The 72,089-nt window shown below is 36.1% G+C and overlaps 7 protein-coding genes across 7 annotated transcripts; 4 read left to right on the forward strand and 3 right to left on the reverse strand.

Annotated features, from left to right (window-relative positions):
* Nucleotides 1-3,473: 3,473 nt before the first annotated feature.
* Nucleotides 3,474-3,644, forward strand: K441DRAFT_546600 (uncharacterized protein; the record flags this gene model as incomplete). Its single annotated transcript, XM_067642874.1, has 1 exon — nt 3,474-3,644. A coding segment is annotated over one exon (171 nt), but the record flags the coding sequence as incomplete, so codon positions are not given.
* Nucleotides 3,645-3,806: 162 nt separating this feature from the next.
* Nucleotides 3,807-3,974, forward strand: K441DRAFT_547311 (uncharacterized protein; the record flags this gene model as incomplete). Its single annotated transcript, XM_067642904.1, has 1 exon — nt 3,807-3,974. A coding segment is annotated over one exon (168 nt), but the record flags the coding sequence as incomplete, so codon positions are not given.
* A 5,435-nt stretch (nt 3,975-9,409) lies between these two features.
* On the forward strand, nt 9,410-9,589 carry K441DRAFT_547185 (uncharacterized protein; the record flags this gene model as incomplete). The annotated part of the gene is made up of 1 exon (XM_067642899.1): nt 9,410-9,589. A coding segment is annotated over one exon (180 nt), but the record flags the coding sequence as incomplete, so codon positions are not given.
* Nucleotides 9,590-15,015: 5,426 nt separating this feature from the next.
* K441DRAFT_546518 (uncharacterized protein) lies at nt 15,016-15,192 on the forward strand (the record flags this gene model as incomplete). Its single annotated transcript, XM_067642867.1, has 1 exon — nt 15,016-15,192. A coding segment is annotated over one exon (177 nt), but the record flags the coding sequence as incomplete, so codon positions are not given.
* A 22,314-nt stretch (nt 15,193-37,506) lies between these two features.
* K441DRAFT_487945 (uncharacterized protein) lies at nt 37,507-37,656 on the reverse strand (the record flags this gene model as incomplete). The annotated part of the gene is made up of 1 exon (XM_067641957.1): nt 37,507-37,656. A coding segment is annotated over one exon (150 nt), but the record flags the coding sequence as incomplete, so codon positions are not given.
* A 229-nt stretch (nt 37,657-37,885) lies between these two features.
* K441DRAFT_694120 (uncharacterized protein) lies at nt 37,886-38,929 on the reverse strand (the record flags this gene model as incomplete). Its single annotated transcript, XM_067652699.1, has 2 exons — nt 38,079-38,929; nt 37,886-38,036 (listed from the first exon to the last, which is right to left on the reverse strand). Exons 1-2 carry the CDS (start codon nt 38,638-38,640, stop codon nt 37,888-37,890), a joined length of 711 nt encoding a protein of 236 aa, XP_067507054.1. The 5' UTR covers nt 38,641-38,929.
* A 512-nt stretch (nt 38,930-39,441) lies between these two features.
* K441DRAFT_364822 (uncharacterized protein) lies at nt 39,442-40,259 on the reverse strand. Its single transcript, XM_067641409.1, has 2 exons — nt 40,021-40,259; nt 39,442-39,972 (listed from the first exon to the last, which is right to left on the reverse strand). Exon 2 carries the CDS (start codon nt 39,848-39,850, stop codon nt 39,623-39,625), a length of 228 nt encoding a protein of 75 aa, XP_067507055.1. The 5' UTR covers nt 39,851-39,972; nt 40,021-40,259; the 3' UTR covers nt 39,442-39,622.
* Nucleotides 40,260-72,089: the final 31,830 nt, after the last annotated feature.

Below are 72,089 nucleotides of genomic sequence, written 5' to 3' on the forward strand. Positions count from 1 at the left end.
TCTCGCACATAAAGTATCCTTATACTTAATTCTTAACAGAGCTTAACTATAAAAGAGAGTGCTAAAGCAGCTCTAGATGCTATAAAGGCTTTATCTATAAGCGTTTTAAATTGCTAATTATATTCTATACAAAGCCTCTACTATCTTAATTATATTAGATTATAGATTTTATATTATACTTACCTTTAGAGGCGCTTTACAAACTTCTTCTTAAGGCTGTGTTAACAAAAGTACCGCGTTTAAATCCATAGTAATAAGATATATTAGGTATAGTAGAAAGAAGGCAAAATAGGTAAGATTTGGACTAGTTATAACTTTCTATAGACTATTATTCTCCAGATATAACCGTTTATTAGACTAGTTATTCTCTAGATATAACTGCTCTAGATATAGCTACTCTAGATATGGCTATTAGACGTAACGTTCTTACTCTCTAGACGTGACTGTTCTCTAGACGTGACTATTCTCTAAACGTAGCTGTTCTCTAGACGTGACTATTCTCTAGACATGGCTGTTCTCTAAACGTAGCTGTTCTCCAGACGTGGCTGTTCTCTAGACGTGGCTGTTCTAGTAGCTGTTCTCCAGTGGCTGTTCTCCAGACGTGGCTGCCCTCCACGTGGCTGTTCTTTAGACGTGGCTGCCCTCTACATAGCTGTTCTCTAGACGTGGCTGTTCTCCAGACGTAGCTGTTTTCCAGACGTGGTTCTCCAGACGTGGTTCTCCTATTTGGCGCTGCCAAGAGGATCGGTTATTTTGGGCCAATTAGGCATCTAATAATTCTCTAGACGTAGCTGTTCTCTAAACGTGACTAGGATCCCCTAACTACGGTTAGCTAAAAATAGAGGGTCCCAGAATTGGGTTATACTAGGCTTAGGGTAGGTTTACTTACATCCTATACTAACTAGAGACGCTAGGGTTAGCTATTAACTTAATAGAGGAATATACTAAGCTTGGGGCGGGTTTAAGTCTAAAGCGAGCAGCTGTAAAAAGCTAGCACTTAGTGTACCTACGGTATTAATAAGTACTTATAATATTAATAAATACCTATAAGTAGGAGTACCTATAATTACGGGGAGCACCTATAATAGAAGGGAGTACCTATAATAGGGAGTGCTCCTAATAGTAAGGAGTACCTACAATAATAAGGAGCACCTACTATAATAAAAAATACTACTATAATAAGGAGCACCTATAACAATAAGGAGTACCTACTATAATAAGGAGTACCTATAAAATAAGGAGTACCCGCGATAAAGGAGAGTGCCTATAAGTGGCAGTGCCCACGGTAATAGGGAGCACTAATAATGGCGTTTAGCTTTCGTGTTTTGCTTGCGGGTTTTATATATAGGTTTATAAGAAAGCATGCTATTTAATTAGTATTTATATCACTTTATTTTTATAAATTAGGAAATAGATACTTTAATTATAATATAACTCTTAGCTAAGTTATAGTAATTACTAGAGATCTCTGCAAGAGTCTCTACTATAGTTAATTTTAGGCCATCCTAAGAAGAAATATCCCTTAGGATGTCCCACCTAAACCTATATTATACTAGTTTAGTCTTAGCAAATATAGTGACCATAAACCGGAATTACGTTATTCTATTACTTTGTTTCTGTACTAGGTAGGTTATTATAAGGGATATTATTATAGTTACCTTAGGAAGCCCTTAGGTTCTCCTTAATCCTAAAGGCCTTACCTCCTTAAGGATTTGTCTCCTCTCCAATTTATCTTATTCTATAATTATACCTTTATAGCCCCCTACCTATAAAGTCCTCTTATAGTTGTCTTATTGGCTTAGCTAGTCTTTAATATATATATAATCTAGGTAGTTAGGCAACAGCTTTAGTCATATATATATTAGTACAAATTATTTACTAATGTCTCGCGATAGCCCGTATTATCTACTACTAACCTATAACTAGATTAGCGCAAGCAGCAACGTAGATACTCTAGTATTTACCGCTTATGCTAAATACTAGATTATAATATAGTGTGTTTTTTCTAAGTATAATTACCCCGCTCCCAACCCTAATCTTAATTTAGAGCGGATTATTTTTAATCTCATTGTCGCTAGAGCCTATTTTAGACTTAGGAGTTAATACTAATATTTAGGTCTAGTTTTTAGCACTTTAGAAGTTTCGCCTATAAAAGTTAGACTAGTATAAAAGGTAGGCTGGTATATAAGATTGCTAGGTAGGACTAATACGTAAAGCGGACTAGTATTACCTAGCTAGAACTTTAAGACTAGTATAAATAATAGACTAATATAGTACTATATATAGATTAGACTAGTGCGGAGAGTTTACTAGTATAAAGTATATACTAGTATAGGTAGGTAAGATAAGGGACTGGTATAGTAAACAGGAGACCGGTCCCTAAGAGACTCGCTTATAGTAAGTTTAATAAGTTTACCTTTATATACTTAGCAGCGATAAGTCAGCTAGCCTATTACTTATTTGGTCCTCTATAAAGAAAAGACTTATTACTTTCTAATCCGGATATCCCAGAATTAGCCTTTATCGGTTTACTCTCTTTAACATAATTAAAATATACTAGCGTCTTCTTAACTGGTATAAGATAGAACTTTTCCTTTAAAAGTAGTTAGTAGTCCTATAGCAATAGAGGGGGGAGGGCCTATTAGGTCTTATGGATTTAGAGGCTATAAAGGTTAATCTATAGATATATAGGTATAAAATTAACCGTTATGCCGTATTAGGATATAGCAATCTGCGTTATAGTCTCGCTTTAATCTATTAGCCTTTTATAAAAAGGTCTCCTTTTACTTTTAAAAATTCTTATTTATAGCTCGCTTTAACCTTGGTAGTAACCTTTGCTTTAGATATATTACTATAGCACTAAATAATTAATGGCCTACTAGCGTTTTATAGGGTAACTAAGGTGTAGGTTGACTCTAAATTTTATATTAATAGGGTGGGAATGTTAAGAATAAATAGAGGATCTACCCCTTAATATTGGCTTAAGTTTTAACTAAAAACGAGATCTCGTTCTAAAAACTAGATCTAATTCTAAAAACCATATTCTAATTCTAAAGACTATATCCCAATTCTGGGTTCTAGATGTACCAAACGTGACTAAAAAGGTATAGTATTAAGCCAAACGGACTATTTTCAGTTCTGGCTTAAATTACGATCCTAAAAACTAGATCTGGTTCTAGAGACTTGATCCTAATTCTGGTTTTAGGACATAGGCTAATTAACCACTATAAAAAGGGTATAATTCTAAAAACCGGACCCAGTTCTGGGAACTGGATCCTGTTTTTGGGAAACAGGTCAATTAACCGCTGCGAAAAGAGGTTTAGCTCGTTTCAGGACCAGCTACGTAATTATTTATAGGCGCCCCCGCTATATTAGAGCCTATACGTTGCGGAATAAAGTATAATTAGTTATAGACTAATAAACGCTGCCTGCAACTTTCCAATAATACTGGAATCCCACATACGTACTGCATTCTATTGAGACTTAATTTAGCGGTTGATTCTAACGGCTTCGACATTAAACAATTCATACCTCTTCTAAATGCGATCCTTCGGATTGAACCTAACGAGGTTATCTGGGAAAAGGTGTACGCTACTGTTATAGAGTCCACGCCTCCCCCCCGACCGCTACCATTCCACGTTTAAACCCTATATTAATGTAAAATAAGCAGCTTCGCTAACTCGTCCGAATATAGGAAATACGTGGATGATATTCTAAAGGAGGAGCTAGGCCCTCTTTATGTGGGGATTCCTGGCTTATATAAAGTATTCTTTAGGGGAGTAGAAGGTCTTAAAGAGGCAAGCGCCGCCGTTTTTAAGAAATGTAAAGAAGGGGACAATCTACTGTATGCCAAGGACGGCTGGCGTAACTGGCCTAAAGGTGCAAAAGAACGTAGAGTCCTAAAGTGGTTTGATAAGCTAATTATATTATTTCTAGACTTTATAAAGGAGTATGGGTTCGTTCTAAAGGCATAACGAAGACTAGTGGAGTATACTTAGTAGCCCTTATAAGGATCTACGGTTGACCGAAAGCTAGATATCGGCTTTATGGATAATCTAATAGCTGGCAAAATACTACGGACCAGAAGTCCTGGAGAAGTTCCTATCTAGCCACCATTTCTAGCCGCTTAATTACGCCTTCCAAATATTTAACGGCCCCCCATTTCATTACATTATCTACTAATATTATCTACTACAAAACCTTATTAAGTATGGGCGTGCAATATATCTTAACTGGTATTATATAAAACGGCCCTTATATATAGATAGAGAACACTAGTGAAGTTATAGGGGTAAGGCCTCTGATATAATGGCGCGCTTTTAGAAGGAGAGGCGCGTTAGGCCAGATTATTAAGGCTATGTTAGATTTTAAGAGCATAAGCGCCAAAGACTGCGGCTTAATTCTCCGCTTTAAAAATATGCTTACCGGTTATATATAATTTGCCTTTAATAACCAAAAACCAGAATAGTATTTAGAGTGCTCTTTAAGTTAGGACGTATATAAAGTTAAACATTAAAGAATAATAGATTAAGACCATTTGTATTTACTATTTCCTGGCATTTCTTCTTAGTCTTTTAAATATCTCTCCCTCTATAAAAGAAGTATCGGGGGTAGTATTTTAATTAATAATGCCCAACTAACTGTTACGCTCTCCTGGTAAAGATTCTGGCTCTATAAATAATTATAAAAGATAATAACTTTCTAGCTCTTATAACAGTCCAGATTCTAAAAGCTATAAGACTTTAAAGTTAAAATTAGACGGTAAATTATTAATAATAGAGCGAATTCTGTCTAAGTGCTTTAGCATCTATATATTATAGACATTCTTAGTAAATTTATATACCATCCACTTCTCTTTCCTATCCAGTGCCGTAAAATTAAAGGTGTAGATAGGGTGGCGATAATAGGTAGTATCTTTTCCCTTAATAATAGGGTAGTGGCCGTAGATCCTTACTATCCGATGATTGTAGAAGACCGAGAAGGCCAGGATTTGCTAGTGGAGCTCTTTCTCACGCTTTATAAGCCGGAAAAGCTTAACAATAGCCCTAACTACGAGAGTTATGCTATAAGCATTTTGCCGATCTATAATATTAAGTGCTGTAGCACCGTACTTTACTTTATATGTTAGGAACGGAAAGTATATATAGTATATAGCTATAAAGAAGGACTAGTCGCTAGCAATAAAGTCACTAATAAAGGGTGATAGCTTATTAAGCTGATCTTCTGTAAATGCGGTTTATTTAAATCCTATAGTATAATTAGGCTGCGGATAAGTTCTAGTTAGAGGGACGGAGTTATTCTAGCCTTCGTTAATACTTTTGATAAGATATTTAAGTTTAGCGCTATATATAGCTAGAGCCTAAGCTAAAGGAACGAGTAACTAAGCGATGTCTTAAATAACTTTCGCTTTGTTTCTACCATCGATTATATTATAAGTCTTATTAAATATATTATCGTTAAATAGTGAATTATTAGGGACTTTTTGTTCTGTCTCTAGTAGGGTTTAATAAAGACGCTTACTATCCTTATTAATACCCTCCTTGTTTATGCCTATATATTTGCATATAAAACTGCCCTTAGTTTTAAGTAGAGTCTTATAACGCGGGTCTTAGTATAGTATACTTTTCTCTTCTCTTAGCTTCTAATCGCTGGGTGTAGTAGAGCTAGCTATAAGAGAGCCTAACTCCAATCGTTTACGGCGAAGAGAAGGTGTTAACTTCTTCCTTATAAGTAGGTAACTTATTATATTATCCGGCTTAAAGTATTTCTTAGGCTAAGCTTATTCCTTTTACTAATATTTAATAGGATTAATTGGGGTGTTCCTACCATAAAATAGCGCTTCTTAATTAATTAGTCTTTTAACGGCGGGGCTTAAAGGAGATGTCCGTGGTCGCTTTTAGAGGGGCGCGGTTAGGATATCGTTAAACGGATTTTTAACTTTACACAATCACTTTTAATCCTTAGATAGCGAAGCAGTTAACCTACCCTATAGAAGTTAGCTTCGCTAAATAGCATAGAATAAAGTGGTATACCTCTTTATATAAAGTCTTGTTCGCTAGCAGAGGATATTAGTGCTTAATATTTTTACTACACCTAGGGTTTAGACGTGCGCTTTTATAAAGAGGCTTCCGCGCTATTACTTTGCTAATACCTTAAGGATATTTCCCTATTAATAAGTTAGCGGCGGGCATTTAGTAGAATGGAATTAGTAAAAGGTATACCTTAGTCCTTTAGTACAGACTATTACCGTCTATCCTTCTAGGTAACTAACTTTTCGCGATAACGGGCTATATCGATTAGCAGTTGCGGGGGAAGAAGGATATCTTTATGTTGCCGCTGCGTTTAAAGCTAGAGGTAGGATACGCACTAGTAAAACAGGAAGGAAGATAACGGAATGTGGGTTTAGGTAATAGACGGTCTTAGCGCGAAGATGCTAACCTATGTTAGGAATAGTCTGGATAAATTCTTAGCGAGGTTTTGTCCTTTTTGTCGGTCTAACTTTGCTACTATAATAACTTAAGCCTAAAGGTAGGGTTAAGGATTATAGCGCGTTAAGTAGCGGGTTATACAGTCGCGGAAGCGCATATAATTATCTATAAGGGGATACCCAGAACTAATAATGTAGCTTTAATATATTCAGATTTACGAAATTCCCAACTTTTCCTTATTTTAGGTGCCTTAGCCGCTTCGCAAGGAATTAGCGGTTCTTTCCCACGTTAGCCCTTAGAGAGTTAGCTATCCACTCACTACCGTAGCAAAGTAAGTTTTGTCCTGCATTTTGACACTAAAAAGCCCAATACTATCAGCTGCCTTATCTCTTTAATAATAAGCGACTCGGACGCTATAATAAAGGATACTATATTATATTAGATTAAGGTGCGCTCTAAATATTAAATCCTTTATGGGATACCGCTAATAGAGCTAAGATATACCGCTTGCTTCTAATCCCAAGGGCTCTAATAAGGCCGTTAATATAGTAGGGCAGGTATATAATAGCTGCTTCCCCATAGTTTCGTCCGTTCGCTAGCTTACTAATATAAGTAGGATATCCAGTTAGTACTAGAACGTAAGAGTAATTTAGAGAACAATAAGGCTAATGCGGAAGGAACTATAAGGAAATACTTACCCCATACTAACAAGATAAAAAAGTTATCTTAATATAGTCTACTTGGTAACTCCTTCTAATAAAGCTTATTAACCCCTAGCTTACTCTAGTTAATTAACTCAGCTATAGGCTTAGCCAACTTAATGGGAAAGTTAGCAGCCTTAAAAATAACGACCGCTACATTATAAGTTATCTAGGGAAGGTTAATAATTGGATTAACAGCTTAAGAAGTAACCGGAAAGAAATAAGAGATACTATTAGGCGGTTTTAAAACGAAATCTATACTCTTAAGAGAGGTAGTAATAAAACTTTAGATTATGGAGATAAATGGGTTATAAAGACTGGAAATAATATTATAGTATCTAAGAGGAAAAGGGCACGCTTAGCCTAAGGATAGAGAAGTCTGTAGAATTAAGGAGGAAATTTATTGGCTTAAATAGTACGCTCTTTAGTTATTGCTTATTAAAGGAAATTTATATATTAGATTTAAGCTAGAACTAGCCCTGCCCTTTATGGCGAGTGTTTGCCGCATTTATATACTTAATTAGTAATAAGTTAGTAGATCTAACTAAGCTTAGCGTCTAAAGCAAGCAGAACTACGCTCCCCTATTATATATTTAAGTCTAGTCGCTCTCTACTAGCGTCTTCTTTTACTAAAGGATAGAATTAGCCTTTGTTAGCCTACCCTCTTTAACCTAGTTAAAATGTGCTAGCGTCTTCTACTTAGAAATTAAAAGATAATTTGGCTATAGTTATATTATAGAAGGAATAGAGTAAAGTGGAATAAAATAGATGTAATTAATATATTAATATCCGGCTTACACTGTACTATTTTACAAGCTACATATTAGCTAAGGATTAGCTAAGGTTGTTGTGGTAATATAATCCCCTTTTTATTTCATTCTATTTTATTCCATTTTTTCTTATTAGCCTTCCAAATGCAAGCTATATAGCAATCTTATAGCTAAGGCGCGCACGCAGACAATATGCCTTGTTTCGCTGCTATATATCCTACAGCACTTATCTCGCACACTATACGAATAATATAAACCGGCGATCGGTATGCAAGCTGTAAGATACGTTGCAGACGAAATGACATACGCCCTATAACTTAACTCCCTCCTACTTATTAATATAAGACGTATATCTAGCTCCTATATATAAGTAGGGCTAGAACTAGGCCCTAGTATACAGCCCTATACTTTAAGCCTATTATTTAGCTTAGAGTTAAGAGGATATTAGTATAATCTAGCACTTTAGTACTTGCCAGCTTAGCTATCCGAACGCCTCTATACCTACAATAATCTGCTAATAAATTTTTTTATAGGCAATTAGCGTTCTATTCTTATTTTCTAGGTTATTTAAAGCCTCTAATTTTAGACCTACACATACTTTCACACGAATCTCTTTACTCTTTAATATTTTTAGTCTTTTAGTTTGTCTAAGTTAAGGTTAAGAATACAGTATATAGTTAATTAAAGACAATTATACGCTCGGCTTTAAGAACACTCCCCTAGCGTTTCTAGTATCTATAAAATCGTGTCCCTAGCAATATGTTCTATATATAATATATAAAACGATTGCCAGCCTTTATATATAAGTTTTTATAGCTTTATATATTGCAGCTGATCTAGCTTCTAACGCTAGAATAGAGTGAGATTAGCGACGACTAGAAGAAGGAATTTAAGAGATAACGCGATATTATTCACTCTTATTTTAAAGGCCATAGGTTAATAATAGACGATAAAGAAGATAAGGCTTTCTAAAACCTTATTAATCACTATAACGCTTATAACAATCTAGAGAAAGTTCAATATTTAAAGGAGATGCTGCTTAACCTCGTTTAAGGTAAGACCTAATAAGATATACTTACCGAGAAAATATTATAGGAAGGATAGGAGATATTAAGATATAGAATTTAGATATACTACAGGCCTTAAGAAGCTCCTAGATATAACTTAGTAATGGTATAGTAGTGCTTAATAAATTGTCTCCCCTGTAGATATTTATGGGAGCTAGGTAATTCTATAAGCTAGGTGATTGTATAAATAGGGTAGTTGTAGAAGCACGGTGCTTATAAAAGCTAAATAATCCTACGTTTTAATAGGCAACCTTATAATGAACGAGGAAGACAACAATCCTTCTTAGCTGGTATTCTTAATCGACTTTAATCTTGCGATTAAAGAGCAGTAGGAAGGGCCTTTAGGAGCGCGAGGCAAGACTAGTATAAGAGCGTTTATGGCGATTAAAGTGCTCTTAGGCGAGATATACTTAGCTTAGTATGATTTTAAGTTGTTTTTTTAGGTTCTATTCTGGATATATATTTACTATAATAGACCTAATAAGAAAGGTAACGTTGTTAATAGGTTTAATAAGTGGAATTCTATAAATATAGAAGAGCTAGCTAAAATAAAAAAAGGGGCAGTAGTTAATAAAGAGGATTTTCTTAAGACTGCAGGTAATAACTTTTTACTATACTATTAGCTACTAATCTCTTAGGTTAATAGATTGCGGAAAGTAGTATTTCCAGGCGGTAGGAGGCGAAAGGGAAAGGATAAAAAACTTCCTTTTTAAATAAAGGAGGTGCTTTAAGAAGTAAGGAAGGATCTAAAGGTGCTAGTAGAGTAGATAGAATAATATTTTATTGCTCTTCTACCGTATAAGTAAAGTTTTACGGAGATTTAGGCGGCTAAGGCTAGGTAGTAGCCTTAGTTAAAACGCATATAAAATAGTATAGGGCGAGTTATCTAGGCTAAATAAACCCGGGAAAGCAGATAACCCAATCTTCCGCTAGATTATTAGGTCCCTATACCCTACTATCCCATATAGGCTTTATATTTCTATAAAATATATAATCTACTCCCTAGCCTATTAGAAGCAGCCTTATACCGCCTAAATAAAGGCTGTAGAAGAATTAATCCCCTACTTTAACCAATCCCCTACTTAAATAAGTCCCCTACTTAAACAAATCCCTTACGGGAGCCAATGCCTACGTATTTCGCCGCCCTATAGGAACTAGTCCCCTACTCTAACAAATCCCCTATAGGATCTAGTCCCCTACTCTAATAAATTCCCTACGCCAACAAATCCCCTACTTTAATAAATCCCCTACTTTAACAAATCCCTTACTCCGACAAATCCCCTATAGGTGCTAATACCTATATATTTTGCCGCCCTATAGGAACTAATCCCCTACGGCTTGTATTCCCATACGGCTTTTACTCCCCTATAGGAGCTAGGAGCTATTAGCTACGTCTACTACTCCCTTATAGGAACTAATCCCCTACAGCTCCCGTTCTTATATCCTAAACTAAAATTATTATCTAGTATATAGTAACCGTATATTCTACTACCCTATAAGAACTATACCCTATAGCTCCTACTTCCGTACGGCTTTTACTCCCCTATAGGAACTAATAGCGATTTCTTTTACTCCCCTACGGAAACTAATCTCTTATAGCTTGCGGTTCTCTACGGGGATTAATACCCGCCTTCTTTATCGCCTTATAGCTTTTAATTCCTTATAGGAACTAACGCTTATATCTTCTACTCCCTTACGGGAACTAATGCCCTATAGCTTCCGTTCTCTTATTTCTAGATCTATAAGTAATTCTCCTACGCTATAGCCTACTGCATGGGCCTTATTATTATAGGAGTAAGCAAGTATATAGGCTTATGCCCTATATAGAAATCTTAAGAATAAATCGCTTTTTGCTATGGAAACCCGCTTACGTAACTAACTCTGTTTAGTAATATTGGATTCCACGTTTTAGGATTAAGGCTATATATCTATATTACGTCAAAGCTGTATAATATAAAGTTATTGGTATATATATATATATGTATTACTAGCCAATAAATAGTATAGTTAAGTAGCATACTGCCTCTAACTATTAATAAGTATAAATAGGAAAAAATATAAAGAAGAAAAGAAAAAGATAGCTAAATCCCAAACGTATATCTGCCCACGCGCTAAAAAGGTATATATTCTATAGATCCCTAATGCCCTAGTAAATTTAAGAGAGCTAAGTGTAGGACTATATATTATCAAACTTACCTCCTCCCATAAAATCACGCTAAAATTCTACGTTTATACTAATAGCGAATTCCAGATATAATAAGGACACTTACGTCTCTTTATAGCTAGCTAATGCTTAAGCTATAAAAATAGCATTTTTAATCTAGATCGGAAAATTAATTAGCTTGGCTTTACTGTAGACATAAAGGCTCTTATCTCTTAGCTATTAAGATCCTTCCCTACTAGAATATTAAGGTCCTTTTCCATAAAATCTGCGGCTCCTTTTGTCGTGCTTGCCTTATTAAGGAAACTCCTCTAAACTACCTCTTAAGCGTTCCAATCTAATAGACCGTACCAGAGCGCAAGGTGTATTCTACTTGCAATAGCTTCGTCGATTATCTTTACCTGGTTAGTTATAAGAAATAAGATTCCTTTATAGTATTTAAGCTTACGCAAGAATACACAAATAAGGGCATTATAATGGATATTATTAGTAGTACGCTGTTCTACGAATACATCCGCCTTATTAAGGAGTAGGGTGGCTTTCTAATAGGTTACTATCTTAAAGATAAGAGAAAGCTTCTCCTTAAGTGCATCCGCGGTCGTGCCTAATTCTCTAATAGAGATTTACTTGGTTAGAAAGAACTGCAATTATAAGGAAATAAAGATGTATAATGTAAAGTAGTCTTATAAGGTATTCTAATATTGCCTCTACTATTAAGGTCTTACCAATACTAAGCAGCCCACTAATTTGGTTATCTTAGTAAGGTAATAGTATAACTATTATTTTATAATAGAGGCATAGTAATATACTATAGGAGGGTAACAAGTCCGCGTCTTTTGCCCAATACAAAATTATCTAAGGTAGGGTAAGAGTTCTAAGATAAGTAGGTTTTACTAAGAGTTTAAATAACCTCCTTCTACTAAGTAGGAATCCTAAGGTTATTAAAGGAAGAATGGTTCTATATAATATTGCTAATATTAGCAACTACGAACTTAACTATAATGCGTTAGCAAATGCCGCTTACGTATAAATAAAGATAACGTACGCTAGAGCTTATTACCTAGACTAAAACCTAGCACAGTTAGGCTGCTAATTAGGAAATCTTAATCCTTTATTTTAGTTGGATCTATATCTATCCTCTTAATTTAGTCTTTCCTTTTAATTAAGCCTTTTATAAAATTAAAGATGGCTAATAAGTCTAGTGTTCCTGGCGACTTGTTAATTTATAGTCTAGCGTAATTAGGGTTAATTTGCCGAAAATACGCCGTATTAACTATAATTCGGCTCTTAATAAAGACTTTAATCTTATTGCCGTCTTTATCCTTATAGAAGGCAGTCCCTTAATACTAGCGGTAGTGGACGCCTCTTAAGTTATTAAAAATTTGACTATATCCAATTAGCCGTGCTCTAATCTCGCTTGATTTCCAGTAGTACTCCAAAGGAAATGCCTAAAGGAGGTCTATCCGTTTCGTTTTACGAAACTTCTTAATAGTAAGCCCGAGGGCGGCTTCCCTAAACACTTTCCCATTAAAATTAAAGTAGCGATAGTCTAGATAGAAGTACTTAGTTCCGCTTAATCTTATTTTTTCCTTACTATAATTAAACTTAACGCATCTTAGTTTACTAGTACTAGGATAGGTAGTATAGACCTTTGAGTTCGGCTTAAAGAGAGCCCAGAGTAGATTATACGTAATTTTATAGTTCTTAAGAAGGGGTTTAAGGCGTTTAGTTATAAACGCGTAGGTGGTTTTAATAAAGCTAATTAAGAGGTCTAAATGTTTTAAATACACTTCGTTCTTAAAGTTGATATTTATACTACTTTAATATAATTCTAGTTCTAGGAGAAAATTATATAGGAGGTTCTGTTTAACCTATGCGCGGTATAAGCTAGTGAGTTTTAATAGCGGAGATTTTCCGCACTAAAGGCTTGTCCTCTCTTAGGTAGATTTTATAAATATCTTTAAGGACCTTCCTTAGAACGTCTCGCAACCCCTCTAACTTAATATTGATATAAAACGTAGAGTCTTTAGTTTTCTTATCTATAATTTATTTTTAGTAATTAAAGACACTTATAAAGAGTATTATACCTACTAATTTAAATATAATTAATAAACACGTATTAGTCCAGTTTATTAACCTCTCCTATTAGGGCTACTAGCTTAGTAATCTTATACTAATAAGCTCTCTTATCCTAACTATAAAGAAATAGTATTAGTAGGACTATATATATACGACTGTAAAGATATACACTTTGTTTACCGTCTTATACTCTAACCTAAAGGCTTATAATATTGCTTTAGTTTTAGGGGTTTCTAAGGCTAGTAGCTTAACAACTAGGCCTCCTAGGGTAGAGGTAGAGGTAAATAACGTATTTGTTGCTGTAGCTACCTTTAGTAGCTTTAAGAATTATAGAGTATACTAGATAATAAGGGGCTGCTAAGCTGGTAATAGAGTAGGGCTGCCTAGAGGAGTATTTAGGGTCTTTAATATAGTCTATATATTGCCTTAAAGGTAAAGCTAATTTAAAGTATAAGATTAGAGAAATAGCTAGAGGAGGTTAATAGTACTAGTCTTTAGAGGAAAATTAGAGTAAGGAGCTAAGTATAAATAGTATCGTTTCTTTAAAAGATCCGCCTTCTTTTATACCCTTTAATAGGACCTAAGCTGCTGCTATACCGCGAACGTTTACTAGAACCCGCTTTATACCATATAAATACCTCCCCCTATTTATCCTAGGAGACGCTATATTAATATCACTTCTAATATAGCACAGAACTTAACTAAGTAAAGGTATATAATCTTGCTGTAACTACAGAAATAGAACTATAGCTCGCATTTAGTATCTTAGTTCTAGCACTAGAGCGATATAGTAGGAGATATAATAGATATACAGTTGTATATATAGTAGAGGCTTATAGCTATCTAATATTATTTAAACTGGAAATAATGTGGGAAGGGATATAATTGGGACCCCGCCAGAACTTTAATAGGTAGCTTATACCGCGGATCGCGGCTTAAATTCTATAATGTTATAAAAGAAGGATTGTTCCGATTAATACGTAGGAGCTAGGTAAATGGTTTTAAAGGATATAAAGAAGTACTAGAGGTGGAGGAAGAATAGATACCAATTAGTGCTTGCCTCGCTTTAGCTTATTCCATTCTACTACATTCCACTATATTTTATTCCACTTTATTACAATTCTATATCTTGCTCCATTCCATCTCACTCCATAACTATTCTATTTTCCCTTATGCAATATAAAAGAAGGTAGATATAATGGCTCTAATTAATATTGTATATAGGATCTAGGTAGGATGTCTTAGATTAAGGTAAAGAGAGTATATATATATTAGAACCAATAAAGCTTAAAAGTATATTAAAGTCTAAAACTTAGCTAAAATAAGATAAAATAAAGTGAAATAAAAGATTGGCTAAAAAAGTCTTTATAGGGCTACTAACGACTAATCCCTATATAACACGCTATAATATATAAGCGCTAATATTGGAATCTAGATCTATATAAAACTATATTTTACCTATACCCATCTCATTTTATTTAATATTGCATTTCGCTTTATTAAATTTCACTCTATTATATAAAGAGGGTCACTAGCCATAATATTCTAGATCCTATAGACCAACATATAACTTCTAAGGCGGGTTAGTTAACCCTACTAAGTTCTAATACGGAAATTAATAGATTCCTTATTAAGATTAATAAGAAAGTTAATTAATTAAAAATAAATGGTATAATGCGTGGCGATTAAGCACTCTTAAAAAACTCCCGTCTTAACTTTATTTGGGGCGAGCCTATTAAGGAGCCTAGCGGCCAAAATGTAACAAAATAGCGGAAGGCCTAAGCCCGTCGCGTATATATGGATATTTAGGATGCAAACAATTATGTCTTTCTTACTGTGGTATTAGTTATCCCGCTAACGGAATATACTAAAATAAGCTTTAATATTGTTGTGGAGTACCTTACTTGCCTTAAAAACTATAAACCGTATCGTCTAAACTTAAGGCCTATAGCCAAAAAGTTCTTTAAGTCAACAGCCGTAGAATAGGGCTTTACTAGTAGCTGTAGTTACCTTAGTTTTATATAAGCCTTATTTCCTTAAAGTACGAACCCTTCTTTTATATATAATATTATACTAACTAAATTAGTATATATTAAGCTCCAACCTACAAAACGTAAGTAAGATAAAGGTATATAAACCTCTATTCCCTATTTAAGGAGAGAGTATAACTAATTATAGTAGCGTTACTAAATTAATAAGCTAGACCTAATAGAGAACCTCAGTTAACTAGAGCCTAAGGCCCAGGCTTAAGTGTGCAATAATTGATTAGTTATATAATTGGTGCTTAGTATTAACTACTACTAGGGTTAGCCTAAGACTCTTAGTTATTAGAGAGGCATTTTAAAGCTCTAATCCCTTAGGACGTTTATAAAACGCTTAATATAGTAGTAGTAATTCTTGATTAACGTCTGATACGGATCCTATCTAGGCCTACGCAGACTACTCCATTATAGGGGGAAAACTTGTAATTTATAGGAAGAAAACCCTGCAGTTTGGGGGAGGAAAAACCCTATAAGCCACCTTAGTAGGATGAAAAACCCCAGTTTGCCATGTTTGTCCGTAACGGCGGCCCTGCGGGCCTACGGCTACGTCCTGTCCTCCTTAGATGTTTGAACTCCTTGGGAACCACTGCTTTCTTCTCTAGCTTATCCTAGCTAGGGTTCACTACGTCCTAGCTAGGCCTTGCCGTTCGATTGCTGTATACTTATGGTTGTATTCCATATTTTGACCACCCCCCGTATGCTATCTCTTGTTGACCATTGCCATATACGCCATGCCTCCCCCCCCCTAAGGCCTATCGAAGGCGTAAGGGGGATTTATCCATAAACCACTATACCAAAGGGCGAGCGGGACGTGTGTGCCTGAGTATCTTTTATGCCTAGGCCCCAGTCACTAGGCCCTCGCCAAGGGTCACCACTCCTTAAGAGGAGACAGGAAAACCGTACGGTGTTGTCCAGGCTGCCAGGTAGTATTTGCAGGTAGTTATATATTAGCTAGTAATATAGTAGAGTTTAACATGCCTACTTATTTAAGCCTCTACCCTAGTTTTCTAGTGCTTTAGTCCTAGTCTGTAAGCAGTTGGCTGCCACCACCACTCGTATAGGGAATTTCACCATTCTTTTGAATATCTTATAACGGGTTATTAGCCCAAGTACCAGTCTGCCCCCCAGCAGTCTGTATAAGAGTCTCCTCCTAGAGTTGGTACGCTTTTGCATAGCTTGGGAGCCTTCCATAGCCTCTGGTTTCACGCCTTTTCTATTATTTCCGCCAGCATAGGCATAAGCTGCCATTTCCAGGGGTCGCAACTCCCGTCTTACGCGCCTACTGGCGTAATCCTGTAAAGGCGTCGTGGCTATATTCTGTACAGGTAGTTATATATTAGCTAGTAATATAGTAGAGTTTAACATACCTGCTTATCTAAGCCTCTACCCCAGTTTTCTAGTGCTTTAGTCTTAGTCTGCAAGCAGTTGGCTGCCACCACCACTTGTATAGGGAATTTCACCATTCTTTTGGATATCTTATAACGGGTTATTAGCCCAAGTACCAGTCTGCCCCCCAGTAGTCTGTATAAGAGTCTCCTCCCAGAGTTAGTACGCTTTTGCACAGCTTAGGAGCCTTCCATAGCCTCTGGTTTCACGCCTTTTCTATTATTTCCGCCGGTACGGGTATAAGCTGCCATTTCCAGGGGTCGCAACTCCCGTCTTACGCGCCTACTGGCGTAATCCTGCAAAGGCGTCGTGGCTGCATCCTGCAATGCAGACTTAGGCGCACTTTCTACAGTTAGGCCCAGCCAAAACCTTCCTGCCTAAGTAACTCCTGTTTGAAACGCTTAATATATAAGTCTTAGGTACTCGTTAATTTATTACTTATATATCTTAGAGCAAGATTTGTTATAAAAGGAAAGTACGATCTTATCTAATAATCCTAAAACCAACGGTTAGATACCTTATTCCCTAAATTTAATATATTAATGCTTATTTAAGACAGACGCCTCTTCTAAGAGTCCTCTAAGCGCCATTATACTAGTATATTATCAAGTTATAAATAAACCATCATTAAAGCATCCCCGGTTAGAATTATAGCAAACTCTAGGTCTATAAAATAACCTTTAATAAGATGTCGTATCTGTAGTTAATATTAAATAGGAAATCTAATATTACTAGGGGAGGGCTAGTACTTTTCTTTCTTATTTATAAGGCGCTATATAATTAAAAATCTTCTTAAGCTATTTTGTACCGGGATAAAGACGAGTAATTTATAGAGAAAGGAAAAGGAGAGCGGAGGACTAGCGGTTATAAATTACCTGTCTATATATATGCCAAAGGACAATAAGGACGCTCTTTTGTTAGTTAAAATCGGCCATAAGAACGGATAAAATATCTTTAATTTATTTAGTTTAGGGGACTAAGATACTCTAGAGTTTTAAGGAAATACTATAGAAGAAGCTATAGATTAACTCTTATCTATAAATAAATAGTATATATCGCTTCGGATTACTACTTACTACTACCTCTTCTCTAACTTAATCCGTGCCCTTATTATATAATATTTATACCTAGTAAAAACCCCTCTTATTACTTTTTTATCTTTTATACCTAATTCTTTAACTAGCTTCCCTTCGCCATCTTTAATAATATATAATCCGCCTTTAAATGTTATAGTTATATCCTCCATTATCTTAAATTTATAAGCTCCGATCTCCTCCTATTCCCTATTAAGCGCCTTATCCCTAGCCTTAGCGGATATAACCCGTATAGCTAGAAGTGCGACCGCGTAAGTTAGCGGGGCTAGTGGCTATAAAGGAGAGGCGTTCTATAGACGTGAAATATTAAGTAAATATTATCTTTTATAAAGCGTTTTTAATTATAGATAGCCGTCTAAGGAGAAATAGCGGCTAATTTAGGAATTTATTTTAGAATAAAAGGTTGTAAAGTATATATATATTAAAGCACAACTATTATAGAAGATATAAGTAATTAGGCACACGCTACGCGGGGTAAAATAGCTAAGCTAATATTTACCTTAATAGTAAGAATAGAATTGCTAGATAACTAGAAGAGGCAGAACGTAAGAAATATAAAAAGAGGTGGATTATAGGCTTAAATGGAGAGCGGCTTTACGGAACTGCGTTGCGAATAATTAGCGAAGTAGGGTTAAAGGAAATTTATAAGGGAAAATAGAGGTATTGCTGCAGCTAATAGGTTTATGGCTGCTTAGACATTAGTGCCTAACAAAAAGGCTTATATAAAAGAATTGCTAAGCGGCTACCTCTTAGGCTAAGCTGCGGCCGGATTTACCCTACCCTACTATTAAAGCTTTCTAGCATAGAACATTATGTGTATAATTAGGCTACTAGCTAAATAGTAGAATGGGTAAGGCGTCCGCTATAACGCGCATTTTAGCTGTATATTAGAGTTAATAGATATATATAGCCCCTCTGCTAATAAAATATCTTATAAGGATTGAATTCTCGTGGCTTATTCTTATTTATAAGGCAAATTAACTAAAAACTAAGTTTCTGCAGCTAGTTTATGCGCCTCTATATTATATACATAAGTTAATTAATTATTAACGCCTGACTTTATGTTATTTGTACTGCCGCTCGGTTTCAGCTATATTATATAATTTTAATTAGCTGGCCAAGTCGTGAACGGAGTTTCAGCCTTACGTTCTCTATCGTTTATAGCACCGCCCTTAAAAAAGTGATGCTCTTGCGGACCTTCTTATGCAGCCCTTATATTAGGAAATGCGCTATAAATAGATTAAGCTAGAAATGGAATATATGATAAGAAATGTTAACCGCTAACTAGCACTAAAAAGACTAGTCCTATTAGTAGCGCCAATTAGGACAATATATAGCTCGCACCTTTACGCACCTTTACATAGTTATATTAGGAAATAATATTTATAAAAACGTCTTTTTACCTATTATATGGTTCTTCTAGGTAACAAAGTTACCGCGGCCACCCTTCTAGTTTTCCAGCTTACTGCCCTTAGTTAAATTTGGTTAGCTATAAGTTTCTAATTAGCTTTCCTTATTCCCAAGAACAGTAGATATTAAAGTCGATTAGTAAGTAAGCCTTAGAATACTCTATACTAAGAACTAATATAAGAAGTATATCTAGTTATGCCTTATTCTATATACACGCAGAAATAAGTCCGATATTCTTACGGACACTTTAAGGACGGCAAATTCATTAAATGTTCGAATTACGCTAGAACGGATATGAGGTATTCTAGCAATATAATTTAGTATATAAATATGAAAACATTGATATATTTATATAGAGCGTGTTTAAGAAGCGGATAATTATATTAAAGAATAGGCTGCGAATACTAATAACACCTAAAGAGGGCATAAGAGCCAGCAACAAGCGAATAATAATAGGCTATTAAAAAGATATCTTTAGTATTCTAAGCTCCCTATACTAGCATTAATTAGGTTAGATAAAGGAAGTAATAAGTATATATTAAGTAAGGCGAAAAGTCTATAGTTTACCGGTCCTCTAGTAGAAGGTCTATATTCTAGCTATATCCTATAATCCCCTACCCCTAACGCGTCTACTAGCTTCTAAGTAAGCTTAATAGTTTCCTCTAGCTCTAACTTTGCGTAGTTTTTATTATCCCGGAAAGTAGCCGCCTTAAAATCTATAAACTTCGCTTTCTTGCCTTTAATTATAATATTATACTTATTTAGGTCTTTATAGACGACTCTTACGGTATATAACTATAGTATAGCATCTTTATAGATCTCTAGATCCTTTATATCTAGGTAACGGCTATTAAGAGCTTCTATCAAAAAGCCTATAACCCAACTTTTTATTTCTTTATAAACGTAGCCTAAGAACTTTAGCGTAAATATAAACCTATATATCTTAAGAGCACTATAAGCCTTAATCTCTATATAAAGAGCTTTAAGCTTATACCTAAATCTAGCAATCTTTAAAATGTATATATTCCCTTACATACCTATAAATAAAACTCTATTGCTAATCCGACCGACTGGATTAAGGCCTAGAAAATTATAGTATTAATAGGAGTATATAGGAATAGGGAGTTAATATAATTAGTGCGGTTTAAAGGTATCTACCAGATATAAGATTCTATAAGACGTCTTATAGACTATAAGCGTATTTTACTATTTATTCTAGGCTAAAAGAGAGCGTAATTTTGTAAGTATCCTTAAGCTATTAGTTTAATTGGTTATAGGTATAATGTCCGTATATAGAACTAAGACGTAAATAATTCGTGCGCCTCTTTAGATTTGGTAAAGGTAGTCATTATCCTCTAGATTAAGGGACAACACTTCCTCTATATATTCTATGTGTAGCCATAACAACGCTCACTAACAATGTATGGGGAGTTCTGCGGATTTTCTAGTTTAGAGAAGCCGTTAGCAATGGTAAATAACTTGGGATTAATAACTAGAATAGCGAATAGTGAGAAGATAGTGATATACCGTGCGTTAGTGATTAAGATATAGAAGCCTACTCTTTGATTATATAGTGCCAGCGATCCTAATAGAGGAGATACTAAGTTGTATATAACTGCTTACTATGGACAATAACTAAGAAGGCTTAAGCTTTTATAGTACCCCTACTTAACACCTTATTAAATACGTCGAAATCAACTTCCCCTCTTTTAAGAGCGTATAATACTAAGGTATATAGCCTTAGAAGATGATAATAACATTGACTTAAGAGGCTTAAACTAATTATCTTATAGTAAAGGTATTGGAGCCCTTTCTAATAGCCCTCTAGATTTAGAACCTTTGTAGATATAATTTCATATATATAGCTCTTGCATAAAATTTCATCACCTTAGTCCTACAGTATTTACTTAATATTTAGACAATGTTACTCTGCTGCCTTAAATGGTTCCTAGTGCTTTGCTAATAAACTTTTAAGAAGCTTTTTAAATCTTCTATACTAATAATATAATCACGCTAAGACGACTACTAACCGTAATATAAGCGCGAAGGCTATGCCAAGCAGGATTTTTCAACCTATATATAGTTCCCACACTACCTTCTTGCACTACCCTTTAAAGTATATAACACCGCAGTGTTATAGAACTTGTAGACGATAAACATTCCATAAAAACCCTATAGAAGCCACTAAAGATCGGGGTCTAAAATTGCAAACTTTGCCAAGCCTACTTCTTACTAGTTTATTTAAAAAAGTTCTACGGTGTTAAGCGAGCGACAGAAAACTTGGGTTAAATTTTCGTTACCGGACCCTAACGATCCGCCATATTATAAGTGGCTCTTACTTACCGCTATTAAAAAAGTAATGCTCTTGCGGACCTTTTCCAGCCCTTATATAATAGGAAATGCGCTATAAATAGAATAAGCCAGAAATAGAAACCCAAAGCTTAAGCCTGTAAGTAACGCTGCGTATAGGCTTTACTGTTACAGGAGCAAAATTAACGGAAAGATATCCTCCTTGCAAAGGTAGCTCCTGTATTAGCTAAGTAAAACTTAAAGACAATATCTGCCTGGCTAAGTCTTTGCCCTTACAACGCTACAGCTTATACTTTACCTGTTCTATAACTTCCTCTCTATTTTCTATCTTTTTAACTATATCTAATAGCACTTTGCCTAGCTTCTGCGACCCGTTTAAAAGAAAAATCCTAAGTAGGGTAAACCGTCTCCCGTATAGGGGGGAAACGCTTAAAGTAGGGCGGAGACTAATTATGTCTAAGACCTATAAAACTGTTAACTTATAAAAATCTATAATATTTATAATATTTACCTTAGCTTGCTTAAGTTCGTCATTAAAGAAGACCCATTTAAAGAATTTTTAAGAAGAAGGGGCATTTTTTATCTAAAGCTAATTATTCCTATCCTCTACTTCACATTCCACCTATTTAATTATTTCTGGCCCGCCTTTTATAAGTACAAAATTACCTAAGAATACCGTGTGTTTAACTACTAAACTATTAGAATTAAATATCCCTAAAAAGATATATTCGCCGTAATATAGGTGCAAGCTATGGTGCTAGCACTGCCGTATATAGCAGAGGGCAAAAATATCTTTAACCTATAAAACTATTAGACTAATATAAAGGGTATATAGTATCTTTTACCTTAACACTATTATAATCAGTATTAAGTTTATAAAAGCTTTATAGGAAATCCTAAGGAGAAACAAAAGGACAATCTGGTCTAAAAATTAAATTATCCTTTATAATCTCCGGCAGCTTCATCACAATATTATTCTTAAGAGGTAAAAGCGCTAGGTAAGGTTAAAGTAATAACAACAGGAGTGGAGGTTTAGTGGCCTCTTTATATAGGACTAGAGGATATATATTTATATATAGTCTATAGCATATTCCCTTCACCTATAAATATTAAAACAATTTCTATAAGTTGCCTATATCTCTTCTATAAGGTACATTAATGCTTAGGCGCGCATTAGTGCGATAACGTTTTTTAAGAACGGGCGGTATTACGTAGGCCCTACTTAACCAGAAATCAGCCCCACCAAATAGCTTTTATTTACTTATGTCCGCTACTTACACCTTTAACTTAGTAATATCTAGGCCATAGATAGCTTTTGGCATTGACAGTAAAGATATAGATAATTTAATAGCCTATATAGCGATATAAAACTAAGAGAATTTCTCTTTAAGGATATCTAATACACCTTTCCGTATTATACCCGCTATAACAACAATAGATAAATATATTAATCTATACTTAGAGGTTAGTACTAACGCCAGAAAAGGTATAATAGTATGCTAATAAATATAAACTAGAAAGCTAGAACTATTGCTGCAATAATCCTAACTATAACCCCCAACGCCGTTTTACTTAAAAAGTTAACTTTAGTACAATATAACAATCTATAGACTCCCCGTCTATATATGCCCGCATAGAGTATACATAAGGCTATAGTAATATTAGCTATTAGGCCGTTAGATTTAAGTAATAGACTACTAAAATTTAAGGTTTCGGCAGACTACAAATCCTTTTAGCTAAAGAGTGGTAAGATGTTGGGTGCTTTGTATAATACGCCCTAGATTTTTAAAGGGTATAGAGGTGGAACCGCTTATATATCTGTATAGGTCCGTAGAGTTACTGCCTCGCAGTAGCCGTTATAGTTTAAGGGTTGGATTGGTATTCTAAATATATAGGAGGTCCCCTATTAAGAACGGTGGAATATAATAGATCTTATGGGCTGTAATAGCTGTTATACTATATATAGGGGACCATAGCGTAGCAATTAACTATATTATTTATTACCGTGCCGTTTATGCAGGTAGGAATTCGTAAAGGGCCTAGGTATATATTAAGATGGTCCTAAATAAACTTAGATTAGATTAGCGGAAGGTCCTAATATATATTAAAAGGGTTAAAGAACTTAGGAAGGTCCTAATAAATATCAAAATAGTCCTTAAAATAGATTAGCGGAAGGTTTAGATATATATTAAGATCGTCCTAAGGGAACTTGGGGGAAATTAATGGAAGCTCTTAATATATATTAGGATAACATTAAAGGAGCCTAGGGGAAATTAACGGAAGATCCTAATATACGTTGGGATAATCCTAAGAGATTTTAATAGGTGTACTTTCCTTCTTTATACTAGGTGGCGAGGAACTATCTAATCTGGGGCGCTTTTTTTAGGAGTGCTTAATTTCCGCCGGCCTTTTCGCTCTACTAGAGCTCGGAGGGGCGTTCTAAGCTTTAGGTTGACTTATTAAGTTAGTATTAGCGCAACTAAGATATATATCCTTTAGTTGCTTCTCTAAAGAAGCTAACTCTATCTATTCTAGGTATTGCGGTTAGGTCTATAACTAAGCATTTAAGATAAAAAATTCTTCTAAGGTTATATGCCTCTCAATACTATTAAGAGTTAATTATTAATATAGTAAAGGCCTAAGGAAGAACTAATATTGTGCTGCAGTCTATATTGCCGAGACTAATATATATCTTAGGTTTAAAAAGATTCCATTTCTAGCCAGCAATATCATTATATTTTAATGCTTCTCCTCCTAAAGAATAGACTAACTTCCTTACCGTACTCCTAAGGCTTTCGCCATTTTCGAGCTTCTGTTTTACCTCCTTTAATTGCTTTATTATAATATCTATCCTCTTAGATAGGATAGACTTTATTAACCTGCGGCCAATTAGATTTTTGTTATTCTTAAGAACGTTAGCTAGGTTACAAATTATAAGCTTATTATTATCTCCTGCTAGTCTAGTATATAGTTCCTATAGGGCTTTAGTTAATCCGCCCTTAGCTAGATTATAGAGTAATTGAAATATATTTAAGTTATTTAGGTTTAGGGATAAAATTTTTACGCTAACAGTAATAAGTTGCTACACGGCTATTTATAGTAAGGTCTCCAGTTTTGCTTCTCTACCTTTATAAAGTGGGGTTCCTACTTCCTTATAGACTAAGTTTCCTTTATAAAGCGGGGTAGGGCGTCTATTAGGAAGTAGGATTTCCTTAGGAACTAGGAATAATAATAAAAAGTTATATAGACCTTTCCAAGTCTCTAGAGTTATTGGAGTCGCTAAAGCTACTAGAGCTTTTAGGGCTGTTAAGATTGCTAGAGTCTTCCAAACCCCTAGAATCGCTAAAGTATTACTTAAGCTAAGCGCCTCTGTTTAATTAATATGCCTAATAAAAAAAGCTTTTAAGAAATTCTCTACTGCTCTATTAAGAACTTTAATTCCTTTAGTTTCGCTAATAGAGCGCAGGTATTGCGCAACCTACTTAAGCTTATTTAATAATGACTATTACATATAAGTAACACCTTAGGAAAGGAGTATTAGAAGATAAACCTACGGAAGAATAAGAATTAACGGTGCGAGCTAGCTGTAAGAACGCATTAGGAAGGACTACTTCTCCCTTCTATAGTAAAGAATAATTAGCTTAGGTAAGAAAGGACTATGGAATAGAATTACCGTAGCGCTAATAAGCATCTTATTACCCTGCTACTAAGATATAAGTATTATAAGCCTATTAGGTTATTTAACCTAATAAAAGAAGGCAGCTAGATATAAGAGCGGGAGAAGCAGGAAATGGTGTAGGGGGGTTTCGTTGCAATTGCAATGAAACTCCCCTATAATATTAGCTTGGCGTACATTAGCCCCCTCGCCTCGTTATCCCTAAGACACCACTCTTTACTACTACGACTTATGCTCCTCTAAAGATCCACGATAAAAAACTAAACAGCTAATTAAAGTGAGAATGTGCAGCTATCTCCCCGGCCAATTAGATATAGCTTACCTGCCGTAAAGTCTAGAAGCTTCTATTAATTTTCTTTTTAACAATATAATAATGCGTCCCGTAAGAATTATAGGCTAAAACGCCTTAATAAACCTAAGAATGCTTTGGATCTTAAGGGCGTAAGGTAGGGATAAGTAATATATAAAGCTGATTTTGCCCTATTACGCTAGGGATGTATAATTGCCTTTACTGTCTACTACACTAGTTGCCTTATCGCTTTCTTCTGCAGGTCTTATTCGTTACTGCCCTAACTTTACTATTTTTACCGCTCCTTTTAAACTATTCCTTAGTCTATCCCGTTTCTATTAGCCATTTACGGCCACTTTACTCTTTAATATAGATGCTACTTCTTAAATAATTGGCTCGCCCTTTTAAGCCGCAATTTGCTGGATCCTACTAGTCTTAGAGTGGTATATTTAGCAGCCTCTTATAGCTTTCGCAGCCTATAGCTGGGATTGAGATTCCAGATATAGCGCCTTATAACCTATTAGTATAGATCTGGAAAGAGCGCCTTTAATAATATTAGAAAGGCATCCTAGCTTAACCACTTTATATTAAAGTACTGTTTTATTACATAAATGAATTACTATAGGCCTAAAAGGCCAGCAAAAAGTATATCTAAAGGAATATTCTATAGGCCTATAATACTAGCGCCCTATTAAACCGGCAGAGGCTATATAGCATAAAATTCTTTGCATTTACCTAGATAGGAGAACTACGCGTAACCTCTTATTTAACTTAATTAATCTTTTCCCTAAGACTAAAAAGGAGATTCTTTGTCTTCTTTAGGAAAGAACTAAAGGGCATTAAATACGGGATACTATCTATTTAGCTTTATTATTTAAATATTTACGGAATCGCCCTAACGCAATTATATTCTAGGTACGTTTAATATCTCCTATAGTATCTATTCTAATTAAATTGCAGACTCTAATATAAGATATTCTTAAAAACTTAGAGTGGTATATTAAAGAGGAAGGCGTAAAAAGAGTTCTTTTTTAGAGGCCGCGTCTACCTAGTATAGAGTCTTAACAGTAGTTATTTATATCTAAATTAGAGGGTATTAATATTTTAGTATACAATTAAATTTAAAGTCTCCACGTTTTTAGGCCCACTTACACTATAATATAAATTCATATCCATGCGTATAAGACCCTTAAAATCACAGTACGTATAGTAAAAGAAACCCGTAACGGTGGCGTTGTTATCTTTATTAGCTACGTAGTACTCTATTAAAGGGTACGTTCCGTTAAATGTCCCTATATCCCTAACTAATACTTCCTCCTTCCCTCTTAACAATTCTATATAGATAGAGGGCTATTTTAACTATTAATTGCTCTAGTAGTGCAATCTACTATTATTAGTATTAACCCGCTTAGCGCCAATAATATTACCCAGTTTAGCGTCTTCTAGTTTAGTATTAACAATATCGATTAACTCACTATATTAAACTATTTAGAAACTATACCTATTACTAACAGCTAATAAAAAGCCTTTCGTGTATCGTCTAGTAAATAATTGGGCGAATTAGACTGTTAGAGACCAATTACAATTAATAAATATAACTTTTAAGGGCGGTAATGGTTGGGATAGGGTTGCTTCTAACCTTAAAAGAAGTATATAGGCTTGTTAAAATAAATATAACCAAATTTTTCTTACCGCTAGAGCGCGTAAAGAATAGACGGATAAAGAATATTTAATTGTATACTATTTAAGGTCGCTTGGTTGCTAATACGTGTATATTACTAGATAGGTGCTATATTTGCCAGCTTATATTTAGGAGCTAGACATATACGTCTTATACTTATTCTCCTAATCTTGCTTATATCTTAGGTCTTAATAAAATAGCAAAAAACCTAGCATACTAGACTTGCGTTTAATAGAGGTTTAGCAGCTATTACTAGTTAGTTCCCGTCTAAAATAAGTCTATAGTCTTATCCTTTTCTTTTGCTAATAGGTTATAAAGATTATAGTTGTAAATAAAACCCTTTAAAATCCAACCGCTCCTAAGAAGTAGGATAAGTAGCTAAAGAAGGATAAGGCCCTCCTCCTAACCCTATATAGTAAAAAAAAGCTATAAAAGGAAATTATAAAGCATTTTCTATATAAAATACTATGGTAATGCGAGTATAAATATAACAGTCTAAGGCCTAAAGCGGTGGAACAATAAACAGCTAATAAAGAGATACTCCTTATGAGCCTACGTAAGGGAGGTATGGAATAGCGGGATATCTTAAGATAGTTACCTGGAAGAACGCGATAGTTATACGCGTAGCATTATATAGATATATTTCCCTATAAAGTAATAAAATAGAAGTAAGCAGCGCTATATAGGCAGGACTAAGAATATGTTACTTAAAGGCGGGTGTAAGTTTTTGTAATTATTGGAAATTTTATACTTATCTTAGTTAGTTTTTAATGTTATATATAAAACGATTATATAAAATAGTATCATTGGTAGGCCTTTATATTACCTCTTTCTAGTACTAAATTTTAACTTCCTACCTGCTAGCCTACTAGTTTATTATATATAGTTTTATAAAGGCTAAGTTTCTTAAACAGAAAATTACGAGACTTTATAAGAAATCCGCTATAAATAGATAACTAGAAATTATAGTAGGTTGGGCCTTTAATAGTTTCTAGTGCTTTACTAATAATATAATTACGCTAAGATAACTACTAACCGTAATATAAGCGCGAAGGCCATACTAAGCTGGATTTTTCTGCTTATGGTTCCTATACCACCTTTTTATACTGCCCTTTAAAGTATATAACACTGTAATGTTATAGAACTTATAGACGATAAATATTCTATAAAAACCTTATAGAAGCCGCCGAAGATCTAAGTCTCCTATAAGCCCTACGAGCGACATTAGAAAAAGGGAGGAAATTCTAAAAAATATAGCGGAGTTTACTGCTAAAAAGGAGCGGCGTTTGTGGATAATGCCTAAAGAAAAGATTGCGGAGAATGGGTTATACTTGCGACGTTAACTTAAGAGTAAACCCGCATTAACGGTCCTATTACAGCCAACTCCACCTAGATATATAGCATAAGTATAATATTAAGTAGATTATTATTCCTTTATAAAGAAAGCGGGAAGTAGGGAGGTTAAGATTAAGGATAAATATCGGATTATGCTCAATATATAGCTATAGGAGTATTTCCACGTATCTTATCTTAAAAAAATACTTAACTTACCTTCGCTCGCCCCTATACGCTTTAAACTTAATATAGATTATTACTAGTGGAATTAAAATTAGCCTTAGATATAGGGTTTAATGTTACGGAAATGGTTTAAATATAGTGGCTGTATTAACCTATATAAGATTATAGGGTATATTAAGGCCTATAAAAGGTATAAAAAGGAAGATAGTAATTATAATATAGCTTAGATTAAAAGGGAACTAGCGTACTAGCGCGAATACAATAACAAAGAGGGAGGGTTTAAATGCCCTCCGCCGCTGGAAGCACTAGTAGAATTATTCCTAAAGGAGTACTAAACGAATAAAGGTAACGTGTGTCCCCTTTTTAAGGTATTATAATATTAGTATATAGAAAGGCTAGCGTTAGTAATCCGGGTTAATAGCCTTCTAAGCCTAGGCTTTTCTTTAGTGTTTCTAAAGCGGGAGGAGAACTTTTATTAAGTAGGGCTGGTGTCTAGCTGGCATTAAGGCTATTATTTCCAATCTAAATACTTTTAATTATTTTAACTCCCTATACTCCGTTTTAACTAGCTATATATAAAAAGAATAGGATAAATATATTAAGAAGATTGCAGGCTAGGCCTTTAAATTTTCCGTAATGTTATAAAACTTCGCCGCTTTAGACGAAATTGGATAATAAAGAAAAGGAAAGATTCCGGAGACTAACTCCTTTAGGGAGATTAGAATTATTTCTTAATATTAGTATAGTATATATAATTCTATAAATAAAATAGTAAGGGAATCTAGCAGCGAATAGGATAAAGTGCTATAGTTATAATAAACCTTACTCTATAAGAACGGTTTAGGAGATCTTAAGGATATCGCAGCGGCCTTAATAAATTACTTCCCTTATAATATATACTAGTGCGCCTATACTACACTTGGCGTCCGATTTAGGAAGCGACTAAATATATTATTCTACTTTATATCCATCTTATTCTTATACGCGAGTAAGCGCTAATTATCCAACTTTAGCCACGGCCGACGTGTTTGGACTTATACGCGCCTATGCTCTCTATAGAGCCGCCCATCGGCGGCGGCGGTGGCGCTAGTATTAGAATTACTACCGCCTAAGCTTTCGCTGCCTAAGCTTTGGCTACCATTCTTAAAATCGTTATCTTTATTATTGTTGTCTTCGTCGTTGTCTAGACTAACAGTATCATTATTAGCCCCTTTGCCGTGCGGACTACGTATACTAGTTTTGCTAGCGGTATAGTTACTACTTTACTACATTAAGCTCAGACTAGTATATACGTTTAGCGCATTATTATACTAATAGCCTACTAATAGCTATAAATTTAACGTTAACTGCGTTATATAGATAAGTTGCCCTACGTTACTAAGTAAGTTGTATATAATTATTAATGGTTTTAAAAATAACTTTAATGTTATCTTATTTTAATATATAATTGCTATTACTAATATTATGCATTCTAGTACCTGGTAAAGGGTAATATCAGTTAGCTAATAGTCCGTATAATCGCTCTATTTATAGTTAATAATGCAGTTATATACTACCTTTGCTCCTTAAAAGGATATTTAAAGGGAGGTAGACTAAGTTATAATGTTTACTTTAGACCCAGAGTGGCGGCGTGCTAGTAATAACTTTAGATATTATAATATTCTTATAGGCCTTATGCTCCCGTTAAGCCGTTTAAGACTTATTCCTATTAGACCGCGCCACTTATCCTAGAATAGATAATTGCTACGTTTATATTACTATAAAGTTGCTATACTAGCCCTACGGGATACCTCCTAGTCGCTAATAGGGTTATCCTTGCCGCTTTCCCTAACCTTACTATCGCTGCCATTGCTTTTATCTTCGCCCGTATATATATCCTTATTAACGTATTAGTCGCCCTCCGTTTATCTATATAGAGAGACCGATTGTCTTAAGGGCTCTAGCAGCCCCATATCTGGCCTATACCCTTAGTGTTTACTATCCCTACTATTCACTAGGTTAAGGATATTGCTTTAAGGTAAGTCTAGGATATTGGCGTTATTATCTTTATTGCCACCGTCTAGGTTACTAGTATTTAGATTATTGCTGGTTCTAAGAGGCAAAATCGGGCTGCCGCGGCCTAGCAGTAGCGTTAATTTTAGTATATACACAGGACTAGATATAAGGCTCTTTACCTATAGCTAGGCTAACCTCCTCCGCTTTACTAAATAAGAGTCTTCTAGAGCTAGTTCTGAGGTTAAGTCTAGCACTTCTATAGAGGAGATAGCCGTATTAGCGGATGAAGTGCGCTTTTGCTTACGTATTATAAATAGCTAACTTATTATACCTAGATCTTTATAGAGAGGTTCGTCCTACTTTAACAAACTATCTTTAAATACGTTAAAATAGGGGCTCTATATGTCTGTAGGAAGATTACTTACCGTTATATACGCCTCTAGTATTCTCTATAAAGGGGGCGCGTATACTAGTTACGTCTAGACCGTTATTCTAATATTCTAGCGACTCGCCACTAGATTAGATATCCCCTATACTATAACTTACTTTAGCTATATTACCCTTAAAAACTAAAGGAAATTCTATTATTAATTAGTAAATAAGAGCTGTAGCGCTATTAACATGCCTACTTAGACTGCTTTTATTAAACAACTTATCTATAGCCAAGTTTATCTCCTTAACGCTTGTAGCCTGGTCAGCCCCTTTTTAGCTAGGCTAGTAACTTTATAGTATCTGCGGAGGAATAGGGCCAAAACTACCTTCGCCGTCTATACGCATGTATTAGCCAATATCTATTATCTTATACCGTTTAAGACGTAAATAATACCTTAATATAGCGAACCTAAAGGATTAATAGCTCTTACCGGAGCTAGTAGTCCCAGATCTAGAGAACGCAACGCTTTAGAGTCTGGTAGATTAGTTAAGAAGTTATTAATATTGGCCCACTCTCTATTGTATTCTAGGGAACTAGCTTCGCCAAGATTAGGCTCTGTTATTTTAGGCTTCGCCTTAAGCTTAAGCTTAGCCTTAGATTTCGTCTTAGGCTTAAGTATTAGAGGAATATAAGGAATATATTTTGTAGGAGGAAGTAAAGGGGTAAGTAAAAGAGTGCTAAAAGAGGAGGCTATTTTAGTGCTAAGATCTACTAGCTTTTCCGGTTATAAAAATAGGAGCTAGTCCAAAGGTTAAAATATATAGCTACCTCTCTAAGCTAAGGAGTGTTACTTTATATACCTCTACTAACAACACTGTCTAAGGTAGGATCGTAAGGGACCTATATAAATGCCCTATTCTAGCGCAAAAGCTTAGTTATAGGGGGTAGTACAAGGGAGCTGCCTGTATTAGGGGAGTGAGGACCGGCTTAAAGTCCCGTCGCCCTTAGCGTCTTTAAAATAATTATATATTGTACTTATAGGCGCTATAGAGACTCTATTATAATAAGAGTATATACGGCTCTCTAGGCGATTAGCTAGCAAATATTATAAGAAACCCTCTAAACCGTTCTCCGCATCTTAGTATACCTATTTATATTATAACCTACTATCCGTATCTTCTAGCTAATTAAGGATCTATATTACTTTAAACAAAACCGCTAATTACTAGCTAATTCTTTAATTATTAGCTAACCCCTTACGTAAAACGAGGCTATATTAGGTAACGTATTAATAACTAATTCTTACCGGCATTACCCTACACTGGTTAGACGGTTAGCTTAAAGGGCTCTATTTACGTCTTATAGCGCGCCTAACGCCATTACTAAGCTATTATTAGCTAACTTCTAGGCACTAGCTCCCTACTAGTTGTATTATAACGTTATAGCCACGCTAGATACTTTATATAAGGCAGAGTATCCTATAGGGGCCATAATGGCAATATAAAGGTTATAAGAACGAAATTAATGCCTTATGCCAGTAACTTACTACGTTATTATTAAGGGATCTAGCCCTAGTGGGATACGGATAACGGAGCGTGGATTAGTTAGCGTATTCTACTAAAGGGCTAAAGTTAGAGAGTGCGATGCAAGGTAATTAGAGCTAAGATAATAGTATAAGTACTATACATTCTTTAGCTAAAATATATATTAGGTAGTGCGCAGCGAATACTATTAGTAACCCTAAGGTAGAGAATAAGTTTCTAAACATATAGGCTAGCGTTAACTGTATAATTAATAGGAGGTATCGCCACTTTAACCGCAGTCGTAACTCGCCTAAGAGGAGAAAGTAAAAGTTAATAAGAGAAGGATAGGGAGAGTGTATAAGAGAGAAGAAGAGGCGTCTATAAACTGCTTATAGAGATAAGTCTAGAAGCGGCTTCTCTAACAGCGGCTTAGGGTGCCTAAAAGTAGATAGTATAGTATACATAGAAATAAGACGATAGGGAGGAATAGATTAATGGAAGTAGAGTTAGGGACAATGTATATATTGCGGCAGAGTTTATAAAAAAAAAAGCCTTATAATAGATAATTGGGGCGCAATAGAGGGGGCGGCTGGGACGGACGGAAGAAGAGCGAGGGGGGAAGGGAGAGAGTAGAGAGAAAAAGTTAAGAAGGATGGAGGATAAAAGACGGCGAAGGGAGGGCCTTTTATGGTTGGTCGTTAAGGAAGATTGTCGGTTAAGGTGTAGCGCAAAAGTCGTAAGCGAGGCGTGGATTACTTAAATGGGGAGCCTCTATTTCCTAATGCAGGCTTGCCGTCTAATTATTTACTATTTAAACTATACTAATCTTTAGGATTATATCCTTAGCGACTACTAGGCCTCTTACACCTTCGCGCTCGGTTTCTTTATATATCTTAATAAAGCTACTAGCGGTTCTAAAGGTAGTATTACTAATACGCGTTTAGGGGTTAATATAGCTATTAGGGCTTTGGGGCTTTATTCGGTAGGCCACAGGGGCCGCCTTACAGCAGGAACTAGCTAAACAAAAGACTAGGATTTGATTAAAAGAATGTCCGAGATAAATATCCTCCTCTTTTAAAAGTTCGTTATAGACCCTTAACAAGGGTGTGGCTAAAGCGGGTCAGCCGCCCTCCCTACTAGCGTAATTGAATGTTTAACTACGTTCCTTAGGGTTTTTACACACACAAATTTCTTATTATCCCCTATTGACTAAGGAACCCCCTACTTACTCTAACTAATAATAGTTAGTATATAGTAAGGGTTTGGAACGAGATATTCCAAAAACATTAAGAAACTTCCGGAGATATGTTTAGTACGTAACAGCCATATTTTATTACAGCCGTTTTTATCTCACCTAACTAACTATCCAAAATAGTGCGTGCCTACTAAGTGATTATCTAATTCAAGAGTTCGTTCACCTAAATATAAGAAGTGAGACTAAAAGTTAAACAAAAAACCCGACTACTATAAAGGCCACTATTACCAGAACCGTCGCATTCTGTAGATTATTAGGGTGCTTATTTAACCAGGGAGGTATAAACTAGAGGGTAGCCCTAAGAGTAAGTAAGACTATAATAGACGCCAGAATAAAGATCACTAGGATAGAGTACCGCTCCTTAATATACATACTAAAGGCCCTACTATAAGGCGTAATAGGACCCTTAACTTGTACAGGGAGCATTTCTTTTAGTTCCCTAAAGGTCCCGCAATCTTCTAGGTGCATAAAGTAGTGCTAAACCTTATAGCTAGGATATAGGGTCCCTAATAGCCATGTAAAGTAGTGCTAAACCTTATAGCTAGGATATAGGGTCCCTAATAGCCATGGCTAAGGTCTATAGCAATAGTCTCCATATTCTGGGTCTAACACTTTAGGGTATCGCTCCTTATCCTTATAGATGTTAATATAAAGAAAATTTAGCGTCTCTTTAAACAGAAAACTGTGGAACTGCGTTAGCATTAGCTGCGCATCCTATAACGCAAGGAATAAACTATAAGAAAGAGTGACTATTTTCGAGTATACCCAATAGAATTTTATTCTAGTTACCCGCTTCAACCTACACCACCTAGATGAGATGCTTTAGTAGGCCTCGCAAAGGCACTAGAAAGTCGCCTTGTTATTTATACCCAGTATAATTGTCCAAGCTATTGACTTATTTAATCCAGTGTTAATACTAAGGAAGAAAACTGGGTTATCTTACCCATCGTTATTATAAATATTATTTCTTATACTACTCTTTATAGCCGCTTTACGCGGTTTTCTCTTCTTTAGCTTATTGTCCGAGCGACCGGCACCTATATTAATCTAGCCCGTGGCGCTAGCTCCGCCTCTTATCTACATAACCTAAACCTATCGGCTGCTAGTACTACTAGACGTAGGCTTAGCTGCTAAGCGAGTATGCCCTTATATTCCAAACATGCCTATCTACTTTAGCTTTATATATTTTAAGTTCTTAGGTAGCCTTAGCTGGCTTACCTACCTAGCCTAATAGTGCCTATATTTGCCTTTAAGGTAAAGTAACTAAGTAGAAGGCGCATTAAAGTTATATCATAAAGGAAAACAGCTTCACGGTTTAAAAACTCCCAATTTAATTTTGGCACGCAGGCACGGGCATTGGAAAGTTTAGGAAATAGTAATCCCGCAAGGGCTATTGGAATATCGTTATAAAAGCGCCGGCCTCACTATAGGAGAAGATATTAAAGTAACTGCTTAAGCTTAGAATGGAGCTTAGAGCTTATAAAGGGCATAAAATACACTCAAATATAGCCTACTTCTAACTTATCTTCTAGCCCGGATAGGGGCTACTATAACAACTAGCAACCGGCAATATGCTTAATCCCTCTTTTGCAGATGTCCTAGATAGCTAATTTAAATCCTCTTATAAAGGAGATGTCGTAGTTAAGGTCGAACAGCTTACCTCCCTCTATTCTTCTCGCCTAAATTCCGCTATACAAGTCCTATAAATGAGCCGCCTTATGCATAGGACGTAGAAATGCGCGCAAATTCTCTTTATATAGGCCAAAGGGTCGTCCAAAGGCGAGAAACTCTGCAGTTACTGCTACTTTAGATAGTGTGCTATTATCCTCAATCGCGGCCTCAGATTTATCACCGCTTATATCCTTATTATTATCACTATCTTTGCTCTCTATGCTAGCGGTATCTACATTATCTCTAACTTAAGGCTATACGATTAGCTTACCGTCAGAGGTTTTATTAGCGGTATTCATTAGTGCTAGCTGCGCTGCAGAATCCTTCTTATCCAGAAAACGATCAAATAAGGAGAGACTGCCTTGCTCCTACTTAAGCATAATATTAATTTTCTCTCGGACGTTATTATCCGAGGGCATAACGAGACGGCGAATCTCTAAGGAGATGTGGATTCTCCTACTCCGCGATCGCAAGAATCTAACTATAAGCTTTTGGGAAGGAGTATATCCCTTAAATCGCAGGTCCAGGAAGAATCTTTTTAGTAAACGCCAGTAATTTTCCACAAATTTGGCTTCGTCTATGCTATGAGTTACCTCCTAATATAGAGCTACTAGCTCCGAGTTAGCGGTAAATATCTTCACAATATAGTTTATTATAGCCTATCGGTAATGCACCATCCCTAAGGTAGACTCCGCTAAAGAGTTAATATTATCAGGTGTAGACTCAACAGACTAAATATCATCATCTCTTATATTAGGTTTATATTCAATTGCCGGTTCTTTGTACCTATAGAAGGTTATAGGCGAATAACTATCTATCACTTACTCTATGTCCACGGTAATCTATAATAGCGAAGATGGATTTATAGAGCCAGCTTTATCTAACCAGAAGGCGCTAGGATGCTTTGTAGATGTAGCGTCGGACATATCTAACTCTTTAGCCTCCTTCCATCGGCCTTGATTCCTATACGTCAACGCCAGGTTGGCTATGCTGGTTAGCGTATCTAGATACTCCGAGCCAAGCACCCTCTTTCTCGTCTCTATTACTTGCAGAAACAGCTCTTCGGCCTCCTTCCATCGGCCTTAATTCTAAAACGTTAACGCTAGGTTAGCTATGCTGGTTAGCGTATCTAGATACTCCCTCGCTAAGCACCCTCTTAAACGTCTCCATTACCTACATAAAAAGCTCTTCGGCCTCCTTCTATCGGCCTTAATTCCAAAACATCAACGCTAAGTTAGCTATGCTGGTCAGCGTAGAAGGGATGCTCCTCGCCAAGCACCCTCTTTCTCATCTCCATTACTTATACTTCTAGCTTTTCGGCCTCCTTCCATCGGCCTTAATTCCAAAACGTCGATGCCAGGTTGGCCATGCCTAGTTAACATTAGAGGGATGCTCTACGCCAAGTACCCTCTTTATCGTCTCTATTACTTTACACCTCTAGCTCTTCGGCCTCCTTCTATCGGCCTTAGTTCCGGTTCGTCAACGCTAGGTTAGCCATGCTAGGTTAGGCGTAGAGGGATGCTTTGCGCCAAGCACCCTCTTTCATCTCCATTACTTACACCTCTAGCTCTTCGGCCTCCTTCCATCGGCCTTGATTCTGGTACGTCGACGCTAGGGTTAGCTATACTGGTTAACGTGTCTGGATGCTCTACACCAAGCACTCTCTTTCGAGTCTCCATCGTTTGTACTTCTAGCTCCTTAGCCTCCTTCCATCGGCCCTTGGTTCCTATATATCGACGCCAAGTTGGCTATACTAGCCAGAGTGTCTGGATGCTCTGTGCCAAGCATTCTCTTTTGAGTCTCCATCGTTTGTACGTCCAGTTCTTCGGCCTCCTTCCATCGGCCTTGATTCGGGTACGTCGACGCCAGGTTAGCTATACTGGTCAGCGTGTCTGGATGCTCTACACCAAGCACTCTCTTTCGATCCTCCATCGTTTGTACTCCCAGCTCTCGGCCTCTTCCATCGGCCTTGGTTCCTATATATCGACGCCAAGTTGGCCATACTAGCCAGAGTGTCTGGATGCTCTGTGCCAAGTATTCTCTTTCGAGTCTCCATCGTTTGTACGTCCAGTTCTTCGGCCTCCTTCCATCGGCCTTGATTCCGGCACGTCGACGCCAGGTTGGCCATGCTAGTCAGCGTATCTGGATGGTCCGCGCCAAGCACCCACTTTCTCGTCTCCATTACTTGCACCTCTAGCTTTTCGGCCTCCTTCCATCGGCCTTGATTCCGGTACGTCGACGCCAGGTTAGCCATGCTGGTCAGCGTAGAGGGATGCTCAGCGCCAAGCACCTTTATTCGATTCTCCATTACTTGACCAACTAATACCTCCGCCTTATTGTATCGTCCGTCCTCGTAGAGGTATAATCCACATCTCCACATCAGATCCAACCTGGTCTGCCAATCTCTATTAATAAGATTGGATTCCAGCGCATACCGCGCGTGTGGCAGGTACGCCCTCTAAATGCTTCTATTCCTATAGTTATTGTCCGGGAACACTTTCTCTAATCGCACGATTACTTTCTTAGTCCACTTAGCAAGCAGCTGTTCTTTCCGAAGCCAGTTCCGTGTCGCTAAGTGCACCAATCGATGGACGTTGATAGCAAGATCTGCATGTCGCATAGTAATAAATGAGTAAGCGTTAAGCGTACCGATTGCGTCCGTCTCCTTCTTCCGCGACTGCCCTAGTGGAAGGAGCGACGACGGAATGTCCTTTGGATCTATGTAGGCCGTGAAGGACAGGAAGTCGGCTGCAAGAGGATCGCGCTGTCGGATCTGCTTAAACGAGATAAGCCACGTCGTGGCTACCGGGTTATTTACACTGCGATATCTCCCTTTATCTTCGAATTCCTCGCTGAGAAGATCGATAACATCCCCTTCTTGATTTGCCAGGAGCAATAGGTAGTCCTTGAGGCTTACCATGTTCTTATTGATATATGTGGCCGCCTGAACGATGGCTAGCGGGAGATAAGTAAGTTGGGCGAGCAGCGCTGTCGCATTATGGCTATTGATGGGGTGTTGATCGACTAGACACTTCTGCAGCAGCTGCATAGCCACAGTTTCGTCCATCTCCGACACTTCTACGATATTTTGATGTGCGAGCTTAACGGCCGTCTTCCTGTCACGAGTTGTGAAGATGATAGATCCTCGTTTGCTCTTTGGGAGGTAGTCGATTAGACGGCTAGATCCCTGCTTGAACTTGCTAATCCACATATTAATGTCGTCGGCGTTGTCGAACACCAGAACCCACTGGCCTGCACTTTCGCCGCATAGATAGTCTTGCACTTGTCTCTTTATATCTACCTTGTTGTCTTCACATCCAGATATGCCGAGCTGTTTAGCGACGTGTAGGTACGCTTGTTTAAGGATCTCCCTGTTCAGCGCCGGTATCCAGATAATTGAGAAATTCTTGTGCCTAGCCTGTATTTGATAGACTAGCTCGAGCGCTAGCTGTGTCTTGCTAACCCCGCCAAGCCCTGTGATCGCGGTCCTTGTGGTCCGGTCTGCCGCAAAAATAATTTCTTTGAGCTTTGTAAGCTGGGATTCACGGCTAGTGAAGCGGGGATTTCGTTTGAATGGCACGATCTAAGAGTGGGGTGTTGCTTTATACGAATTAGCGGAAGCAGAATTAAGGCGCGGAAGATGTACCTTCTTGATGAATAAACGCATTTCCATGCGAAGCCTTGTTAAGCTTCTCCCTGAGCCGTCTAAGCGCGTTCGCTTCGCCTTCGCCATAGATGAGTGGCATATGGATATCGAATATGCCGAGTAGCGAGTAGGCCTTGTCCTCTTTACGCCTGGTTTGGCGGTTTTTTGCCCATGATAATTGCTCATCGACGCCGAACTGAGATAAAGGGACTCCCTGAAGCGCTAGGATAGCAATTCCTGTTATCTCGTGAATTTGTCGCTTTAGAGATCTCTTATCGCCTAGTCGCTTGCCTTCTTGGGAGAAGAATTTAACCGAACCCGGCGCAAGAAGCTCGAGAAGAGTCTAACACCGGGTAAACCATCTACCTTTCTGAAAAGCTGGCTCCTAAGTAAACTCGGAGAAGTCATCGCTTGCTTTCCACTTAGCCGTCGAAATATCTGATAGGTAGATGTAGCATTTCGTTAAATTCCGAAACCAGCGAAACATAGAGTTGATAGTCTCCTAAAGTTCGGTGCCGTTTGCCTTATTAATGCAACAGGTGTCCATCTAAAAGTATTGCAAGCCATCTTTTTTGGCTTGTTCTCTATAGAACCGGATCTTCTTATAGCTAGGCTTATCCTTGCTGGTGCCTTTTGTCAGGTTTTCAAAGGTGACCTCGTTGGTATCCGCTCCCCATGTATACGAAAGTATCGCATAGGGAGGGGTTTTATCATTTCCAACGAAGTTCCTCGTAAAGCTGAACTCGCCACTGTCGCTGAGTAGTAAAAGACGCATTGTTTTGCGTGGAGTATGACGGGAGCAAGCGGTGTGAATGGGGTTTGGCCGAACTTAAACGCGGCAGGTTAGGTGGAGAGACAGGAGCACGGCAACCCGCTCGTCAGCTAAGAATACCATACCTAGTTATTAAGGTTAACGAGTATACAGGCAGAGAAAGAGCACCGTACTATATAGGAGACTTGGACCGGAAAGCGAGGCAGTTTAAGAGGAGCGTAGTTGGGACAAGCTTCGCCCGGGCATATGGGGCTGATTGCACAGCCCAAAGTATGGCGCGGTAAGGCAGACGCATAGTCGGACTTCAGCGGAATGCGGTCATATCTTAAGAGAAAGCAGTCAAACATTTGATCACGCTAGCAGGGAGGGCGGCCGACCCGCTCTGGCCACACCCTTGTTTAAGAGGCGTTTAATTTTTAACGCGAATAAAGAGAGAAGCTGGCGTTCAAACGCGCCTTCGCCACAGGATGNCATGTTAGAAGTGAAGGTTGTTGGGGTGGATGCCAAGAGTTTCCAATGGCGGGGCAAATGCCAGCTAGGACCAGATGGGGATCTCCGTAAGGGAACTAGTAGAAAATTTGTTTCGCGATCCAAATGAGGACCATAGTTAAGGTCTTATCTTGGCAACTTACTATATCTTTTGATCCTATTAGCCACGAGCAATCCTCGCAAGATATATAAACGTAGTTTCTATCTTTTCGGCATAATTAGATGTAAACATCTGCTTAAAAGAGATTTCTAAGTCTATCGCAGTCGTCGCTATACCGTCCCTCGCCTTCTTAACTATTACCACTATTAAGTCTACCACGTCGCCAGCTATAAGAAGGATTATTCTCCCCGGTTCTTTAATATACGATCTATCTCGCCGTTTCCGCAATAAACCGAGCCTATTTCCCCCTATTATAACACCTATAGATATAACTACTACTCGTATGACTCTTACACGCCATCGCAGATCTCTTAAAATTCTAGATGCATACCTAGCTACCTATAAGCCTAAAACCCGGACAAAACGTAGGACCCTAATAGTACTTTATAAACCCTTTCTAGAAACCATCCTACCTTTAATGTTTAAGTTATCGCAGACGTTAATGGAGGTTGCTACTATACCGGTAAAAAGACTAGTAGTACCTAGGAAATATAGCTCTTAAATAAGGATATACTTAGTGAAGTGTTTATACAGACTACTGTTACTATATAGCTAACATTAACCGCTAAGCATATAACTGTTCTAGATTTGCGTCTACTAAAATGGACTTAACCTATATAAGAGTAAAATAGAATATAAATCTTAGAATTACAAGCTAATAAAAAAACTTGTAGAAATTAAAAAGGGTAAAATAGATAAGGATGGTAAGTTTACTAAGGAAGTTAATTAGAATTTTACGGCCTACTATAGAGTTAGCCTATTTACTGGTTAAACCCATTAACTAGTCAGCCTATTTACCGGTTAAACTTAATAATTAGTTAGCCTATTTACCAGTTAAACCTAATAACTAGTTAGCCTATTTACCAGTTAAACCTAATAACTAGTTAGTCTATTTACTAGTTAAACCTATTAACTAGTTAACCCAATTAACTAAGCCCAATTAACAGCCCTATTTACTAGTCAACCCTATTTATAAATAAAAGCCTATTAGGACTTCATAGCATTATAATAGGAGTTCGATTCAGAAGCTTTAAGAGTTTAGTAATAACATTAGCGCGATCTAAATAATTAAACTTGACTTAACTAAAAATATCCTGTATATAGTATTTGCTAGTTATTATAGTACTACGAATATAGAATTTCATCGTGATTTTATGGGAGGAGGTTAGTTTAATAATTTGCAATCTTATACTTAGCTCTATAGAACGCACGCCCTTTTGGCATATGGGCAGATATATATTTAGAATTTAGCTACCCTTTCTCTTTCTTAACATTTATTCTTGTTAATAGTTAATAGCGGTATATTACTTAACTACACTGTCTATTAACTAGTAATATATATACATTCCAATAAATTTACGTTACGTAGCTTTAATAGAGTAGTAAGTTAAGGTAATAGGCAACTAGAATAGGAATAGGGTAATTGGCAAGATCCGACCTAAATTGATATATCTTATCCACTGCAAATAATAGGGCACAGCGCTAGGATATTTCCCCTCTAGATGCCCCGGCTAAGAGCTTAAATACTATTAAATATTTGCTAAAAACAATAGGGCTATATAATAGGAAAGGCCACTAGAAATAAATTACTCTTAGGGTAATACTTTTAGGCTATAAGTTGCTCCTAGGCGCTATGGCTATATACTTTCTATAGGCAGCATATTTCTTTAGCCGTATAATTTTTATAGGCTGCTTCTATCTAGGTAAAGCTTTTAGGAGGGCTTAATGTCTAAGAGATTTAATCTTAGGAGGGCTCTTGGCCTAGGTAGGCTGATTTAAGGAGGGCTAATTTTAAGAGGGCCGATCCTAAAAGGGATGCGATCCTAGGGGAAATAATTATTCCATTATAGGGTGCTGTAAAACTCCTAAGAATATATTCCCTAAAAACCTAAGGCTCTTAAGAGACTATTTTTAGGACCTAGAGGCTCCTTAAAGCTTAATCCTAGGTCTAGAACTACTAGAAGACTATTACTAGGACTTAGCTACTTAGACTTAGAGGCTTCTTAGAGAATTAATCTTAGGAGCCTAGGGCTTTTAGGAGACTAAAAATAAAGCACCTAATTTTGTTATAAGGTTAAAAACATTCTAAATAGGACCCTCTTAGAGATTACTAAAATAACCACTACTAAAAATCACACCCCCCTAAAATTAAACCCCCTTCTCTACTACTTTCTTCTCTTAGCCCTTGCTATATATAAGCTTAGATTAACTATAAAGAACCTTATAAGAGTTTATAATTAAGCCGCCTGCCCCTAGTATAAATACAACGCTAATTAACCCTTAGACGCCTATGTTAATACTAATAAATATATCCGCTGAGTGGATATTAAGGCCTCCTATTAAGTGCAAATTAGAATTGTCTACCTTTGTAGATCCTAGACTCTCTAGAGAGTATATATCTATATACCCTTAGCTGCTAATATAAGTAGCTGCGTAGAAGGGCTAAGTAAAAACTAGACTAGCTTAGGAAAAGGGCCAATTAGATATCTATTAGTAATTTACTGTAATAGGACTAGTTCTCTTTTCTAACCCCCGTCTTTACGAAGCGAAATGCCCCGCGTTCCGAATAAAAATTGGATATATAGCCTTAATCCTAAAACGTGGAATTTAATATCTAGATTGCGTATTTTATGGAAATATAAAGCCTATATAGGATAGTAGGGTATAGGGACTTAGCGATCTGGCGGAAGATTAGGTTATCTACTTTCCTAAGTTTATTTAGCCTAGGTAACTTACTCAACGCTGTTTTATATGCGTTTTAACCAAAGGTTACTACCTAGCCTTAGCCGCCTAAATCTCCGCGAAACTTTATTTATATAGTAGAAGAGTAATAAAATATTATTTTATCTACTCTACTAGTACCTTTAGATCCTTCCTTGCTTCCTAAAGCACCTCCTTTATTTAAAAAGGAAGTTTTTTATCCTTTTCCTTTTGCCTCCTACCGCCTAGAAATACTACCTTCCGCAATCTATTAACCTAAGGGATTAGTGGCTGATAGTATAGTAAAAAGTTACTACCTGCAGTCTTAAGAAAATCCTCTTTATTAGCCACTATACCCTTTTTTATTTTAGCTAGCTCTTCTATATTTATAGAATTCTACCTATTAAACCTATTAATAACGTTGCCTAATTAGGACCTAGTTTTTAGTCCTATTTTTATAGGGTTTCGCCTAGTTCTAGGCCCCTTAAGGCTACTAGGCTCTAGGTTCTGGCCCCTAAGTCTTAAGTAAACTTACCCTTTGTTATAACTAAAGGTAATAGCTTATTGGGGTTTCCGGTGCTTGTACTGCTCGCCCTATTATAAATAGTTGGCGCCGTATAGTCCTTATAGTTCTTAGTAAGCCTTATAAAACTTTATACTGTACTTCCACACGATCTCTTCTAGGACCCTATATTAGTCGTTAGCCTAAAGTGCGAAAATCTACTATAGTATGCACAAAAATCGGAGTCTGATTTGCAAGCAATTGTATAATAAAAAACTCAGAATTCTAATCTCTTTTAGATGGGGTGGTTCCTTTAGGACTTATAGCTGGTTCGGCTATACTAGCCCTCTTAATAGGGGGTATAGACTAATACATAGCTATATAGCGTTGTATTATTACTCTACTCCGCTCTACTTTACTTCACTTTACATATCTACCTACTTTACCTCACTTTATCTACCTTACTTTACTTTACTTACTTTTCTTCTCCCTACCATTTAAGCCTTTCCATAGATGGCTCTATAGCTCTTACCCCTGCGCTTATAGACTATACTAGCCTTATCGCCGTACTTAATAATGGGATTTAGAGGGTTTTAAGCAGATTATCCCCCTTAGAAGATCTTAAGGAAAACAGGCTATTAAAGGCAGTAGCCGTTATTAGGAAGGACCTAGACACAATTATTAGTAATAATTACCGTAAAAAAGCTAGGATAATCCTCGTTAAGCTCTTATCTATTTCCCTTAAAGTCTTCTTCCTATGCGCTATCGGCACTACCTTAGATGTGCTTAGTAAACTACGCTAGAACCTACGTAGTAAACGGGTATATGCTATAACTACTGATATCTACGCCAATGCTGTCTCTAATTGGCGGCGTACTATAGCCAAGCCAGAGGGCCTGGCTTAGGCGATTAAGCACTACGCCGCTTGGCTCCCTACACCGCTAAATCGGCTAGAGAGCCTAGACTAGGAGACGGAATGCTATAATAATCTACCCTATAGGGCAATGCCGTAGGGAGGGGTGTTTTTAATAATGCCCCTATACGACCTACTAGATTTTTTAAAGGATAAATACACGGACGCACTAGTGCAGATTAACTGCCCGTTTAGCGAGTGCTTTCTACTCTCTATTAAGTTTAGATTAGCGGAATGGGGTATAAGAATAGAGTTCGGCCTAGGTATTATAAAGGCGGTCGTAGAGTACGGTATATAGAGGGAGGTTACCTATATTTAGCCAGCGGAATAGAGCTAGTAGTATATTTTATTACATTAATATAAGACAATATGTCGGCCTACCTAGTGTTATATACTAGTTGCTAGCGTCTATAATAAGGAGGAAATGCTTATCCTTAAGATGCCGCCCCATCTCTACGTTTTCCGTTTTAACGTTGCTGTATATCTCGCCGCCCACCCGCACCACGCCGTTCTCGCTATATACCCTAACCACTACGCTATAGAGCTTCTACCCCTATAGTAGGCCCTTTTAAAGAGATGAAAACCGTCTCTAAGCATTATAGGGTCGGTGGACGGGAACTAGCGTACTAATTATTAGTGCTCTTATAAGGGGGAGGGGTGTATAGGAAATAGGGGTTTAAGATAAAACTTACCTTATCTTAGATTAGCTGCTAAAGCGCCGTATTATCCCGCGCAACGTTATTTACAACTAGCGTCTTTCTATCTATACTAGGATGTAAAAGCGAATCTTATTAACGGAGTTTTAATAGCCGCCGCTGCAGGTCTGTAGCCCCAAAGTAACTTAGTTAGTTAGTAGTATTTTATATATAGAGGTAAACCCTAAAGTAACTACAACCCTATAAGGATTGGAAGTTTTAAATATAGTTTTACTAGTAAGATAGGCACTTTTTAAAAAGTCTTAACGGAAAGGTAACCACTTATATGGCTACCTGCAGCAAACTTTTACTCTACTAAGTAGGGCGATATATATACTAGATAGGCGCGATACTAAAGGTATAATTAGGTTGGTTAGATAAAGTAAAGTAGAGTAGAGTAGAGTAAAGTATAGGAGAAGGAAAGTAGTAGTATAGGGGGAATAGGGGTATATGCCGTATTATAGGGGATAGGAGAAGTAAAGTAAAGTGCGAGTATATAAAGTAAAGTAAAGTAGAGTAAAAGTAAAGTAAGGTAGGGACCTATATTATTAACGAATTAATGACGTCTAGCTTTAGCCTTATACGTTCTAGCTATAATAATAGGCTAAAAAGCTAGCTAGCGAAGGCCCTAAGGATTTAAAGATTTTTCTTTACTAGGTAGATCCTAAATTGTTAAGCTTAAACCCTACCTTTTATAGTACCTAGGGTAGGGCATATCCCTAGCATTAGCTTACCTCACTTTAGTAGAAGGTAAGACAATTGCGATACGCCGAAGATACTATATATAGACGTTCTATATCTTATACCTACTAGAGAAAGCAAGATTAAGTGGTTATAATTTAGCTATCTCTACGTTACGGAACCGCTAGGAAGGGGTTCTATAATTAGTAGTCGTATTTAAAAAGGTGTATATTTCCTACGGCATTCTAAAGCTTATATCCCTTATTAGAGTCTGCCGTAAGCACCCTATCTATTATTAAATATTAGACCGCGCCTTTGCGTCCCTTATACCCGCGAATGCCCTCACTAAGCTAGTATTTAGCGACGTCTATAACGCCCTTATATCTTAGCGCTAGAACAACTAGGCAGATAGCACTTAAGCTACCCTCCACCGTATGCTTATTAAGCCTAAGCAGATATATAATAATAAGATAGTTTACCTTTAATATAAGATAGAACGCACTAAGTATAACACTAATAGTAAAGTAAGCGAAACCCTTATGGAGCCAGATACTAACACTAAGGAGTAGCTTTAAAAGCTTGGCATAGTCTAGGTTAGCTGTTATCTGCTAGGGCTATAGTCTTCACCAGCCGTGCTAGAGAGGGGATAGGTAGTGGGAAAGAGCCCCTTAGAAACCATACCTATTAACCTACTTCTCTGCACTAGGTCTTTTATAAAGTCGTATAATATTAACCTTTAGAACTCCTATACGCGGTTTAACTTCTTTCCTAAAAGTAAGGGCCTTTATATTATAGGCTGCTCTAGGTCTCTATTAGCGTAGCTAATAGTTAATAGTAATATAGCCACGCGGCGGCCGTATTACTTAAACTAGTATAGTATAAAGATACTGCTTAATAAGCTTAAATACCACTTTTAGTAGACGGAATTTGCTACTAAAGATAACTTTAAGGAAGCGCGCAGACGCTATATAGCTCGCGCTCTTAGTAGGCCAGCAGCTGCTAATATTAATATTAAGATACCAACCCTACTCCCTAATAAGAGAATAATGGGTAGGTAGACACTAGGAGATGCTCTAGGCGCGGGCGGTTATAAAAAAGTATTCTTTGCCTTAGATTAGTTAGCCAATATAGCTGCTATTAAAGTAGTAGAGCGGACTTTCCAAAATTGTTATAGTGTAGATAAAGAGATTAAGACACTTTGGGAAGTAACTAATCTCGTATAGAAGTTAGATAATAGTAAGCAAATTCTACGTATAGTAGAGGTAATCTACTCTAATAGTAAGGAGTTCTCCTTTAAGATAGCCTTTAATAATATTGCTATTGTCCTAAAGCTAATAACGTCCTAGACCTTTAGCAATTTAGTAGGGACTTAGAGTAAGGGGTAAGCCTCTTATATTCTTAAAATTATAGTTTAAGAGAATGTAGCTAACGTATAAGCTTAATAGAGGGTATAAGGGCATAATAATAGAGGCGGCAACTGCATTCTGCGCCGTACTACTAGGTGTTAAAGTTATATATAACGGATGCTGGCTATACTACAACCTAAAGCCAACTAATATTAGCCTTATTAGTAAGCCGCTCCGTTCCGTCCTACTAGATATTAGCACATTCAGGTATATCTAGGTAGGTGGGCCATTACGGCCTAAGCTAGGTATAGTTAGTATAATTAGCTATCTCGCTCCTAAGCTTAAGCTAGAGGACTATAACCACTCTATTAACATCTGGTTTATAGGCATTATCTTATTTAAGCTAACGTATAACTATTATCTATAGAAGTTCTTTATTAACCTATAGCGCAACGGTAAGGATAATAAGAAGCTACGGCCTTCCTTCCGGAAGAGTTATTAGAATGCTATTAATAAAATAGCTAGGGATTATAAGAGTGCGTACATGTTGCCGGCTAGAGGCTATATATATTATAAATGTTCTATATTATAGAGCTTTAATAGCTTCTAGTGGTAGATAGGCTGATCTAAACTTATAGTTAGCGGTCTCTTTATTAAGATAGTAAGATACTAGTAGGTAGCGAATAACTATATATAGCGCCCCGATATTAATAAGGTTCTCTAGTACCTAGCTTAGGGCCTACTGCTACCTAAATCTCTATAGGTAAAGAGATAATAGTTAAAGTATAGCCTTAAAGATAGTAAGGTATAAGTAAGTGTTATTTAAAAGGCCGCCTAGCTAGCATATTATAGTTGTATAAGAGAGAGACTAGTAGCACTAGTGTATATACTATATCTAGCGCCTATAGCAATTAAATTCCTATTTCTCTTAATAATAATACTGCTACCCTATATTCTATCGCTTCCAACTATAGTAAGGCATAGGGTTCGTGCCACCCCCTTATTATGCCCTATATATTAGATTATATAATAACGCCTCCTTGCCGCACCCGTACTAACTTATGGATTATTTAAAGCTTACCTCCCTACCTTTTTAACCTCTACCTAAAACAGCCTAACTTGTGACGTCCCTATATATAGCCATCGCTAGCTATAATATTACGGCTAGATAGCCTACCTACTACCACAGTTAGCTAAGATCTGCTTATTGTAAGCCTATATCCTTTTAATTTGGTTTTATATTACGGCTTATTAAACTAATAGTAGCGCGAACTTACAGGACTGCCTTAATATTATTGCCACTTAAGGTGCTTACCTTATTCCTTACGCGGGTATACCGGTATCCTAGGAAGCCTATAATAACTAATTTACTACCACACTTAAACAGTGCCTTAATGCGGTTATCACCGAATAGATATATAGAAGTATTATATATTATAGCGCCGCTAATAAATAGCCTATAGGGCACACGCCACTAGAGGTTAAAGAGAAGTGTAAGGCCGAATTAAAGGCGTAGAAAGAGTTTAAGGGGGCCACCTTTAATAATGGCAGTAATAATAATGATAATAATAAAGATAAAGGCGGTAATAATATTAACGCCAGAGTTGGTTTAAGGAAACTAGTAGTAGTACTAGACTAGCCTTAGAGGCTGCGGAGGCTACGCTAAGCAGACTAGCTCCTAACACTACTACTATCCGCTAAAAGCCTTCTGGCTATACTATATAGGAGGAAGTAGCGGAGGATATCTGGGGAAAACAAGAAGGAGAAAGAGCGCCCCGCTAAGAAGCACGTTAGCTTTACCTAAGAAGTCTCTACTACTATAGAAGATACTATACCCAATATAGCACAGTAAAAGGACTAAAAGTAGTAGCGGACTCTCAACGTAGGCGATAAAGAGGAGGGGGATAAGAAGCGGCTGAGTAAGGTATAAGTTACCACTACTTGCCCTAGTAGTATATAGCTATAGAGACTACGACTATAGCTAAGATAACCAGCTAGTTAATAAAAAGGCATTGCTCCCACTATAAGGACTATTTGCTTAACTTAAGGACTTAAAACCGAGGCTTATTTAAACTCTTAGGGCTAAAACCGGAAGTATTTTAGAGTGGCTAGTACTAGTAAGGTTACGGAGTATCTTTATAAGAATGTAAGGAGGGATTTCCTTAAAGGATACTATACTTAATATAGGTCTAGTTAAAGGATATAGAGGCCTTTTATATCCTACTTCTCTCTACTACTTAGCTAATAGGAGAGCTAATAGTAGGCTCCGCTTTAACTATGCCTTAAAAGTTAAGCCGATTTACTAACTTAGGGATAGTATAGTATTACGAATGCACTATAATATAGCCATAACAGGAGCATAATCCTTCCCCATTTATACCCTACTTTGCTATGCCTCTATAGGAGGGTTATATTAAACGGTAAGGGCTAATATTAACCCCTTTCTTCTAATTATTCCAAGACGGCGATATAGAAGCAGCTGGTTAAGTGTTACTTTGCATAGTAATGCCTATCTAATTGCGTGGCTTCACTTAAGCCCTATTACGCGCCTTAACGCAACTTCCTATCGCCTTAATAAATTAATAGCTAATAAGCCTGGCCTAAGGTTAAGATAAGGTAAATAGGCAACTCAGCTTCTAAATAGCCCCAACAGTATAAGGTTTGGAGGCGTTTGTATAAAGTTGTAAACTAAAACCGGAAGCCAATAATGACCCCCTAATAACGCCTTACCTAGCAGGAATAGTATTATATAATCCACTCCTAACGCCCACCCTTTATAAAGCCGGACACTGCTTAAGTAGTAGACTTATCTTAGCTAGTTAACCTTATATATTTACTCCCTATCTATAGCAAAGGAGCTGTTAGTGTGTTATAGGGTAGTTTAATTAGTATTTTAGCTAAGCCCTTTATAAGCGCTCCGCCTTATACGGGCGGTATAATGACTCCTATTAATCTGCCTTGCGTTAAGGGAGGACTCTACATATTATATATAGCGGTTATTTATCTATTTTAGTGTAGTGGGGTAAAGTGGTTAGGTTACGTAAGGGGGTTTAGACTTATAGCTACGCTTATAGGGCTATTTACCAGATCTGGTTTTTGGGATTATAATTTAAGCCAAAACTTAGAATCGGGATATAGTCTTTAAAATTAAAATATAGTCTTTAGAATCGGATCCAGTTCTTAAAATAAGATCTTATTTTCAGTTAAAACTTAGGCCAATATTAAGGGGTAGATCCTATATTTATTCTTAATATTCCTACCCTATTAATATAAAATTTAGAGTTAACTTACACCCTAGAATGGGAGGACATCTAGATTTAAAAGGCGGTAAGCTAAGGCGGTTAAATTCTTAGCAGTAAAGACCTTTAAGTAAGTCTCTCCAACTTTAATTTAATATGCAAAAACTTGTTCCTTTATACGCAAACGATAATAAGATATTTTTAATATAGAAGCAACTAGATAGAAACAAAATACTAAGCTAAAGAAATCCTAATTAACGCCTTAATTCTTAATAAATGCTAAAAGTTAAATGTAATTATAAATATCTTTCCCTATAAGAAATCTCTTATACCTTAAACCTCTTAGGATCTCTATCTACAGTAGGATCTACCTTTCTCTTGTGTACCCTTCTCCTTAATATCTCTTCTAATAAATCCTCTAATGCCTTTCCTAGTTGATCTCCTTACTTATACGGTTTGCTCCTCTTAGCTATCTCTATTATAACATCTTTAAGTAGTTTATATATCTTAGTATGATGGCAAAAGAGACGGGGATTCTTAGCATAGTATAATGCAAGTCTCTTTAGTGGTATATCCACGGCTAAAACCCAGGTAGGATACTAGCATATTACTGCGATAGGGCCGAACGTAGATACGAATAATTTATAATTAGGGCTTTAGGGACGTCTTAAGTCCTTTCTTATATAATAAGAAGGCAACCACGAGATGAGATACTTTAGTTATTTACGCGAAATTATGGTATTGGAAATCGTTAATACTTTAAATAGGGGAGATGCAACTCTAAGAAATGTTATAAGATTAGCTAAGCTATTCTCTACTTACTTATTAGTATTGCTAAATAAATATAGGGGTTTTATAAATATACCTTGAGTTACTGGTAAAACGTGTTTAGAAACCGTAACTGTATCCGCCAATTAAGGCGAGTCTATCTTGGCCTCGCTATAGTCCTTTATTGGCTTAGGTAAGCCTATTTTAACTTCGCTATAGCTTTCTAAGCCCCTAAAGTAATTAAGGTATATTTTTTGTATACCTCCCCAAACCGTGTCCTCTTGTATATTGCCCTTTATATTGTCGTTGTTTTTATAAAGATTGACTTTATTAGGTGTTTAAGTAGGCGTATAAGGTATCTATTTCTACATAGAGTTGGAAAGCTATAATTGTTTCTCCTCCCCGCTACTAGATGCTATGTCTTTGTTATTAATACAATTTTGGGATAATTTAAGGTTTCTAGTAGGTTAATAATTAGGTATGTTACCCTTAGGGTAGTAGTATATAGTAATATTTCTATAAGTACTGGTTAAGGACCTATAGGTTATATTAGCAACATATCTAAGCTTGGTTAAGGTAATATATATAATATCTAGTATTCCTATAAAGATTGTAAGGGGTATATAATTAAGAGGTTAGGTTTAAAGGTGAGTCGATTTAATAGTATATAAGAACTAGGAGCATAACGTTTATATTCTATTCCTCTCCTAGGCAGAGTTAGAATAGAAGGTAGAAGGGAAAGGTGGAGCATACTAATCGCCCTTTTCCACCCTATATAATGTCTGTGGTATAATATTTAGTAGCTGTAATTACTCTTAGCTTACGTATTGTCTGCGCCTGAGACTATAGGCGCCTGAAGTAATCTATAGGTAAGGCATTGTTAGGAGTAGTTATTGGCTAAGCTATTACTAAATTTAAATAGCTAATAATCCCTAATAGACGCTGTATGCCTTAGTAGGGTTTAGAAGCGTTTATATAAAGTTATAAACTAAAACTGGAAGTTAACAATAACCCCTAATAACGCCTTTCTTAGCAGGAATAGCATTATATAATCTACTTTTGACGCCTATCCTTCTTGGGGCAAGATACTGCCTAAGCAGTAGACTTATCCTAGCCAGTTAATCTTATATATTAACCCCCTATCTATAGTAAAGGAGCTGTTAGTGCCTACGGGGTGGTTTAATTAGTATTCTAGCTAAGCTATTTATAAGCGCTCCGCCTTATATAGGCGGTAATCAACTCCTATTAATCTGCCTTGCGTTAAGAGAGATCTTTTACTTAAGGCGTTAGGTAGCCGGTACTTAGAGGTCTATAGGCTTATTTTATATCCTAATAATATTAACCACGATTTCTCCTTAAGTGGTATCCTGTAACCCTAAATACCTATAAGTATAGCGTCCCTAAATTGTTAGCTAGTGAGTGGGCGTTTATAGATATAGAAACCGACTTTAAAGATAACGACGGCAACATAGAGGCGTTAGCTGGTTAGGAAAGTGACTTAGAATAGGACGCAGAGATATTATATAATGGAGAAAATGGTTTTAGCACTAAAGATTAGGAAATAGGGGCAGATAGCAATAAAGAGATGTTAAGCGACGAGGCTATATAGGCGACGGTTGGATACGGTGGCCTTAACTTTATAGTCTTAAATCTGTAAGTAAAGGATAAAAATATAAAGAAGAGTTCTAATAAAAGCTGGTAAAAGGGTTAAAACTTTAGCCTCTCTTTATTTAGCCTATCGCGAAATAAAATAATATTTTACTATTCCCACTAGAGTCTCTGCCCGCTTAACTTATAGCGAGCTATAAAGTATTTATAATAATCTATGCTTTTACTTAGATGAATTTATTTACTACCTTAAAAGCGATAATAGAAGGTAAATCTATACTAACAATCTAGGATTTTTTAATTTTCTTATAGACTTAGGACGTATGCCATACTAGTAACTATTAGTTGTGTTTAAGACTACGGTACTTATAGACTTATATCTTTAGGATATAAACATATTCTTTTATAGTGTTTTCCTTTTATTTAAATTATTTCTCTACTTATAGTATATAGTGGTTATTTATCTATTCCGGTATAGTAAGGAGGGGTAGTTAGGTTACGTAAGGGGGTTTAGACTTATAGCTACGCTTATAGGGCTGTTTATATATAAACTTCTCCAAGTATATATAAGGGGGCTTTAAGTCGTTGTAAAGTTTATAGGAGTCTTTATATAGGAACTTCTTTAATATTTCTAGATCTAGGACTTATATATTTCCTTTTTTTATAGTTCTAATATTTTCCTAACATTTGCTTCCTATTTACAAGCTAGGCGTTAATAGAGGGCGCTAGGTCAGGATCACCCTGCTCGCACAATTACCCTGCTTACACAATCACCCTGCTTGCACAATCACTCTACTCGCACGATCGCCCAGCTCGCACGATCACCTAGTTCGTACGATTGCCCAGCTCGCACGATTACCTAGTTCGTACGATCACCTAGCTCGCACGATTACCCAGCTCGCACGATCACCCAGCTCCCACGAGCATCCAGCTCCCACGATCACCCAGCTCGCACGATTACCCAGCTCCCACGAGCATCCAGCTCCCACGATCACCCAGTTCGCACAATCGCCCAGCTCGCACAATTACCTAGCTCGTAGGATTGCCTAGCTTCCACGAGCACCATGCTCGCACGGCTACCTAGCTCGCACGATTACCTAGCTCGTAGGATCGGCTAGCTCCCACGAGCATCTAGCTCGCACGATTACCTAGTTCGCACGATCGCTTAGCTCGCACGATCGCCTAGCTCGCAGGATTGCCCAGCTTCCACGAGCACTATGCTCGCACGGTCACCTAGCTCGTAGGATTAGCCAGCTTACACGAGCATCTAGCTCGCACGATTAAAGCCGAAGTTATTAAACCCATTAATACCCTATTTACACGCTAGGCATTAATTAGAGGGCGCTAGGTTAGAACTACCCTACTTATATAATTACCTACCTTGTAGGATCCCCTAGCTCCTATAAGCCCCTAGCTCCTATAACTTCCTAGCTTATAGAACTAAAGCTATAGCCGCTAAATCCGTTAAAATCCTAGCTATATATTTAGAAGGCGCTACGCCTAACTACCTAGCTCGCTTTTTATAGAATTCCTTAATTAATTAATAGTGCTTAAAGGAAATCGTTACGGAGGAAGTAAGAAATAATAGTTAGAGTAGTGGAATATAGATATAGGAGCATTTGTAAGCGCGTATTAAATTTATCCTCTAACAGCTAGCACTATTTAATTTTAATTTAATAAACTGCGCTAAATATATAGTGCTTTTTAACTCTAAGACTAAAGATAAACTATAACTAGATCCTTATTGCTACTACCCCTCTTATTTATAGCTCCCAGTATTAGTGTTATAGCTACCTTCCCTAACGAAACTTATATTCGCACTTAGAATAATAAAGGTGTATATATTTATAAACTTTAATAGGTCCTTTAATAGGTCCGTATCTAGCTTGACATTAACACTCTCTTACTATTAGCAGTGCTATATAAATATAAGCAGGTATGCTTATATAGTACTAAGTTTTTATATCTAATATATCTGACTCTTTATACGGTATGCCTATAAGGCACTAAGTTATTATATCCAACTCTATATTTAGCTCTTTTTCCATTTCCACTAGACATTCCTTATAGGCTTCGTGTTTATATATATATATTATTCCACATTTTAGCAAACCATCTCCACAGTAATACTAGTAGCGGTTATAATAAGCTTAATAACTAAAATAGCTAGACTTATATAATACTAGACTAGATAGCTAGATATAAAAGGCTAGGAGTAGCTAGCCTCTACGACTTCTATTATAGAAAACCTATATAGCCTATATTAGCACCACCAAAACAGTAATAGTAGTTAAGGCCTATATAGGTCTATACTTTGCGTATATTAAATGCTTATAAACAGGATACCTTTCCCTAAGTCCAATTCCATTATAACTATACTATACCTTCTATTAGATTATTTAATATTATTATAAAAGGATATATACGCAAATCTAACGTTACTACGGCGACTAAAATTGTTATTATAGGGCCTATAGAATTATTTAATAGCAAAACTTATAATGCATGGTTTATACCTCTTAAATTTAATAAGCGTGTTTTTTTCCTAGTTAGATACGGTACCAAGATCAAGCTTTTTAAGTTGCCCTAATAGTTGCGTATAATTTTCTATACTGGATATTCTTTACTAGGATTAAGAATAAGAAGGCTAAAAGTTTAGAACTTATAGTGGATATATAGGGCAGCCTAAAAGGTAGAAGTCTTGGTATATTATATAAACTTTTATATTTAGCGGGCCGTATATTATTTAAGGCTACTAACGCAGAGATCTATAAGTCGTACTATGCTTACTATAAAGTCGTACTAGCTATCTGCAAGGCGTATATACTAGCTTTTAACCCCCTCCATTCCGTCTATATTATCTATTACCGTCTATATTTCGTAGTATAATCCACGTTAATTAAGCAACTTAGTATAACTTCCCCTTTCTTTTACCTCTCCCTTTACTAAGAAAATAATTTTATCGGTACCTGTAACTGTGCTAAGATAATAAGTAGTAGGTTATACTTGCATAGATCTAATCTTTTACGTCTATAACTCTACCCGCTATTTTTAGCTTTTCTATCCACTAGTTAGTAGGTTTTAGGTATCTTAGATACTTATAGCAGCTATAATTCTTTTAAGAAATGCCTTAATATAAACCACACTCGTGCTATATTTGTTAAACCATAAAATACTATAAAAGGGCACCATATAAATATCCATAAGTGCGGTTATAAAGACTTTTCTTTAACACGGTTAAGTTGCGTTACGCTTTAGCTAGAGTTAAGAGTATAAGGGCTAAACGCCTAAAACTTATACAGCAGGCGGGGTAGTAAAAGGTAAAAGTCTCGGCACACGCATAAGTTAGCGCTCCTATATCACTAGCCTACTAATGTAGACTTATCACTATCTATAAGGCTATATACACTAACCTCCTATTTTATTCAGCTTCCATCCCTACCGTTACCTACTATCCACATTTTATAGTATATCCTACGTTAATTAAGCAACTCCGCATAACTTCCCCTTTCCTTTATCTCTCCGCTATCTAAGATAATAATGTTGTTAGCGCCTGCGACTATACTAAGACGATAAGTAATAAGTAAAGTTGTTTAATCTTATACTTTACTTTTGAGTGACTTACAAAGCGACACCTCTATTAAATTATTTATAGCAGAGGTAGCTTTATTAAAAAGTAAAATCTTTACCTTTTTAAGGATGGCACTTATAATAGTAATACGTTAACGTTTACCACCTAAGAGTTTAATACCTTCTTCCCTAATAGTGGCGTCGTATCTACTATCGCAATCTATAATCCGGTTATAAATGGAAGCGGCTTTATAGGCTTCTATAATTCTATTACTATCCGCACCAATTCTATATACTATATTTTCTTTAATTAACCTATTTAGTAAATTAGGGTTTTGCGATATAACTGCAATATTTTCTTATAAACTACTAAGCGTAACATTATAGATATTTTGGCCATTAATTTTAATATTCCCTTTATTAGGGTTAATAAAACGTTATAAGAGGTTAAGGACTATAGTCTTACCGCTTCCGCTTTGTCTAATAAGTGTAATAGTCTTTCCTCCCTTAATTATAAAACTAATCTTTTTCACTGCCGGCTTGCCGCCACTAGGGTAGAAAAATAAGACGTTATTGAATTTAATGCGACCAACGGCAGCCTTAAGGTATATTACTCCTTTTTTTTTAACAATAGATAGCCTAGATCAAAGAAGTTTGGAAAAGCATTCTCCTTTACTAAGGCACTATATAAGTAGCTTATATAACTATATAAGAAATCCTATAAAGCTATATAGCTTTAGCTATAAAATAATTAGAATATATAAGCTGCCTAGAGTTACGGTACCCTCTCTAATACGAAGAATTACGAGCCATATTACGGTTAGTAGCCCGATTAATCTAGATATATCCTATAAAAAGTTAGTAAATAGCGCCATCTAAGTAATTTGTAGCATTAACTTAACGGCATCCATTACTATAGAGGAAAATTAGGCTAGCTTACGATCTTTATAATTAGCTGAAGCCACTAACATCTAATATTTAACTCCTTCAAATCTAATTCGGTTTTCCCTATATTAACTTATAGAATATTCCTAATACAGCCGGAAAAGCTTAGGATTCTTAGTAAGTTTGGTCTAGATATATATAACAACTATAGCTATTATAATAAGTCTAATATACCTATTAATGACGTGTGATATATAGGCCGTGATAGTAATAAAATCGACTGCTAAAGGCACCGTATTAAGGAATACCATTTCCGCTATAGAGATAAATCTCTCTCCCAAACCTAAGACCTCTAAAACTTCCCTAGAGCTTTTATCTTTATAGAAGTCTATTAAGAGTCCTATAATATATCTAAAGGTACCCTTTTTAATATTGCGCTTTATAGATGTTATAATATACCTTCTTGCTATCGGCATAAATTTTATTAGAGTAAGGAAAAGATTCTATATTATATAGAAGAAGAATTCTTAAGCGGGGGAGGAACCTATAAGATATTAGTTAGTTAATTCTATTAAAAACGATATAAATATATATACTAAATCTAATAGCATCTATTATTGCACCCTCCTATATTAATAGTAAAATCACTAGTAGCCTATAGGTTCCTTTCGCAATAACTATAAAGTAAATTAAAACCCATATTTCTAAATCCCTTGGCTGTAAATATGGTATAATGACCGAGAGGTCTCTTTTATAATCTTACTAGCTTTTTATATTACTAGTTTAGGGTTGCTCTCTAAGTAGCGGCTTAGCTTTAGTTGTAAGGTAATATATTCTATCTAGGATAGAGAGTCCGACTAATAGAAATATTCTTAGAGATAATATTATAAGGCGTATAACTTAATAGACGTTGCTTAGTCGGCTAATAGCGAGGAGGATAAAGCGGGCGACGTTTAGGGTATAGGCGGCTAGGCAAGAGCCAAAATAAGGATGCCTTTCCTTAGGTGACCGAATTATTTCGAAATGAAAAAAGACCCAAGTGCTACTCTATATAAGTATTAAAACTTCTAGGAAGGCCTAAACGTTAGGTTAGTATAGAACTATAGTCCTATAGGGTAGGTTTATATATATATATATATAGTAATTTGCTTAGATATAACCTAAAGAATACCTTCCGTAACCTAGGAGTACTATTAAATCTACTTATAAATAGCAGGATTTAAGCATTTATATAGCTAGTTATAACCCCTACTACTATCCATAATATAAAAGTGGGTGGCCCCCGTATAACTAATACTAACTATAATCTTAAAGCTTAAACGGTATAGGTAAGGAAAGAAATGGTTAGAAGTAAGAGATAAATATAGTTAAATATTATAAGTAGTTTTATGTTTTGTAGTTTTATAGGATAAGATATAGGTATATAGGTATCTTTAGCGCTCTATATAGCTTTCTAAGTATAAGTAGAGACAGCACTACTAGACCTTTATTCGCCCTAATATCCGATAAAATAACACGCAAAAAACTGGGACGGAAGTAGTTATCTGCACTAAAATAAAACCGCATATGCACGCTACCTAAGAGTTAGCTGCCTAGATACCGCCTAAGCGCCCTGACGCGCCTTTTGCATTCCAGCTCTCTCGTGAAATTACGCGATGCTAAACCTATATATTAGGGTACCCTGTATTTTAAGCGCTCGCATTATTTATATAATTAATACTATTCTGCTTTAGTAGGTACTTAACCTTAACTAGAGTACTAAATTATGTAAGTAGAGTACGTTAGTAAACCTACACAGCAATTTTAGTTAGTTAACGGTCCGATCTCTTCTACTTAGCAGTTAATAAGACTAGATCTTAAGCTTCTTTATCCCTCTAATATCTCCGCTCCCTCTCTGTTAGAGGTGGCTCCCCTTTTATAGATTTATAATTTAGAGCTTGCCTCTTCTAGGAATTGTATATTATATAACCCTATAATAAGTTAGCTAAAGGAAATTTAGTAAAAGGTAGTTCCTATTAGTGGTATAATCTTCTTATAAGTTGTATAAAAATAAGTTTTATACGCTGTATACTAGTATAAGTTGTCTATTAAAAAACAACCGCTATATATTGGTCGACTTTTTAGCGCAGTCCTCTTTAAGCTATAACACTAAGGGGTATAAGGTTAAGGGAGTGAATTATATAAAGATTGGTTTGTCTTATCCTTAGTTTCGGCCATAGTGGTCGCGAACTAATTAGGATTATTTAATATCTAGGTATTATAGAGCTGACGGCTGTTAGATTGCGCTCCTATAAGAGAAGGCTACCCTAACTATATGCTATATAGCTATTTTTCTTTTCTGGCTAGGGCAATGGCATATAACCGCAGATAATGAAAGCCTTATCTAAACTATGAAAATTATAGTTACGCGTTAGTATGGTCGCTTGCTTAGAAGTTAGTGTTATAGGAAATAAAAGTAAAGGGGAAAATTGGTATATGCTTAATTGAGCTAGCTAGTTAATTTTACTAAGCTCTTATATTTAATTCTAGGTCCTTTTTTTAATTAAGTAAAAATTACCAAGCAGCAGTCCTCTTATAATGACATCTTTTAGAAAATCTAAGGATTTATTAACTATTAGGTTAGGTTCTAGAATCGTTCTTAGTAATAAAGCTAAAACGGACCCGATTAGTCCTTAGCTGTATACCGCAGAGTTAGACAGCAGGCCGATTACTTATAGGTATTAAATAAGTAAATAAGGTTAGCGCTATCTGTCGCTTCCCTTAGAGTATCTGCCTTCTAGTTTAAAATAATACAAACTATAGGAGACGTAGTAGGACGCGGGATATGTAATATATACGCTGTGACTTTTATAAAAATACGGGGCCTAGATAATAGCCTAGGTGCTAAGACAATGCTATATAGCATAGTCTTGGCACCTAAGCCTTATATACTTCTTGCATTTAGTAACAACTAACTTCTTTAGCGAAAATGTTTAATTTAACACGCTCCTAACTTCTATTGTCTTATTCTCTATATATCTCACTTAATAAGGCAGCTGTTACGCAATTCTAGCTTAGTTGTTTCTTAGTAGGAGCTCTCCCTAACTCCAATACTTTTTTATATTTTTATGTTGGCTGCGGTATATATTACGCCTTTATTTAAATACAGATCGCTTCTTTTTAGCTTTACGAATACCTAGAGCAATTTTTCCCATTTCTGTCCGCCCGGTATAGGTTTTATTGCCTATTAAAGAGGTAACCACACTATAAGGATATAATTTGTAAGACTTTATAAGCGACCTATAATTCTTTAGTGCCTATATTGCCTTAGAACTTCTTATCTCCTCAGTATTAGTAAGTTTAAAAGATATAAAATCTGTTCTTTACGCTAATAAGATAAGTTAGAGGAGATACTAGTTAATTTAACGTCTTAGTTTAATACAAAGTTATGTTTTAAGCTAGTAGTTAATTAAATTAAAGATTATATCTTATAACCTATTTCTAGTAATTGGAGGTTTAATAAGCCTAAGGCTCTACTCTACTTAGCCTTAAATAATAACACTACTAACCCTAGACATTTAAATAACCCTAGAAATCTTAAAACCAAGATTAATAGTAGCCCTAAATCCGTATAAAATTTTATCTAAATATTTTAAATTAACCTCTTAAAGCTAGATCTAAGCCGATTTTTTAGTCGTTTTAGGCTTCTTAGCCTAGGGAACGGTTAAGACTCTACTGTACTTACGCTCGCACTCTATAAGCATGTTTTTAACTAGTTATCCAAATTATAGGAGCAATTTTGAGTAAGTTAGTACTTCTTAGTGTGCTACTTTCTTGTTTAGATAAAGTTAGATATAAGTTTAGGAATAAACAAAAAGAGCGTATTATAGAAGGTAAGTCACTTTATAGTGTTCTGGTTTGCTATATTCTACTAACTTTAATTAGATTAACACGGAAATAAATAACGCTAGCTTTATTAATTAAGGTGGCAATCTTAAAAGGATTTATAACTAAGCAAAGCTTATAAATTAAATTGTAGCTACTCTTTATTCCTCCTAGGCGTTTAATATTAATAATATCTACTAAGCTATTTTTAGTAAGTAAATTATGCCTTATTAAACAGCTTGGGCCTAATTAGAGCAGGGGATTTAACTTTTTATTATATTAGTGCGTACTATTGCATGCCTATTAAGGGCCGGAATAAGGTGCTTTTATAAATCCTTATACTTAAAAAGGACTAAAAGGGCTAGGAAGGGAGTAAGGAATAAGTGAGCTAAAGGGAAAATAAAGATAAGGAGAGGGAGTAGAGGGATAAGAGGGAAGAGAGCCAATATATTATAGGGAGCGTTACTGCTATTAACTTTATGGATATTCTTTGCCGCTCTCTCCCAGATTTTAAGTGAGACTTCTTAGCGTAATAAAATAAGATCTAATAACCCTAGAAATAAGATCATTTTTAAAGCTATTAGCTATTAGCCTATACAGTATAGCTATTAGAATGATTTTTAAGACCTAATAGAATCTGCTAATAATACGGATACTAGTGCATCCTAAAGTAAACGTTAAGAAAAGGCCTCGTTTAAAGCGTCAAAACGCTATAGATTAATTAATACTAAGGAAAATAATAATAAAGAAATACTGGTAGAGTTTTAAGGCCTATTTACCACAATAGCTCTAATTAACTAGTTAGGCTACTTCTAGGTTAAGTAAAGGAGTGGCACGACTTTAAATATAGTAATAATAGGTATGGCTCTTAAATAATAGCTTATGTCCGCCGCTTTAGTAATATAAATATATAGTAATAGATATAGATAAAATAGCACTATATACAAATCATACCGATATAAGTTTAATCCCTAAAGTAGGACTTAATCCTAGATTTAATAATATACTATTAGACTATTCTCTAGGTATAGACCCTAGATTTAATAATATATTAAGTTTGCTAGGCAATAATATACTACCGGAATTTACGCTAGGCGTTAATCTAGGATTTAATAATATACTATTATAATATGGGTCATTAGGCACGGATTGTAGATTTAATCTACTATTATCCTTTACTGGGGTAAGCGATCCTCCTATATACGCAAGTTAGCTAGATCCGTACGGTTAATAATTAAAGTAATATTCTTTTTAATATTCTTATTATATATAGCTAGGTATATTATATTAGTTAATTTGTATCCTCGCCACACTCTATATATTATTACTTTACTTCTTTTTAAATACTTTTAATAGCCTAAGTCCGCCGCCAGGAGGGGGATACTCTATTACTACGCTTCCATTAAAAACTAAGACCTTATTTAGCTCTAGAATAACATCTTTTAATTAAAGCTTTCGAATATTCTTATCGGATATCCTATAAGACCCCTCTATTACCCTAAAAAATCCTATATTAGGTTAAAGCTTCTCCTTTATTAGTCTATATATAATTACCTAGCCTAGCTATATTCTTTAATGCGGTAGCTATAACTTATTTCTTAGCAAAATAAAAGCGGCTAGTGTGCCTTAAGGTTCGCAGTTCTTAATATGGTTTCCTATCTACTAAAATATTAGAAAATCTCAACAGTGAGATAGCTAGTACTATACTTCCCAACTAAAACTAAATAGCTTCTTGCATTTTGCCCCCTAGCCCAGAGTCTTATATCCTAATGTTAAAGATTCCCCGCTAGACTTGCTTAAGCGACTAGAGATCTCTTTAAGGACTATAGCAATAGAGCCTTTATCTACGGGATTGTATATAATGAGTTTATATCCTAGATCTTAGGCTATTTAAATATCCTATAGTAAAGGCCTAGATTAGGATAGGACGACTATAATTATACCTACAGTTAGCTAGTAAAGGGCTGGACGTGCTCCTAAAAAATTAAAGGAAGTTGGGTTAGTTTTAGTATTATATGGAACTGCCAAATATAGAGATAATATTTTTGCTGCCCAATTATGGGGGGATAGCAGAAACCCCTTAATTCGCTTAGTTATATAGATTGCACGCGCCTTTAAACTCACTCTCTCGTTAACTCACTACATTAATTCTCTTAAGTCCGTTATTCTAGACGCATTAAAGCTATAAATTTTACTAGCATTGTAATTTTAATATAAAAAGGGCTAATTTTAATAAGAGTAATATACTATCCTTTTATATAACCTTAAGCTTATTATACCTACTAAAAAGTCTCCCCTAAGTCGTCCCCTAAGTCGTCCCCTAAGTTACCCCTCCTATCCAATTACTTACCCGGTCACTCGCTACTACTACTACCTCTCTCTATTATAGATAAGGCCCTTTAAAGAGGCGTATAAGTCTTTCTATATAAAGGAACACGTTAGGTGTTATAAATATAGCTTAGTAATAGAAATTAAAAGGAGCCTAATTATAACCTTACCGGGAAAGCACCTAATGCGATCGCGACGCCTTTGACCTTACTCTCTTTAGCTTTACAATCGCAAGTTAAGTTATTTAGATATTTCTATTTAATATTGGCGATTAATCTATATACGGCTAGTAGAAGGCTTAATTATATATATACTTTTAACCGGATGCGCTAAGGCGGTATATTTAAACGCTAAGCTAAGCTAAATATCTACAAAGGCTTATTAGGATGGGCAATATAATTAGCGGTATTTATAGTATATAATTAAAGCGTAAAATACTTTAAGCTCGCCTTCGCTAGTAGGGAGGGCGAGAAACCCGCAAGTGGATTAAGAGAACTATTAATAAAGGGGAACGCCCAGCTGTAAAGGGCGCTTAGTTATGTAATGCTCTACTATATAATAGTTTTACGTAAGGATCCTCTTATTTAAATATATCTGTTTAGACCACGCTGGTTTATCTAGCGATTTATCTAAGTTAGAAGAATAGTGTCGCTTTGCAATACTAACGTCCTCTAATATCTTTAAAAAATAACGAAAGGCACTTTACGACCAAAATCAAGGGAACAGCTAACTAGATTACTTAGGTAATGGCAATTATATACCTAAACTTGCGCCTCACTGTTGTTAAGGTATTACATTAGTAAAGAGTACCAATTTAGGTTTTAAGTCGGCATAATTTATAACCTTTAAAACCTTCTATAATGAAGAGTAGTAAGACCCTTAATATATGCCGGCCTTAAGCTATAATAGAGTAGCGCTCGGTAGGCTTTCCAATTAGGTTAACTTAGGCTAGGCTATAAAAGGGGCTCTTGATTATTTATATAGCACATAGGTGGTTATAATACATTTTTTACTTTATATCTACTAAATAAGTTTTTGCTATAGCTATACCTAAAAAACATAATCGTATAACCTACGTCTTTATGAATTCTTCTACTACTTTATATTTCGGCATCGCTTCCTAAAGCTACTTAATTTATTATCGCAACTTGGTAGTATATAGAAGGTCTATTTATACCGCAGCTATAGCATTCTTAGGATAGCTCTATCTTTTAATTATCTAGCCTATAGAATGTCGTTTACGCTGTATATATACATTCCTATTTACTCTTAATAGGTATAGATCTATACCATAACCCTACTTAACCCCGCCAGCTATTCTCGTGGCTCTTATACTTACCATCTCTATATCTAGTGTGACTTATTCTTATGGCAGTCTAGCCTAAATAATGCAATGACTAAAGATAAGAGCGTGCTTTATATATATAGCTTAACGCGGTAAATTTAGCAAGTTATACCCTATCTTAATATACAACAAGCGATAAAATAACAGGTTTAATAAAAAAATACTTCTAATCTAGCGGACCTAGTAACATCTACTCTTTAGTTAAGTTAATCGCTACACCTTACGGCTAGAGGCCTTCTAAGTTAAAGCCCTATACCTAAACTTATAGAACTACTTAAAGCCCTTAACACGGCATTGGAAAAGCTTACCTAGATATTAACCACGATAAATGCCGAATTTATAGCACTAGAGCTCCCTTTATAAAGTTATAGCAAGTGTTATAAAGAGCTTAATGAACAGATTAGTTAGGCGGCTTAATTAGGTGCTTATAACTGGGCCACATTTAAGTATATAGGCTAGGATATCTTTAGCTTTACACGTACTTTAAAAATATACACATCTACTATTATAATAAAGATGATAGATATTGCGCTGTATATTAAAGGCGTACTTATATAGACTAGAGCTAATACTAGTACAGCTCTGTAGGCAATATTAGGTTTACTAGAGAATGCCTTAAGGAATATAAAGAGCTTATTAAAGACACTTAGTCCGCTATCTTTAAAGAACTAAAAAGTAAAGTTTATTAGTTAGGCAAAATAAAACAGTAGCTCGGTAAATTGATTTTTTTATTGCACCATAGGTTAATATATAGTCATTTGTTGAACTAGTCTAGGCTATTTATTAGTGGCTGCTGCTAGTATATATTTTCTTAATATGGCCATAGGGGCCGTTTACCTGGGGTGGAATACTGTCACTATTAATACCGAAAATTTTTGGTACTATGTTGATTACCGTTCTATTCTTGACCTAATCTTGTCATCCGCGTATACACTATACTTAACATTTCTCGAGATAGTCTTTCTCTAAATTTCTCAACATTTGCGGCTCTTATGCGTTCTTTATATCGGGGCCCGCTAAAAGGATATAAATACCACCTATTTTACCATTCTAATTAAACGCTTTCCCTGATCTATATCGGAGGTAGTATAGTCGCGCGACCTATAAGAAACCGGTAATCTCGCCGATCTTCTTAATAGAGGGCCTAATGGTAGTCTAGCAAAGGATTATTTAATATTTTCCAACTAGTCGGAGTTATACTATAATAGGGACAATAGGGACAATAGGGACTGAGAATAGGTATAAAAGTAATAGTATATTATTACTTAAGTTAACAGTAGTAAAAAGGGGAATTTAACGCTATATTACTTAATTAAGACTAGTAAAATACCTAACGTACGCCACCTACACAGTTCTAGAGATCCTACTACTTTATTTAAAGATAGGAAACCAAAGAAGTGTTAGGGTCTTGTGTATATTATAGGCGTAACGTAAAATATGCAAGTTATTCTTAAGGGCTGCCTTATAGTTTGGATAGCTATACCTAATTAATCGTCCCTTTTTAAGTTAATTAAGGTGCTTATAGTAGAGATGTCTCTTTAAAACGGCCCGGCTGTAAAACTAGTGCACACGTTCTTTTATTGGCTTCACTTTATCCCTAAGACAAAATACTTAAAGCCTAAGATCCCCTTAGAGAAATATAAACGCGTTTAACCTCTATTATTACTATTAAAGTTTCTTAGCGTTTGTATAAAATAGCCTATCTTATAAAATATAAAAGAAAATTTCTAAGACTACTTGCCGTAATTAATCCTTAGTGTTAAAACTGAAATTGCACTATTTATAGAGTAAATCTATATTCTAAACAGTTGCAGCGCTCTATAAGACCGTACCGTGTATATTATCGGCATGTTATTATAGGTGCATCTTGTGCGCCAAAACAACCTGACAGAGGTTGCATTAGATCTTTTCCCCTTCCCTAATATTTGCAAGGTGCTTCTGCTTAAAGTATTTACTAAGATTACCTAGGGTATAAAACAAATATATATGCTGTTTAATTAATAGGTTTTCGTTACCTAGATAAAGGAAATATATCTTTAGCCTCTTCTTACTATATACTAATACTTTGGCTGCTTCCAGGGCTTTAACTTAAGAGTTAATCTTAGCCTTATCTATTGTCTTAACTGGTTTTACACAACCGCTAAATTATTCGCAAAGTTTAGAAGCGGTAGGGTATATTCTACCTTCCTTAACCTTATAGTATTACATAACCGCATAAATAGCCCTATCGTGTTAATAAATCTCCTCTTTAAATGTGGTACCTAGTAGGCTAATAACCGTATTAACTAATTCCTTTTGTTCTAATAATATGCCCTTATAAAGATCCGTTATTACCCTAGCCTCTATATTAACTTAAACGCTAATAAGCTGCAGTTTAATATTACGTATTAGTTACTCCTATTCCCAGGTCTCCTTAATATCTTTAAGAAGTATATACCGCTGGCGTTGCCTTTCCCTATTAATTTCGCCATTGAGCGCCTTATACTTTAGATATTTTATAGCTTTGCCTTTAAGACAGCATTTAAGTTACTTTCTTTACTTAAGCAGAGAATAGATAGTAGGATAATCGTTAACTAATAAAGATTATTCTGTTATAAGCCGCCGCGGTTATTAAGGATTAATTAAACGGCTTATAGTATAAGCGGCCCGCATTAATATATCTTGGGGCTAAAGGCCTTAGATAATCGCCTATATATCTGCTGTAATACGTCGCAATAGGTAATGCCTTAAGAACGTTTATATATCGGCATGCTGCATTATTAGGTTTTATATAGCCTCGCTAATATTACCTATATTTCTCTTTAGTGCTTTTAATAGAAAGGCCGGTCGCAACGGAGCTTACTATTCTTATTAAATGCCTTTCCGGTACTATATCTAAGCGAATATAGGCAAGAGACCTAAGCAAAGCCAGTAATCTCCCTAAGCCCTTTAGTTTAGGGTGTAAGGGTAGAGTATAGAAGAGGTTCGTTATAAGAAATGGTCTAGCTATTTAGAGTCCTTACTAACCGGCGGAATATGGAAATATTGTCTAGTTTCCGATTTAGCTATAATGGTAGCTTATTACAACCTAGCTTAATGTAGAGCTTGCTTAGCTCCTTAGGAGATATAAGGTTATATACTATAAACGCCTAATTAGCGAAAAGGAGACTAAGAAGGAAGATATGGGGGCTAAAGGTAAGGAATAGGTTGTAGATAATTTTAGGGATAGGGAAGGTATTTCTAGTTAGCAGGTAAGCATTAGTACTTATTTTATAACGTTATAAATAGGAGAAACTAAAAGGAAAGGATAGAACTTTAAGAACCTATATATCTTTTACACTAAGGTACTCCTTTATAAATTTAAATATAAATTCTAGTAAAATACGGTAGGGCCCACCCTCTAGGTCCTAGAGTAGCGTAACCCTAATATACCAATAGCAGAGATTAAGGAGGGCTTAAGGCTAATTTGTAGTAAAACCACCCAGTTATAGATATAGCTAGAGTAGTATCCTATGGCGTCTATAGGAGTACCTCTTTTTAGTCGTTATTAGGTTCGTCTGTAGTACTTCTATAAGGTCCTCTATATATATATAGAGCTTCTCTAGCCCTATCTTCTTTAAGCTATACTTCTTAGCTAGCTTTCTAAGCACCTAACCCCTAAAATTAGTTATATCCGAAGCCTAGGGTATATAATATCTAAAAGTAGTTAGAATGCGCTTACCTTATATATATTCCTATTTAACCGACCATTAAGCTTTACACTAGTCGCTCTTTTATATATGAGGCGGTAGACCTTTTAGTATATCCTAAGGGAGCTTAATACCTTAGTCCCGCGGCGCCTCCTTCCTCCTTTCCCTTGGCGTTAATTAAGCAGCTAGTTAAAAAAGCTATAGAGACTATGAAGAGAGACGGTTATATAGGCCTTTTAAGGGTCCTTTCCCAAGTACGCCCAGAACCTATGCTATACGTTAGCGCTATTAGGGTAGTATAATACGGTAGGGAAACGGAAAGAGACGGGCTACTTACTAGCACTACTGCTCTTTAATGCGGTTAAGCAGATGGGTGCTACTAGGTTTATAATCCTCCTTTATATATTCTATTTTATTAAATATATTAAGCTATTTAAGGTAGTACTGAGGCAGGTGGCCTTTATTAGCGAGGAGCTATGCCCGATTATTATTATTATTGTTACTATAGGTATTAACGTCGGTTAAGTCTATACTAGAACTAGCTTCGTCGGTTTTTAAATCTACATATTCGCTCTCCTTAGATAAAGAGTATTTATCTAACAGGTATTGTTGTATATTATATTATCATCAGCAAATCTATTAAAGAAAGAAGGGTTAGTGTAATGCTGCTATTAATAAATGCTTAAAGACGAGTAAGGTAGACAGTAAGTAGAACAGGCAGGTCTAGCGGAAGAAGAGAAGATAGGTAGCTATTCGTAGTCGATAAGCAAGGGCAAAGCTATCTTAAGTATACTAGCCAGCTAAATTTAGAGGGGCCTATTTTGGCGCCTAATGGTAATATAAGTATGCGGCGTTTTTTTTTTTTTTTTTTTTTATCCATTGTATTATACTACGTACAATACTGCGCATGCAGCCTCTGGGCTATGGCGCTATAGTTCTATATACATAATCCCTTTTTGGGGCAGCTTAATATGTACTAGTAGCTATATCCTAGTAGTTTATAAACCCCTAAATTAGGAGTTTATAGTTTCCTAGTAAAAATACTAAGATACTACAACTACTAGGGAATGAGAAAATGGTAAGAAAAACTGTAAGAAATCCTAACCCCTGTCCTGTCCTTTTGCAATTTATTTCTGTCCTTTTGCTCTCTACTGTCTTTAAACCTAAAAGCCTAGTAGGAGTTACCTCCTTCTAGACTTCTATTAATTTTATTCTTCCATAGAGTCTTCTACGCTAGTACTATGTACTAATTTAGCTGCTCTAAGATTCTCGCAGTCTCTACTATTAGCAAAGTGTTTTTCTTTACAATTAATGCAAAGAGGGGGGTATGCTTGCAAGGCCTACCGCTTATTAAGCAGGTAGGACAGGCAGTGGTCTTTAGATAGATGTGGCAGCCGCACAATATCTACAGGCCTAGTAGAGCATCTGTCTCCATATGGCCCAAATTTTTTGGGCAGCTATTACACTTGCGTAGTAGGAGAGACTTTAAGGTATAGCTTTACTACCTTAGTAGCTGTACCCTGCAATTGATATCTCTTTTTGCTTGAGGATTTCTTGTCTTTTTTTCTCTCCTCGGTTCCCTCTATAGTAAAAAACTATAGAGCCAAATCTGGTCTGTGGATTGTGTCTTTTTTCGCTAGATGAGATCCATCTAGGTAGTCCTTCTGTATCCTTTATAGGATTAAAGGTCCTCAATCTCTCTTTTAGAAGCTAGAGCCTCCTTCTCCTAGGAAAGGTAGGGTAGGGAACCCCATGGGCTATAATTTGAACCCATAGTTCCTAGTTTTTGTTCTCTTTGAAAGGTAAAGCCAGTTATGCCAGAATCTCCTTATAATTTTGACTAGGAAATCTGCATTATACTCTTGTGTAGTCGTAAGGAGAATATTTTGTTTTCCTTTAGTTCTAAGCTATAAGACGCGTACAGAACGCTGGCTTTTTTACTCTTGCCAGTTTTGATGCCAAATAAGTTAATTGACTTTATTTCGTATAGAGAAGTGTGATTTAAGAGGTTGGTGGTCCTTTTCCGTCTGTATAATTAAGACTAGTTTCCTTTCTTGTAAAGGCTGCTTTTTTCTTACTTCTATAGAAGTACGAAGCCCTACTAGAAGAGAAAGGGGCCAGAAGGTAGTGGTGGTAATAGTGAAGAGGGTGGGGAGGACGAAAAAAGAAGGGAGGTCCTTCTTCAGGTCTCTCTGCGTAAGTATTTAGTAGAAGCTACCTCCTTACGGAGAGCTTTTACTTCTTCTACTATCCTTCTAGGACCTCTTTTGTCTCTTCTTCTTCTTCTTCTTTTGCAAAGGGTTTTTTCCTATTAGGATATTGTGTGTATAGTCCACTAGCTGTCCAACTTTGTTCTTCTTGTTCTTCTCCTTCTAGCCCCTCTATAGGCCTGGATTAGGCTTCTTAAAGCCTCGTGTAGATGTTCTTCCGGAGAAAGGGAAGACGGAGGTATACTAGGCATACTATCCGTAGTAGTTGTTGGTTTTATTATCTTTTTTGCAGGTTTTTGGTTTTCTTTTTCAGGAGAAAGACTGAGGATGTCCTCTTTTTTCTCCTGTCCTAAACGGGCCAGGAGAAGGAGAAGGGGGAGAAAAAGTAGATGTAGAATCTTCATCACTTATTTCTATAGGAGGTTTTTTTTTTAGACCTATTAGCCTTGGCATTTTATATCTTATAGGGGGGTTTCTAGTTTTTACTATCTTTATACCCTTTCTCCTTACTAATCCTACTAGAAGATTTCTGGGAGATTAGGCTAAAAGGTAGTAGAAAGACTAGCCCCTATTAGTATTCGTAGTAGTAGTTGTAGTTTTGGTGTTCCTGTCCGTGCCTCGCTTATAAGCTAGGACCACCCCTAAGAAGAATTTTCTGCTGGGGAAAAGGGGGTAAAACGACAAATAAATCCACCTCTAGCTCGCTAGGCAGTGAGAATTAGGTCTTAAAAGTTAGGAAATCGATTGTTTTTGATGGTAAGATGGGTATGCGTAAGTTTTGAAGTGCGGCGCCACCTTTTGGTAAGGTTGCATGTGTGGTGAAAGGTTAAGTATGCGGCGTACCTAGGCGTACCTAGGCATACCTTAGCGCAAAAAAAGGCCAAGGGTACCTTGCTCTATTGCTGACATTATTTGCGCCTACGCTAGGCTAATATAGGCAATCCGGACAACCTTAGCGCTCGGGCCACCAGCCGCAGGTTTTGGGGGGTTTTCGGGCAAATCGACCTCAGAAAACGGCGTCACAAACCGCCAAAAACGGCGGCCAAGTCGCCGTCTGATTGTTTAAGGTAGTAAGTAAAACTTTAAGGCTAATACCCTAACCTAAAGAGAATAAGACGTAGGACCCTAGGATAAGCTAAAGACCCAATATCGGACGCGCGCCCTCCTTTATCCCAAATAGCTTAACCTATAGATTCTTAAGGAGCTAGACTCCTAGCTAAACAAGCTAGTATTAATAAAGAAGACCTTAGACGAACTAATAGGGCTAATTA

This window comes from Cenococcum geophilum, assembly GCF_001692895.1.
Source record: "Cenococcum geophilum 1.58 unplaced genomic scaffold K441scaffold_9, whole genome shotgun sequence".
Lineage (NCBI taxonomy): Eukaryota > Fungi > Ascomycota > Dothideomycetes > Gloniales > Gloniaceae > Cenococcum > Cenococcum geophilum.

Bases quoted from the DNA above. Each gene is read 5' to 3' on its own strand.
- K441DRAFT_364822 (XM_067641409.1), bottom strand. From the start codon at position 39,850: ATGCGTCTTTTACTACTCAGCGACAGTGGCGAGTTCAGCTTTACGAGG.